Here is a 71579-nt window from a genome sequence, read left to right as displayed (position 1 = left end):
TCCATCGTCTCCGCCACCGCTGACCTTAAGCTTGTGAAAGGGATGTAAAAGTCTCTTATACACATACTGACAGGCAGCTACTGCAGGGACATGCAGGCACACACAGGCAAACATCTCCACACATGGAGACAAACTGCATGACAACATGCAAGTAGGCATATAATGCACACACACACACACACACACACATACACACACAGTACGTAGAAGGCCACAGTGTGAGTCATGGAGGATCCGCTCACTTTATTTATTGCTTATAGTTTGATGAGAAATCAAATTTCTCACAGATTTCTCGTAGAAGTTCCCCTCCCAGAATCCTCCCCACTCTTACGCAGTGCAATCGTCTGTGCTACTAAATGGGTCGCTGATAAAAATATGAAAGAGCTGATAAAATGCCAATTGTTTTTCATTTATTACAGTGTTCTTAATCAACACCGATATTGTGTAATATTGACATATTAGATGAAGAAACATGGACACAAGTGGCTCTTGGCTGCAGAAAACGCTGTTAATTCCTGACATGTGACACACATAAGGCTGTTGGTGACAGTATAGTATTATATGGGATTAAGCGTTTTCTCAACAGAATGTGGAAAGTTGTGTGTGAAGTGTGTTTTGGGAGTGACGCTTGTATTCAGAATATAGTTGATGGGCCTCAAATGCATAACCTCACAATACATATATTCTAATTAATCAGTTTCATTACAACATGTGTCTGCCTGACCGAGTGTCTGGTTTGCATGCATGACTGATCTGTACCTGTGCATTGTTTGTGCATGCAGCTGTTGATACCTAACAGTGCGGGCTTCATCCTCCAACCCCACCCCCACCCCCACCCCCCCTCCCCTCTGGGTCCCTGTACCCTTTAGCAGACGTGGAGGAGCTGCGTGCGTTTATATCGCTGGTGCGCTGCTCTGCTCTCGGGCCGTGAGAGGAAACGACATCTCACCTCAGCCGCAGCAGCCAACGCAGGCTTTTAAAACCCTCCCCAGCCCTCCGCCCCGTCGTGTCCTCTCTAACATTACACCGCCAGCCTAAGAGCCGCGATCCCTACTCTGCTCTGACCTAATGGGCTGTTTGTTTTAAGGCAGGCGAGGGAGGGTGTGGGGTGTGGGGTGTGGGTGGGGGCTATCGCTGCCTCTATCTGTCTATTTCCTCCTCACTATACCTCTCAGTCTTTGTCTTTCTCTCTCTTGTTGGCTCTATTTCTATTTCATTCTGCAGTTTTCCCTCTAAAAACAGCTACATTTGTACTCCTAGTGCTGGATTTGGGTTTTAGCACTCTGCTTGCTGTGGCTTCTTTCACTGAATTTTTTAACTACATTCAGAACTTGGCTAGTCTAGTTTGCATATAACCTTAAGCTTTTAAAACAAAATCATATCAACAATTTGCATGGCTGCCAAATTTGCCTATTAAGACTTGCAGTAGGGGAAAGGATTTCAAAATCGCTGGCTTTTGCCTCTAAGATACTGTGATACTGCGGCCTGTGAGAATGATTCAGTGACAGAGACTGTATTCAAAAACCACACATGTACACACACACACACACGCACACACACACACACACACACGCACACTGGAGCAGAGGTAAATGTTTGCAGCTCAGCTATCCAGCTGTTTGCACACTTTAGGTGTTTAAAACCAGGTTGCGGTCAGCCTCGGGGTGAAGGAGGGAGAGAGCTGAGGAGAGCAGAGAGAGAGAGAGAGAGAGAGAGAGAGAGAGAGAGAGAGAAGGAGGGAGGGACAGAGAGAGAGAGAGAGAGCAAGCAATGAGGACAACAGAGAAGGATGAAGAGCGCAGATAGAAACAGAGGAAGAAAGAGACATGAGAGCAAAGAGAGAGAGGGAATCAACCACTGTTTTTCATCTCAAATACAGTTTCATTCATCCAATCGGTGCTGTTTTGTAGCTGCTCTGTTCTGCATCACAATGACGAAACATTGGGTTAATAAACTGATGTCATACATGACAAGTGTCGAATGACAATTATATAAGCGCTTCAAATTAAGGGTACTTTCATCTTATTTTCTACTACAGTGAGTGCAAAAAATAATAGGACCACCTTTCTAGTCAGCTGTACGCCATTTTAAACAATCCACGTCTCAATGGCCTCAACTTTAAAAATCCTTCTGTTAACTGTCTCCTCCTCTTCATCTACATCTCTCTCCCCAGGTCAAGTGGATTTAACAGGTGAAATCAATGAGGGATCATAGCTTGCATGTGGATTCATCTGTTCAGTCTAGAAGATCATGAAGAGAGCACTGAATGTGAAGTGCCTGTATGAAGCTTTATTTCAATGTTAGTAGATAAACTGTAGATCTCTCTCATTGTAATTACATCCGTCTCAAGATCACTTTCCTGACATCTTGGACATCTCGTCTCGGTCTCCTGCCTACTTTGACTCAGACTTGTCTTGGTCTCGGACTCAACTTTTTCCTGCCTTTCTAAAAGTAGAAAAAAATGGGTCATTTTATTGATGTTTGGTTGATTTTCTCCACAGCACCACAAGACAATTTAAGGGATTTCACCTGCAGAAACTTGTGTATGTAAAGAACCTCAAACTTCTATGCATTGATTAGTCAGTTCCTATGCATTGATTAATAGGATGGTGAAGGGTTTAGTACAGAGCTCCTGCAGTAGATCTACAGCTCTCTCCTTACTCATTAATTTTGCATTTGGAAAGAGGTGTACATAGTTTATTGCCTATTTTGGTCTTGAATGGGACTCCATTTGCTCTGGTCTTGACTCAGACTCGACTGGACCAGGTCTTGGAATTGACTTGGACTCGACTAAGATGCCACGTTGATGCTTCAGCTTCCCGACTGTCATCCGACCTGAGCCAGTCCAGTCCAGCACTTGACGCCGGACTGTCAGTCAGTCAGTCAGTCAGTCAGAAAGGAAGCTTCAGAGCGACAGCTGCGTCTCGCTGACATGGGTTTGAGGAGTCTGACCTTGTACGATCAGACTCCATAAAGCTGGTGTGCTGCGGCAGGTACGCAGGGAGAAGTGGCCTAAAAAAAGAACGTTTCACAGTGAGAAAAAAAAAAAACACACACACACACAACCGAATTCATAGAAGGCAGTTTTTCTCCGTTCTGCGTTTTAGGCAGAGGGGCAAAGGCGGCATTATTAGGCGACTCAATCCAGTCGAAGACATCATGCAAGAGATATCATGACGGATGATAGTGGGACTGAAATTTTTAACCGAGGGACGTTCGCCCGCGGGACACAACACAGCAGCACCTCAGGAGCCGGTCCGGCTCGGCGGTCAGGGTTCGAGGACGAAGCCCGGCCGCGGGAACCCCTGACATCTGACTGTTTGTTATGCATCTGCGGGTTAAGATGACCTGACAGCGCTTGATGCATTTGCTGCCTGGCACATAAGCGATCTGAAAACGCAGAGCTATTTTCGCTGATGTTAATTTGCTCTGTGTTAGAGCTCCGGTTCACAGCTCGGTCAGCCTTCCCTGATACTATATTCCCGTTTGTTTCAGTAAAGGTTCTCCCGTCACATCGCATTTAGGTCGAGATGCCCGTGAACTGTGAATGCACCGCGCGCAGGGACCCGGGCCGCGCCGAGGCTTCTGGGTCCTGCAGTCCGTCGGTTTCAGTGAAGATCTCCTCGTGGTGAAGGCTTAATATTTCCTAAGTTTTTCCCTATGTAAAGAGAGTGCTGTGTAAAGAGTAGCATTAACGCAAAATCAAGAGCAATTTCAATAATATCTACTTTAATTGTCTGTTCCTTTCTTGCATGCATAGGAAATGAATGGGAATTTAAAAAGAATAATTTAGAAATGCCACTTGAGAAAATAGCCTCTAAAATGGTTTATAATTATTAGCTATCTCTAAAATATCAACAAACTAGCATGGAATGAAACATGAATTTGACTAATTTGATCATAGATAGATAGATAGATAGATAGATAGATAGATATTATTTTTGAATCCTAAATCCTGGAAAAAAAAAGCTCTTTTTTTTTTTAGAAATTAAGAAATGCATTATATTTTAACTACTATATATTATTATATTTGTAAAAGTAAATACCTGATCTGTGTAGATGTGTCCATCAAGCAGCAGCAGCAGCAGAACTGACTGTCAGTCTTCCAGGAAAGGCAGGAGTGTCCCCCCTGTCTTTATACCAATCCCTCCTCAGCAGTGGGCAAGCTGATCCTTTCATTCTCCTTCTATTTCCCATGATTTCATGAATAATTTATCACACAGTCAGATCCACAAATGAGCACGCTAATTGGTGACTTTTTTATTGGCGTCTCGGGTGCATGCGATTAAACATTAAATTAAATTAATCTGATGGTGAGAAAAATATTTTTCAAATGGCCCTGCATTAACCCACTTGTTAATTTGAAAATAGATTTAGGGAAATTAATTTGAAATTTGAAATCGTTTTTTTTTAATTGGCTATTCAATTGTTTTTCATTAACATTTTCTGCCAGCTAATTAAACTGTTAATTTGTCTAGTAACCCAATTAATGTTTAAATTTAGATATGTTGATATTTATTTTCAATGTGATAATTAGTGATCTAGTTAATCTATCAACTATTGATTCAACAGAGGTTAGAATATAACATTAATGGAACTAAATAATGTTGATTAAAATCCATATTATGACCAAAATTATAATGTTTGTTGCCCTGTTTTTAGAAATAAGCCAGAAGTGATTTTCCTACAGCCTACCTCTTATTACAATGTTGTGTTTTAATCAGCTCTATGTTTTTTTTATTTCATGTCCATAGGTTATTTTAAATTGAATTGGCGTGCTGGCATGGCGCGCGCACAGCCGCAACCCTCGCGGCAGCATCGTCCCCGGTTCAAACACACAACTCAAAGTCTGCGTGTCTTTGCTCCTTTAAAACCGCCGGGAGCTGAGTGTGTGCCCTACAGTGAAACGGTTAAACGGAGGTTAACACGTGTTGAGGCAGAATACAAACATAATTAGGTCACATTAAGTTCATGAGTGAGTAAATATTTTCATAAGGGTTTTTTTTTTTTTTTTTCAATTTTGGATTTCTCAAATGTTGTGGGGTCAGAGGGAGGTCAGGTTTGTGGAAATACACTTCAAAAAATACACTTTGAAGTTACTCAGTGCATTTAATATTGATGTAACAAGCACAGTCAGTGTTCCTGCAGCAGAGCGACTAGTACACACGCACACACAGACACGCACACAGACACGCACGCACGCACGCGCGCACACACACACACACACACACACACACACACACACACACGGAGGCATTTGCTGACCCTTGCACCGTTTTGGGGATGTGAATGAACCAGCTGCATGAATCACAAGAGATGTTCAGATTATGTTGTTTCTTGTTTGTTTTTTCATTAATGCCTCTCTTTTTACAAAACAATAAAACAGGTCATGTAACGGGTCTACATTACGGCATCACGTTGCTACAGGCCAGCAGGACAGTAATCCACTGGTTTTGAAGTTGCCTACTGCTCTATAACATTAACAAAAATCACTATAATATTCCTTTAGAGGCTTAAAATGTGTCTGACTTAATAGTGGGTTTTATAAAGACCATATCGTAGTTCATGGTAGTTTTAATCACCAATGGTATAAGGGAATATAGCTTACAGTAAGCCCGGTCATTATCGCAAAACACGACTACTTACCAACGACTTTGTTCAGTTGACACTTAATGTTGATGTTAAATGATGTTAAAATCATTTAAAAACTTTCGTTAAAAAGTTCAGCAGGACTGCAAAACAAGAAACATCTCTTTGCTAGCAGCCATATGAGCTAAACTGTCTATAGCAGAACTGTAACCATAGCAACGTAAACACATCCGGTCAGACTGCCGTTCCGCCTCTAACCAGCAATGAAAAGTTTCGTGTTCTCCGAAAATTTTTAAACTAATATTGGAAAAATGTTCCATGTTTCTGGTTAGCTGGATGTTTGTCTGCAGTAAACAACGAGTAACGTGTTTTGGCGCAAGGTGTCGCTCGTTAATTCGATTAGAAATCAACTAAATTGGTCCGGACTTCTTGACTGCGGAGTGATATGATTAGATGTGAAAAGACCTCAGAATGCCTTTATTGGTCAATCAGGACTGAGCATTCACCAAAGCCATGTAATAAATGCAGTTTTGTTGTGATATACACTACTTTCTTCTAAATGTAGGATACTATAGGATTACTGTGGTTCTGGGTTTTTTTTTTGGTAAAAGAAAAGCCTTTGAACTCTGGGGCTGCGCAGGCCAACAGAAGCCACCTCTTTCCCTCCCAGGTGAATAAGATGTGTTCCGATGTGTTGGAAAAACACTTGTAATAGTCCAGGTGTGTGAGAGGATTGAGGACTGAGACCTGCAGTGCTCCTGCAAAGCATCCCTGCTTTCAAAACGCATCAAAATGCACCTGGAGCAAAAAAAAAGTCTCCCACTCTCTCTCCCTCTCTCTCCCTCTCTCTCTCCGTCTGTCAGGCAGCAGCGGCAGCAGCAGCCAGTTGCCATGGCAACAGAAGCAGATGTTGAGGGGTTTCTCGTGTGTGATGGGATGTGAACTATTGACCTCTGCCTTTGAAAAAAAAAAATGGCAGTAATGGATCTGGATTTATGAGTGTATGGGCTGAAGCTATATTGCTTCTAACGCAGCTTGGCACACCATATGCCTCTGTGTGCATTTTTTATGATGTAGGCCCACTTCCTTGCGGGGGTTGGATGATACTTCATTCATGGGCTCTGGGCTTTGTAACGGTGCACACATCATGGCGTACATTTCCCTCCTCTGTATGTATTGTAAATGTGATGATATAGAGGCTGCAGTGCATCTTTTGGGGGTGTTGTAGCTATTTAAATCACTTTTCTCCAGCAATCAATACAAGAAACTTCATACTCCAAGAATACAATGCAGTCCCGGCTCACATATGAACAGTATGCCAAACGCAGCACAGCCATATGACAAATTCAGACACACATGACTCATGCGCACAGCCGTACCAACCGTAACCTTTTTTGACAGAATACAATGCATATATGCATTAATGTCTGCAGGCAGGCGCTGTTGATGCACAACATGAGTCACAGCGCTGCTGCAGTAACCACAAGGCCTACTTCCTCATGCTTTCCACAGGCTGACTGCTGTACGACATGCAGGCTGCAGGCTTCCACGCTTTAAATAGTCAAACGTGCTGCATTTCCGACATGGCTGCCTCTTTTATTTATTTATTTTTTCATTACTTTTTTACAGCAGGCTAACATTGTATTCTGTAATGTATTCAATAGCCCGCCATTCTTGGCACCGAGAGTCATTGATAAGGTGCAAATATATTTGAAACCAGGGTGCCAGGGAGGAGGAATGTCTTTGAAGCTGTGAGGGGATACTGCACTAGTGGCGAGACCCACACACACACACACACACACACACACACAGTATAAAGCTAATTGGTAAAGGGCAAGTTAGCGAGTTAAAGCTGGTATTGGCAAGATTTTTGTGTAAAAATATACAAAATCACAAAGTGGGGGGTTGCAATAGAGAAGAACGTCCCATGCCCACTAATTGAGACTAATTGAGTAATGTTAATAAATTACTTTTGATTGGTGGAGCTCACTACAGGCTTTTGACTCGCATACCACAGTAGAACAGCTACCAAAAAATGAAAGTAGCCTAGTGATGAAAACTGGCTTCAGGCAGCACTGTGGGAATGAACAACAGAGGCTGCATCTATTTCTTATGTATATCAGAGCTTAATGAGGTGTTTAATGAAATCCTGTTGCTTAGTGCCTCTCTTCACTGTCAGTGGGTTTTCCACTATCACTGCATGCAAGAAACTAGTGGAAGCTTCTGTCTCTCCATATTGTGCAGATTTAATTGACCAGTACGGAATGAATAAAGTTGAAATGTATTGAGATTAATTGAACTGAACTGAACTGAACTGAACTACTAAAATGCTTATGTGTGTGTGTGTGTGTGTGTGTGTTATGAAGAATCAACACTACAGTAGCGAGTCCTATACTGTAGCCGGCCTGTTAGCTGGCCCACTCATGCAGTCAGTACATGAGTCAGGTCTTCTACACGAGAGCGGGCTGAATAGGAGGAGACAAGCACCCATCAGCTCTGTCATGGGCCCGGCCACCGAGCCAATGACGTCCCTCCATCCCCCCCCCCTCCCTCGGTGGAACCGCAGACCACCGAAGCGTCACGTCAATTTTCTGCCGAAATAAGGGTTTCCGGTTCCATCGCCTTGTCAGACTACTGGGAAAATGAACAGGGGTGTAAGATCATGTGAATGCCTCTAACTACGTCCGACAACAACACTGACTCTATTTTGCTTAATATCTTTGGATTTAATATCAATTTATTTATTTGTTAAGGCGGGAGTGGACCAGTTTTGAAGCTGCAATGAAAAACTGTAAAAAAAAAAAAAACTCTAGCATTACCTAGCTTAGTAATTCAGCATTTGACGAACTAGACTTTACCTGAATTAAGTCGCATCTTTTTAAAAGTCTGTTCATAGTTCTTGGTAAAACCCAGCAGGAAGGTAATATGAAGAGGGAGACACCTGCTATACATTGTACAATGCATTTACATACAGGTGGGGGACACAATAATAGAAACACCCTAATAATATATGAATAACAAGCAGCTAATAAAGAGTAGAGTCACGCTTTTGCCTTTGGAATAGCTTCAATCCTCCTTGGAATGCCGTAATACAAGTCATGAACTGTGGGATGTTCTTTCTTGAAGAAGGAAAGCCTCCTGTTCTTTGAGGAATGAAGGAGGTGGAAATCTACTGCACTCTCTGCAGTCCAGAACTTTCCATAAAGGTTTAGATCTGGTGATTGGAGGCTGTTCATGAAACCGCTGCTGAATTTGTTTGGCTGTGTGTTTGGAGGCATTATCATCTTGGAATATGGGAACATCATGCGTCTGCAAAATGTAAAATGGCCTCATATTCCTTGGCCTTTATATGAAAGGGAAACCATCAGACCTAATGACTCCCACAAGGTGGCTGCCAACACCATAGACAGATCCACCACCTTGTTGAACAGTTGGCAACAGACACTGTGGGTTGCAGAAATCCTTTGGCTCTCTGCTAATGTAACCCTGTCCAGATGTGGGAAAAAGGATGAAAGACGACTCATCAGATCATATTGCTTTACTTCCATTGCTCAGGGGTCGAGGTTTTCCCTCCTTTCACCGGGTTATGCATCTTTGTGCGTTGGCCTTGGATACAAGCTGTTTCCAAATGGCTTCAGTTTTGATTGATACTGTGCCACAGAGGTGTTGATGCGATTCTGTGGACATTTTTGTGGCCGTAGTTTTGTGTTGTTTAGCAACTACACTGATAAGAGTCCATCTAACCCCGTCTGTGAGCTTCGACTTGTAACTCTTTGCCAATGTTTGGCATTGGTCATGATTTTTGAGACTGTTCCCCATGCCACATCTGAATGGAAAGGGTCAACAGTCTTGATCATGGTTTTTTTTTTTGCAGTTTTTGTGACTGATGCACCTGCAATTCCATGGCCTCTTTGTCTGTTATTTTTTTTACTTGTCTGTTGTTAGTTGCCTCATGTTGCTTTGAAAACTCACATATAAAAGTGAGAATTGTCAGCCCTCTTTTAAAGGTGTAAACATACTGCTGTTTGGCATTCAATTTAGTACGACCTGCCTGTGGAGCTGCCTTTGTAAATGTGATTTCATCATGTCAAATTTAAAGCCCTTTTTGCATATGGTGTTTCTGTTATTTTGGCTGCCCCTTGTATAAATGCAGGAAAACAAACGAGAGTGCATGCTGATGGGCACAAACTCACATTCTCTGAGTGAGTGTCTTTCTTCATAACACACTCAAACACGTGCGTACACATACTCGAGCATGCTCACAAACATTTACATATACACAAATACATGCATGCAAGCGCACACACACACACACTCACACACACACAAGTGCACACAGAAATAGACACATACTAGGGCTCACACGCATACACAAACATGCAAATACAGTATGTAGCAGCATTTTCTCTCTTTTGTTCTCTCTCTCTCTCTCCCTCTCACACTCACACTCACACACACACACACACCCACACTCCCTGGTTCTAAGTAGTTCCAGGATAGACTTCATTATACATACACAATTAATGTTTAATCTGTTCCTCACCTCCAACCAGCGCCGTAACTCCCACTCTCTACAGGCCCATCAAACTTTTATAAGGGTAATCGAGATAAAACCGAAATGGAATAACTTCTCCTTCCACAATCCCAGAGGAAAGGTGACGGGAAACGTTTCCAAGGTGTTACAAGGTGCCAGACGGCTCTCAGAATTAGCTTTCCTGCCCACCCATTGCATTGGCATTGAGTGTGAGTGTTTTCCAATAGAATATTCTAAGGATTCGTGTGTGTGTGTGTGGGGGGGGGGGGGGGTTTGTGTGTGTGTCCTGAGGGTTTGAGTTAGGGCTATCCCGCATTGACAACATTAAAATGCCTTCAAACCCGGGCATTGCTGTGAAATACTAAAAAACTTCCCTTGTTCTTTTTTTATTGAGGGATTAAGAAAGCAAGGAGTTCAGCCAAGGTAGGCAATCTCTCTCTTTCTCTCTCTCTCTCTCTTGCAGCAGTTCACAGAGAGTGCGTGTGGGTGTGTGTGTAGACCAAGTGTGTGTGTCCATGTAATTCCCTGCCAGTCTGTCATCTGAATTTTTTTTGTGTGTGTGCAGAGCCTCGTAAGTCTTATATAAGGTAGATCAGATAGGGTGAAGCGGTCATCCAAGGATCTCCTGGATTAGGCTGTGTGTGTGTGTGTGTGTGTGTGCGTGTGTGTGTGTGTGTGCGTCAGAGAGGCAGAGGGAGAGATAGCGGAGAGAGGAGAGAGAGCAACAGACAAAAAAAATTATGATGCAAATGAAAATAAACTTTCCCCAAGGCTGCCATATGTTAACGCATGTGTGCGTTTGTACAGTGTATACGTCCAGATGCATTACAGTAAATAATGAGCAATACAGTATAGTATATACACACACACACACACACACACACACACATGGGGCGCTGTGCTGTGAGTTCACCACTAGAGAGCGCTCACCCTCACTGAACTTTTGACCCTGGCTGCTGGGCATTCAGATGATGCCACATCCCTATTACATGATCTAATTAGGCGAATGTGATGGCGCACACTGACATCACATGGGGACAGAGTCTGCAGTGAATGATTAAAGGGGCATGTGAACATAAAAAGGGGAAGTGATGCAAATTGAAAAAAATGTAAAAAATGAGAGAAAGAGGGAGAAAAGAGAGAGAGAGAGAGAGGAAAAAGAAAAGAGGGAGGGAGGACGCATGTGTGCGAAAGCAGACACGGGCTGACAGGAGCGGTCATAGACGGCAGAGTGTTTGCTCATGCAACTCGCCGTTCAAGGATATCTCTTAGTCGGAATTAAAACACACCATCCATCTATCTCTCAACCCCCCCCCCCCTTCCCCCGTCGTTCTCGCTCTCTTTCATCCATCCATCCCTCTCTCATGGCTTCTCTTCGGGTGTGAGTTCTGCTGATTTCCCTCCCTCCATCTTCTTCATCCCTCACCCGCTGCCGTTCCTCCGCCCCACAGCGCTCGGCCGCCATGAGCTCATCAGAGGACGCTCACCTAAGGACCAGAGATGTTCACTCTTGTCAAGTTGTGTAATCCCCCCCCCTCCCTCCCTCCCTCTCTCTCTCTCTCTCCCTCTCCCTCTCCCCCTCCCTCCCTCTCTCTCTCTCCCAATCCCCTCTTCTTACACCCTGAACTCCCGCTGAACTTGCCATGCAGGGCGAGGGAAGCGATTGAGGCTTCAGTAGAGACCGAGGCAGACAAGCAGAGCGTTGCACCTGATCTTCGGCACAAACGTTCTTCACTGAAACACTGAGAATATGTTAAAGACGGGGTGAAAACCTTAGCAGATCTTAGCAGCGTTGTAATACTCATGCTCGTACTTTTTGTTCCTATTTTGACTCTTTTTGCCTATCTAAGAATTTTAAATTTTAGTCTTGGTCACCGTTTATTTTCTCCTCAGCACTACAAACAATTGAAATGATTACACCTTTGCAGAGTATGTAATAATCCTCAAACTCCTATGCATTGATTAGTCAAACTCCTATTGATTAGTTGGATATTCAAGGGCATATTACTGAGCTCCTGCAGATAGATCTACATCTCTTTTGATTCTTAGGAAACTCCTTAAGCATTACCTGTACATTTGGAAAGACCTGCACACTGTTTATTGCCTATTTTGGTCTTGGTCTTGAATAGCAGTAAGTTTTCTCTCGCTCTCTCTCAACAGCAGCCAAAGCGTCCTTGAGCAAGACGCTGAAACTCTGAATAAGCGTGTCAGACATGTTCCCTAAAATGTGTAAAAAAAATAAAAATGTTTTAACATCAGTCAAGGCTCATGGCGTTGTTCCTCTCCTCTTTGCGGCAGGAAAAGATGTCATGTTTCCCTGTGTCCAGATAATGCTGGGGGCAGTTTATCTGCTGGTCATGATATTTGTAGGACATTCCTGATAAAAGGTTCTACCCTTGCTCTTAGTAAAAAAACGATATTTTATTCATGCAGCAAGATATAAAGCATGTCACTTTGACCGTCAAAGGCCTTCCTCACAAGTCTTACTGAATAAATAAAATCTATATGCATATATTTTTTACTGTGAGCAGGAGGAGCTTGTCTTATCTGGATTATATATCTTCCAGTGTCTCAATGTATTTTCAAATTCAATGGAGCCTTTTAAAAGAGACTGAATTACGGCCCCCCCCCCCCAAAAAAAAAATGCTTCATGTTCTCTGTGGAAGCATCATAACTCATTCAGCCAGAGGGGAAGCTAAAAACATAAAAAGATCAGATATGCTTAGATAACAGAGTTAAATGTGGTGTGTGAAATTACTTTAGATTTGCAGGCTGACAAAAAATCTTGCCACTGTAAATTTTTTAAAAGTCTTGCATCATTATTACATCATCATTTGGGCAATTATGGTCCCTGCATTTGGAAATAAGTCGTATTCCTTAAGATGTATCAGCAAAATATTTTAAAGTATCCTTCATCATCTGGATGGAGACAAAGCCAATCAAATGGAATCATAAAATCCTGTTAAACAGATTAAAGTCAGCAGATAGTTTAAATTAAACCTGTATTATTTTTCATTTTATTTTACATTGCCTTTCAAATGGCTCATCTGTACAGCAAGAACAGTGCGTTTGAGCCGGAGTATACATTTCACTCCCCTCATTTAGATTCTTTACTGTGTGCCGTACTGGATATGAATACTGTGAGTTTGATTTGCAACGCGCTCTGACAGCTGCTTGCACAGGACTTGATCAGCCAATCCTCTCGGCCTCTGCCAGCCTTTCGGCCAATAGGATGACAGAGAGCCCTCGGGGGGTGTGTCTCATTAGCTAGATTCCAGGACCTGGCTCTGGCCCACTGCATGCACTCAGCCGGAAAGGATGCAGTCCAGAGGGGGATGCATCATCTGCATCATCATCTCCCCTCTCTCTCTCTCTCTCTCTCTCTCTCTCTCTCTCTCTCTCTCTCTCTTTCTCCCACTCTCTCTCTCCCTCTCTCCCACTCTCTTTCTCTTCAGGAAAGCAGAGAGCAGGGGATGTGAGGAGAGGGAGGGTAGCTGAGGCGAGGAGAGGACAGACGAGGTGAGATGGCTCGCTGTAGAAATATCAGAAAAGTGCCTGGATATTGTTTCTCTTGCAAATCTTTATGTTAAAATTATGATTTCTTCCATTGACATCAATAGTCAACACTAGTTTCACGTAGGGCAGGGCGATGTGGTTGAAATCAATATTGCAATAATCATAAGGATTTTCTTCGATATTGATATACAGTATATCACGATAAATGTTAGGTGTGATGTCAAACAAAAGTGAAATTTCCAAATAATATTCCTTAAAATGTTTCATACCTCATTTTATCAGTTTTATATAAAATAAAAATAAATTTAGCTTGTTATCATCAGTTCAGACAGCAGAATTGTGTGTCACGATATCCAAAAATCACCAATTCATCAAAATACGATTCTACTGGAAGACGATAATATTGAAATATCGCCCAGCCCTAGTTTCAAGATCAGTTGAAATTTCAACTTCTGCACTGGGGGACATCTGGCCCCCTCCTACCCCAGCAGGGACATTATGTCCAGTGTTTTTGTGCCCCGCCCTTTTGCTATAACTATTTTGGGTCCAGGCTCCAGATCCAAGGGCTTGGGACCATGGGTTTTTTATATAGCCGTGCAGACAAGCCATCTAATTCTGAAAGCTAACTCTATCTAAATGCCGAGGTAGAGGAGGAGGCGGAGGGGGGAGCAGGGAGAGGTGCGGGGCAGATATGGCCCTCCTCATGGTCCATCAGGTTCAATATAAATCCTCACCCTTGAGAGACCGGCGCTGACCTTTGCAGCCACGCTCCGTATCATGGAAATACCGACCCGTCCGGCGCCGGTGCCTCCCCGAGCCGTAACGTCTCCACAGAGAGAGAGAAACTTTCTGCTCTGAAATGTTTTTGGAGGTCAATGTAATACGCCAAGAGAGCACAAAGCAATTTACAAAACGGGCAAAATACCCAGACAAAATCAACACAAGAGGCTGCCTATTGTCAACAGCCACAAAAGAAGAAGAAGAAGGAGAAGAAGAAGAAAAGAAGGCATTAAATCAAACCATCACTGTGACACAAATGAAGAGTTTCATTCAAAATGAGATATTCACCATTTGCAACAAAATTGACACATACTCTTATGAAACGATGACTCACATGCGAGAAAAGAAAGCAGATTCTGGGTTTCAATTAAAGTTGTGAGTCATCCTAAGACCTCCGCTTACAAAACGGTCATGTTTTTGAAGACAGAATCACCTGTGTTTTTCAAATACCGATTTCCAGGTAGTGGTTTTCCCCAAAAATGGATAGTGTTCTGTAATGAAACCCATCAAATGTATTTCCACCACCATCCAAAAGCACAATCAAAATATGATTTATCACAAACTAACACCAGACTGCTGTAATAATTATGGTGAGTCAGAAATATACCAAGAGTATTAAAACCACTTGAATATTAATGCTAGTGTTAAAGCGGAATCACATTTATTTCCTTCCTGGGTCAAGTACAGGAAAGAAAAACATTGTTGGAAAGACCATTATTCAAATGAGAGTGCAGGGGCCTTAATAGAAATCAGCCGAACCATTAACTTCTGTTTTAACATAGCCTAGTAATTTTGTTTCCAACATTTGTAGACATGATTGACTGCGTTGTTCCCGTCTATTGTAGTTCATGTAAATGTGGCCCCATCCATATTCTCCAAAAAGCCTCATTCAGGACTTAAAAAGGCCCCAAATGAAGCTAAATTAGGGTTACCGCGGTGGCTTAATCTGAACTAATGCCAGCTAAAACCAAACTGAGTGCCCAAGAGTGGTTTCATCACTCCCTGTTTGCACCATTCAGTGGGACAATGCTGATGTGGAGCAAGGATTCACCTTTGACCCAGCAGATATGGTGGTGATCTGTGTTACCTGAAGAGAGGGATTATGATCTTGAATGGAAAGAAGAAAGTGTGTGAGAGCTGCATGTGACTCTTTTCTGGTACCTTTATATACCTTAAATAACATTTTACACACTCATTCTTTTTCAAGTCCTAATGTCTGACCCCTTCTGCCTTTGTGCATGCATGATTTCAGCCTATTTAGCCGTTAGATAATCAGGTATTGACATATATGATGTACAAAAGCAAAAATAGCATCAAAACTACATACTAGGTAAGTACAAATTCACCATATAAGCACTCAAGACAGCGTGAATCATTTTAAACCAACTCCAGGTCTTTGAAGTTTAAATCATTTTGCAAAGAATCATGCACTATACAATCAATCAATGTGTGTAATCAATAAATTGTGTGTTGTAAGATAAATCTACGGATCTAAAAATATAAATTATGGACAAATTATGTCTGGGATTGTGTTGGATACCTGATAGCTTTAAAACATTACTAAAACAAAATTATGTCTGCATCGACTGCAATTTGACAACTGCTTTCATCTCTCCCAAACGCTTTGAAAATCGTCCCACACCCTGCAGAGATGATCGAAGAAGCGGGGATCCATCTTGACACAACACCCTCTCATCTTGCCTCTAAAGGCAGCTCATATCGAATGGATAGATTAACAAAACATTGCTGCTACGTTAGATATGGGCCAGCACTCACACTCCATAATTATTAGCCTGCTGATTGCACATGAGTGTTTTTGGATGTTGTATCTGGCTCTGCAGATGATAGAAGTTGTTGTATTTCCCCCCACATTTTCCTCCTGGCTGTCAAAAATTGCATTCTGAGAAAGCCATACTCCTCTCATCAAGAGTCATAATTTACTTGTCAAAGCAGGAGTCCTCTCAGCGGGCGGGAGACTCCCCGGGGTTATAATTGCGAGACGGTTTGGTTCTCCTGAAACGTCTCCAGTCAAGATGGAGCACAGGCCTGCTAGTCAAGCTTTGTGTAGTCTTCCCTTTGAAAAAAAAAGTAGCCATTTACACAGAAAATTGTAAAACATGGTCAAATTTGACTAGCTTCACTACACTTTCACCATCAACTCCTTGTCATCAATTACTTTCAACACTTATTACTTGGGTGTTCAGAGAATCATCTATAGAGTGACACAAGGTCCCCATCTTGTGGAGAAAGTATGAAAGTCATGGCAGTGACTGGCAATCAGCCGTGGTTCATCCAAAAAATCCACATCCATCTTAGAAATACCCATCTTTTGCAGATCATTCAAACCTTAAATGACATAATTTTATCATTTTACACTGTTATCCATGTATATATTTTTTTTGGAAAGAACAGATGAATAAATGAGTGATGAATATATGAATGAATCATTCAGCAAGCAGGATGGAAGAAATTACTAATTTATTCAATTTATCCAGTTACTTCATGTTGTTTATAGTCTGAACAGCAATTTACTTTACGTTGAATGTTAAATTCATTCAGGTTATTTGCATTTTTACAAAGCTTTCATCCATTCTGTCTCTACTTCTCACACACATTTTTATAACCAAACACTTCTATCTACTGTTTAAAGCCACTATATCCTCTATTTTCTCAAATAACCCTTCAATCAGAGAGTTGCTTGTTCTGCTGGTCAGAACATGATACCGGCCCCCACATTTCTCCACGAGCCCCGTTAGGGTCCCGTTCCTCAGGATATGCTGCTCTGCGCTCTCCCCTAAAGTCTCCCCCCACGTGAACAGCACCAGGGTGCGCTGCCAAATCTCTTCCCCGATCAGACTCACATGTCCCTCCACCGCTCTCCTGTACTTCTCTGTGCAGGTCAGGAAGGCCGGGATGACCAGCAGGAGAACGTGGGGTGCTGGGTGACACCGGGAAATGCCGTCCAGGATCCCCGTCCTCTGCGCCGCGTCGTTTGGATCAGGACCGTCCCGCCACCTGAGACCCGGCGGTTCCACGACAGCGACGAGCCGTCCGGCTATCTGACCTCTCCAAGTCCCGGGAGGGGTCGATCCATCCTGTCCTGATCCACCCAGGAGGGTGACTCCTGCTGGGTAGCGGGGCGACCAGGCCTCCCCCATCACCACCACCCTCAACTCTGACTCATGCCAGTCTTTGTTGTTTGCGACTCGGCGGCCCTGACTTGGAGATAACAACTTGAAATCTCTGGTGACCTTTGCATCTACAGGTTCCTCCCCCGCTTCTTTCTTCTCCTTCCCCTTCCTCTCCGCTAAAGCTCTCTCTTTCATCCCCTCCTTTTCCCCTGTCAGCTCTATTTTTTTTAGTGTTTCAAGCTGACAGTTATTGCTCTCCGCAGCTGACAACGCTGTTTCCATCCTCTGATCCTCCCAGTCTTTTGAGCTTCCGCCTCGCTCCGATTCCTTCCCCCGCACCTCTTCCCTCCTCTCCTGCTCGTCCGCCACGCTGACCTCTTGGTACATGACATGGGCATCGTCCGCTGGGATCTCAAACACGTCCGTCAGACTGAACGAATTCCTCCGTCGGACTCCCGCGTTTGACTCCTGTCCGCTAAATTCCCCGCCGTCAACCTCATGTTGCCCGTTCCACAGATCTCCATCCGAACGCTCGAGCTCTGCCTCTGCTTTGCCGTGATCCCGCTCTCTTTTGTGCAACTCCGTCTCTCTTTTTTCAAGACCCCGCTCCCATTTGCTCAGCTTCTCAAGCGTGACCTTTAAGTCCTTCTCTCTGTTGCGAAGTTCTTCCTGCAGTTTGGCCAAGTCTCTCCCCATTTCATCCAGTTGCTGCGTTTTAGAGCTCATCTGCTCATTTCGCGTCTCTAACTCGGCCGTCCAGCTGAGCAACTCCCGTTCTTCACTCCTTAAGCGATGCTCCTTATCTTCCAGCTCTCTCCCCCAGTCTTTGAGCTCTTTCACCTTCTTCCGGAGGTCTTGCCCATGAGAGTTCAGCTCTTCTTGTTTATCCTCCAGCGCCCCGAGCCAGCTTTCCAGCTTCTTCTCTTTACTGCCAATATTTTGAGCTCTGAGGCTCATATCTTGCTCGAATTCTTCTTTTTCCTCTTGCTCCTTTTGTTTCATCTCTAGATTCGCTTCCCATTTCGTGAGTTCTCGTTCCTTACTTTCCAGCTTTCTCTCTTTTTCAACCACCTCTTCCTCTTTTGCGTCAAGTTCGTGTCCTCTTTTGCTCAACTCTTCCTCGTTTCTGTTCATGTCCCGTTCCCTTGCTCCAATTTGTGTCTCCCTTTTCAGGAATTCCTCTTCGATCCCCTCGTCCCTCACGCTTTGTTTCTCCACCAGCTGTCTCTGATAACGCTCTCTCACCTCGTTCAGCTGCTTCTCACCCTCACCTTCTCTCTCTCTCATCCTCTCCACCTCTCTCTGCAGTTTGTCATTTGTCTGTTTCAACGCGGCGACCTCTCGATCTCTTTCATTACGAACGCTCTGGATTTCAGATTCCTTGCTCTTCATCTGCTCTTCGTACCTACTCAGATGCTTTCTAATCTCTTCCTCTCTACTCTCAACAGCTTCTCTACGCGCTTCACACTCCTCCTCATGCTCCTCGCACTTTGTTTTGAGATTGTCCGTCTCCTTTATCATCTCTTCATTTTGCTCAAGTAGATCCTCAACTCTCCTCTGGCTTTCCTCGTATTTCTCGGTGACGTCAAGAACGCGTTGCAGTCTTTCTTCCTCCATATGCTGCAACTGGCTTATGGCTCCATCTTTCTCCTTTATGACGGATTCCATCTTCTCATTTCTTCTCACAATCTCCTTCTCATATTCCTGTATCATGTTGGTCATCTCCGTTTCCATCTTGCCGGTCAAGTTCTTCAGCTCTGACTTTGTTTGCTCGATTGTTTGCCGTAGTTGGATAATCTCTTTCTCGTTCTCCCTGTCTCTCTCCTTCAAGCTGCTGAGCTCTGCTTCTTTCTCCTGTAGTTTTTCCATCATTTCAGCATCTCTTTTCCTCTCTTGCTCTGTGTGACTTTGCTGCATTTCCATAATACTGGAAGCTCTGTTTTTATTGTTTTCTTTCAGTTCTTCTATTTCTTTCAAGTGGTTTGCATGTGTCTTCTCTGCTTGTTCGATCTCTGTTTCTTTCTGCACGATAAAACACTGCGCCTGTGTTACTTCTTGTGTTTTCTTTTCAATGATTTCTAGCAGTCTGTTGATCTCGTTTTCTCCCTTCTCATCCCTCTTTCTCTGTTCCTCCTTCCATCTCGTCTCCCTGGAGCCGGCTTGCTGTTTTACGCTTTCTATCTCAGTTTCCCTCTCTTTCAGTTTTTTCTCCATATCGTTTAAAAGCTGTAGTTTCATCTCTTCCATCTCGCTTTCTCTTTCTTGCAGTCTTTGCTCTGCTTCTTTCTTGTGATTTAAAATATCCCTTTCTTTCTCTTCTTTTTGTTGTAGTTTTTCCTTCATTTCTTGTACATGCAGTTTCATCTCCTCAATCTCTCTTTCTCTTTCTTGCAGTCTTTGCTCTGCTTCTTTCTTGTGATTTAGAATAACTTTTCCCCTCTCTTCTTCTTTTCTTTGCAGGTTTTCCTCCATTTCTGTTATATGCTGTTTCATCTCTTCTATTTCTCTTTCTTTCTCTTTCAGTCTTTGCTCCATGGTTTTCTTGTAATTTAAATGATCCGTTTCTCTTTGTTCTTCTTTCTGTTGCACGTTTTCCTCCAGTTCTTGTACATGCAGTTTCATCTCCTCAATTTCTCTTTGTTTTTCTTGCAGTCTTTGCTCCATCTCTTTCTTGTGATTTAGAATAACCTCCTCCTTCTTTTCTTTACTTTGCAGGTTTTCCTCCATTTCTGTTATATGCTGTTTTGTCTCTTCTACTTCTCTTTCTTTTTCTTCCAGTATTTGCTCCATCTCTTTCTTGTGATTTAGAATAAGGTTTTCCTTCTCTGCTTCTTTTCTTTGCATGTTTTCCTCCATTTCCGTTATATGCTGTTTCGCCTCTTCTCTTTCTCTTTCTTTCTCTTCTAGTTTTTGTTCCATCCTTTTCTTGTAATTTAAATTATCCATTTCTTTCTCCTCTTCTTTTTGTTGCACATGTTCCTCCAGTTCTTTTACGTGCAGTTTAATCGCCTCAATCTCTCTTTCTTTCTCTTCCAGTCTTTGCTTCATCTCTTTCTTGTGATTTAGAATAACGTTTTCCTTTTCTTCTTCTTTATTTTCCAGGTTTTCCTCCATTTCTGTTATATGCTGTTTTGTCTCTTCTACTTCTCTTTCTTTTTCTTCCAATCTTTGCTCCATCTCTTTCTTGTGATTTAGAATAAGGTTTTCCTTCTCTGCTTCTTTCCTTTGCAGGTTTTCCTTAATTTCCTGTATATGCTGTTTTGTCTCTTCTACTTCTCTTTCTTTCTCTTCCAGTCTTTGCTCCATCTCTTTCTTGTAATTTAAATGATCCCTTTCTTTCTCTTCTTCTCTTTGTTGTAGTTTTTCCCTCATTTCTTTTACATGCGCTTTCATCACCCCAGTCTCTCTTTCTTTTTCTCCCAGTCTTTGCTCCATCTCTCTCTTGTGATTTTGAATGATCTTTTCCTTGTCCTTTTCATTCTCTTGCAGTTTTTCCTCCATTTCGTTAATGTACTGATGTTTTAACTCTACCATTTGTCTATCGTTCTCTTGCATTTTTTGTGCCATCTCTTTTTCGTGACTTATATGAATCATTTCCTTCTCTTTTTCATTTTCTCGCATCTTCTCCTCTATTTGGACTGCATACTTCTGTTCTAACTCTGCTATTTCTAACTCTTTTTCTTGCAGTTGTTTCTCCATTTCTTTTGCAGTCTGTTGTTTCAGCTCTTTAATCTCTCTCTGTTTTTCTTGCTGTATAGCCCTTATTTCACCATCATGTTGCTGTTTGACCCTTTCTATATCTTCCTCCTTTTCTTTCTGTTTTCTATCAATTTCTTCCTGGTGTTGAACTCTCCTCGCTCCCATCAGTTTTTCTATTTCATTCAATTTTCTGGCCATCTTTTCCTCATGCTGCAGTTTTATGCCTTCTGCCTCTTTCTCTTTCTCTTGTATTTTTCTCTCCATCACTTTCTGATGTTGTGATTTCATCTCCTCTACTGTCTCATTCAGTTTCATCTCCATTTCTCGTTCACGTTGCTTTATGCCCTCGAGAGCTGCCTGCTTTTCCTGAAGCGCTTTCTTCACATCACGTTTCATTTCTTCCAACTCTTTCTCCTTTTCATGTACTTTTCTTTCCTTCTCTCTTTTTAGCTGTTGTTCCATCTCTGCCATGTCTCTGTTTTTTTCCTGTGCTTTTCTCTCATCTTCTCTCTCATGCCATAAAATAGCATCATCATATCGTCTTCTACACTCATTCATTTCTGCTTGTAAAGACTCAACTTTTTCCATGCACTCGGCTTTCTCTTTCTTGTACAGCTCTATCTTTTCTGTCAAATTCTCTGCTTCCCTCATCCACTCTTGTTGCCTTCCTCTGATTTCGTCCTCCCTCTGTTTTCTCTCACGGTCGTTGTCCACACTGGCACGCTCAAGGTCGAGCAGCTTCAGTTGCTGCTCGTCAATTCTCTCTTTCAGCTCGTCAGTCTCTCTCTCTTTCATCTCCAGTTTGAGCAACACCTCTTCCCTCTCTTGGCTGCTCTGGTGCAGCGCCGCGAGGATTCTGTCGTGCTCTCCGCTGAGATCCTGAATCTCTCTCTCCTTATCCTCCGTCAGCCATTTCATCCTCTCCTCCAGCTCACCGATTTCGTTCTTCCTCTCGCCGCCCCTCCTGTCCTCATCTTCCTCCGTCTCTTCCCTTTCGGCGTCTGCCTTCCCGGGTGATTTCACCTTCTTCTTCCTGTCAAAGAACCACCTGATGCTCTTCACCTCCCTTTCCCTCATCTTCTTCAGCTCCGTCTCCTGGCGAAGCATCTTGTCGCCGATCTCCTTCAGGCGCTGGTTGAACTTCTCGTTCCTTTGCCGGCTGAGATCCCTGACCTCCTGAACCAGGCCTGAGAAAGCCTCGCACCTATTCCCCACTGCCATCTTTTCCACCTTTTCCAGGAGCTCCATCACTTGCGCAGAGGCTCCGCTTCCTCTTTTTCCTCCACTAACCCCTCCTCCGTCTCCGTTGCTAATAACATGGCACCTGCCTCTGCACTTGTCCAGCAGCCACTGCAGATCCCTGCCCCCGCTCTGGATGTGCTGCTCGATATCCACCCCCTCTCGAAGCTGATCCCCGTGGGTGAACAGCAGGACGGTGTGCCTCCACACGCCCTCACCCAGAAGCTCCAAATGCTCCCTCACAGGTCCCACCCTCACCAGCGTATCCACCCTCAGCGTCAGCAGGAGCGCGTGGGGCCCCGGGGGACACAGCGTCATGCCGCCCACCACCTCCCTCTTCACCCTCTCTGGTGTGGCGCCCGCTACGCCGCCCTCCCAGCCCGGCATGTCCACCACCGTCACCAGCCTCATGGCCACCTCCGCTTGCTGCCGGACGCACTCCTCCGTCACCGTCCCTGTCCGGAAGAAGCCCGCTCCACCCAGGATGGTGTTCCCGGCAGAACTCTTCCCCGTCTCGCGCTCCCCCAGCAGCACCAGCCGGACCTCGGGAAGACGGCGGGCGGCCTTGGAGAACGACTGGCGGGCGTCTAGCTCTGAGGCCTGGAGGCCATCGCCTGGCAGGGAGAGAGGGTGAAATAATTCTGTTTTAGTCTCACTGCATGCTAACAATCTGTCTCTTTATGTACCAAAGCGCAGCCTTAGATCAGCAGACAAGAGGCTTTTGACTGTGAAAAAACCTGGATTGTGATAAGAGGTGTTTGGAACCAATTGCATGAGGAAATATGCTCTGTATCTTCTAAAACCAAATTTATTTATTTATTCTTTTTTTTTCTTTTAACTTGTGAAGCACTTTGTACTTGTGTAAGAAAGGTGCTATATAAATAAAGTTTATTATTATTATTAGCAATATTATTGTTGTTGTTGTTGTTGTTGTTGTTGTTGTTGTTGTTGTTGTTGTTATTGTACAATGTCTAACTGATAAAATAGAGATATATATTAGGCATTTATTCATATTTTCCAGTAAGAATGCATTCAACAAGTTTTGGAAAATACTGATTGAAATGTGTTGGATTAAACAGTTTCTGTGTCTGGTTGTATGTGGAGATTTGCATGATATGAGGTGAAGCACTTGAGAAACAGGTGACTTAAAGTTGAACAGGCTGAAGAACTCACTCATGAGAGCAGCTCTGATCGTCCCTCTCTGCACCTGCGCCTCCATCTGCCTCTGCTTCTTCCTCCTCTCCCTCGCTCTCCTCTTCCCGTCTGCCTCCAGACCCAGCAGAACCGCACTGTCCATCCCCAAATGCCTGCTTCCCTCCTTCCCCTCCACCATCTCCTCCAGTTTCCTTATCAGCTCTTTCACTTGCGTCCCGTCTCCTTTGCTCCTGTTGTCCAGGACGTGGTATCTGTTCCCACACTTCTGGAGGAGTTTCTGGAGCGCCGGTCCGCTGGTCAGGATCCGCTGCTCCATAGACACCAGGCCCAGCTCGTCCCCCCTGGTGAACAGCACCATGGTGTGCTCCCAAACCCCTTTCCCCAGCGGCTCCAGGTGTTCCTCTATCTGACCGCTGAAGGCCTCTGTCATCGAAGCGCAGGACCGCACCACTAGGAGCACAGCGTGGGGTCCGGGAGGGCAGAGCGACACACTCCGCAAAGTCTCTCGCCTCACCCAGTTGGGCGTGCTGTTGAGCGGGTAGTACCACTCCCACCCGGGGGTGTCCACCGCGGTGACCCGTCTCCCCGCCACGTCCGCTCGCCTCTTCACGCACTCCTCCGTGGGCTTTCCGCTCTCGAACCCCGCCGCTCCTCCCAGAATGGTGTTGCCCGCTGAGCTCTTCCCTGCTCCTTTCCTGCCCAGGAGGACCAGTCTGAGTTCTGGGAGTAGAGGGGCGACGCTGTGTGAAGCGGGGGTGCGTTGTGTCTCCATGGCGGCCGGCCGACTCTCATCTGTGAAGAAAGGGAGCAGTACTTCCTCAGTGCACCACACCGAATAAGCTGAATGACACAGAGCAGAAGTGTGGCAGTAATCATTCATCTAGTTGGTACTTCATACTTAAAACCTTCATTTTCATTGTTTTACATTGTTTTTTTAATTGGACTGATCTGAGTTATACTTTCCTTGCAAGTTAAACTATTTATTTATCATGGAATAGCTGAATACATACTATTTGCTGTCAGAAAGAACATGCTTCACTATCTACCTCACTTTACCCTCAGATTGAATGTTAACATACTGTACATGATGCCTAGATATATAAGCTTTTCAAATTCATAGTAATATGGTATGTAAGCAAAGTATGGAAGAGTTCTACATGTACAATGAACTCACCACCATTTGCGACGGTGACTGGCTCGCAGTTTTCACCCTTTGTCTCCATCGCCTCTACACGTCAAACCCTCTTCCTCTTGTCCTTCCTCTTCCTCTTTTTAGTTCCAGTACGTCTATTTCAGGAAGGCTTTCTTCATCGCCGTTGCACAAGAGGAGAAGAAGAAACACGCTGTCATGAATTGATCCAAAGTGAGGATTTTGGGTCTCAAAATCAGACGTAACTGAACGCGGAATGTGGAAGACCGGCTGTGTCATGTGATCACACTGTGGTTTACAGAACTGCACTCATTCAAGGTGGCAGGAAGTTAAGAGCTGGCTTTATTACACACGTGAACATGCACATGCTTGCAAAACACACAGACTCCCACATGGATGCATGCACATGCATCAGTACTCTTCAAGATTTATCCACACACACACACACACACACACGTTGCACATACATGTACATGCATGCTGAGACACACATGCACGCTAACAAGCTTCTTTACGGTGAAAGCTGCACAGTTCCTCACATACTGTCCTGTGGTAAAGTGGGTGGCACCTCTGCTTCCTTTGTCTCAAACAGCTGAAAGATACAGGGCAGATATGGCCTTGAGGTAATGAGTTCCTGCCTCAGATGATGTATTGTCTATGTACTTAAAAGAGGATGTGACAGTGAGCAAACAGCAGTAAAAGATCCCAATACTAAACTAAATACTTATGAATATCCCCCAGGGGATCAATAAAGTGCAATCTTATCTTATCTTATCTTATCTTATCCTACTTTCACCACTGACTGTAATACAAAGCAGATAGTCTAATACAGTGGTTCTCAACATGGGGTCCGGGGACCAGCAGGGGTCCTTGAGGGCGTCCAAGGGGGTCCCGAGCAAATTGATGAATTATTAAACTTCAGCGTGTTACAAGAAGTTAACACAATTTGATTTGACTATTTTGATACCTACAAATCATATCTGACAATGAAGATATTCTCAGATTTGGGTCCGAGAGACAAAATCCCATAAGTCGTAAAATGATTTATGGGATAGGAAAAAATGGGATTGGGGAAAGAAACGTCTACTATTAAATTTATTATCATGTCTATTTTTTTCAGATTTTTTTGCCAATTTTTGCTTTTTTCTTGTGAGATTCTTAATAGTTTTCAGCCTCTCGGTCTCTGATAATTAATCAAGTAAAACGACCTGAAAAGCACGCTTCCCAGGTTGCCAATAACAACAGAACCTTTAATGATTGATGAATTAGTTGCTTGTTATCCATCACCATCTAAACTGGAGCAACAGTGTGTTTCATAACAGTCTCTGTATTGTATGTGCAGCCAATGTCCTCGCAACATGCCAGTGGTCAGAACTACCCAAGAGTCCCTGGCTGCATACATGGTACAACATGTACTGACGCACAGTCCAGTCAGTACCATGACGAAAACACACACACACACACACACACACACACACACACACACACATATACACACACACCCCCATTAGATCACGTCCTTTATGATTCACCCTTTCCTCAGCAGCAGTCAGGGTTAATAAAAACAAACCAATGTTTATGGAAAGGACTGGATCAGCCGTATTGATTTAATGCCATTCACCTTGTTTTGGATTCTGTTCAGTGTTCAGTGAATATTACCATGATGGGTGCCATTTACATGTGTGCTGTTCTTTGTAAATGTCAGATGAATTACTGTTTGCTGGACTCCCTAACTACTATTCTAACTACGAGTCAGCCCAGCATCTAGTCCAGTGACATGTAAAAGACATCGTATCATCAACAAACCCATTTTCCAGCCCTCAAAACTTCCAACATCCACACTGAAACTCGCAATTATTCTTTTTAATGTAATATATAAAATTTGCTTTGGCATTTGCTGATTGGTTTGGCCCTGAAATTAGCTGGTACATCAAGACGATAAGTGCTGGTGTTGGATATGAGAGGCAGTGATACACACAGTGCTCCCTTTGTAATTTTATTTAGCAGTGGTGTTTGGGGGGTATTTTTAGTTTTGGTCCCACATCCGTCCCTGTTTTGGGTCCCAGTTTTGGTTCTAGGGATGGTCGCAGTGCCAGGAATGGTTCCCTTTATATACATTATGAAAAAATCGCTAATTCTAAACATTGGGAGCACATGACGTTTTTGTTTTGGAGGGAAATTGGGCTTAATTAAACTCTTATTTGACTTTCATGTTTTCTCTAGCAGTGCTGGAAGTTATTCTGCTGTGGTGGCAGACAGCTGAATGAAGGAATGAATGAATGAATGAATGAACGCAAAAGAAACATAATGCACATGCTGGCTTGCACTATTGGTTGAGGTAGAGGGAGATACAGACTGAGGTGTCAGTGGCTCCAATCAGGAATTTGATAACTTCTTGTGCTCTTTTATTGGGTTTGGACGCATTTCCCATCATGTTTTTATCACTGTTACACACGACAAATTATGTTAATATGGTATGTTGAAAATGAAATAAATTAATTGTAATAAGGTAATGGAAATTTGTCAAACTGGAGTGAACAGAAGCATCATAACTGGTAAAAAATAAATGCAGAAAGCAAGACTCATTACTCAGTAGTAGGAGTAGTAGTAGTGGTAGTAGTAGTAGTAGTAGTAGGAGTAGTAGGAGTAGTAGGAGTAGTAGTAGTGGTAGTAGTAGTAGTAGTAGGAGTAGTAGGAGTAGTAGTAGTGGTAGTAGTTAGGAGGAGGAGGAGGAGGAGGAGTAGTAGTATTTCATTTGACCCTACTTGAGGAAATTCCCTCATTGCTGAAACACCAAAAAGAAATGCAATATGTAAAAAAACTATGAGAACAGATTTCTTCAGACTCTCTCCCCCTTTTCTGCAGAAATAGGACAAAGATAATTCCCTTCAAGGCATCAAGCCTGCCTGTCAAACTCTGTCCCGTGTGACAGCTGCACATTGGAGTGAGAATCACAGTCGACCATGAGTGACTTTGTCTGGTTGGCCCCGTTCAGCTGCTGGTTATACAGAGACGACAGATTCCACATCCTGTTCCCAAGTTGGCTTGACCAGTTACACCCAGGAGACCACTATTCCCTGCTAAGGTCTTACTCTTTCACACACACACACACACACACACACACACACACAGATACCTCCTCCTTACCCCCATATATAAGCAGAAGCAGAAGACTGTTTAGCGGGGCAGCAGCAGACTGTGTGAGACTCAGACTGAGGACCGACTCCAACCAACAGCAGCTTCTCCCTTCTACCTAAACTGAGGTGTGTCCACTCTGCATTTACAGGTAGTCTAATGTCTTTAAGTGTCTCATAGATATGACAACTGCATTTGTAAATTAAACCTCTGTTTAAAAATCCCTTTAGGAATTTAGTAACTGTCATTTTTTATTTTTGTACTTGCATGCATTTGTTGATACTTCTAAGAGTTTGAAAAGTTTTGTTGTGCAACCTTTTGAACAGTTTTGTTGAAATTAAAACTCTTCAGGGACTTAGTAACTGTAACTTATGTGAAAAGTATTGTGAATGACTGAGAACATGCCATATGACAAGCATGCACATTTTAGGACTAGACTATTCTCTTTGCACATTTCTGCAAGCAGAATATTGTGGCAAAAGCTAATATGAGCAATTTGAGAACTATTTTGGATAGATGAATGGTTTGGTTGAATGGCTGCCTGCACCACACTTTCAATCATCCCACTCACTTTGATAGAAAATGCCTTCATTTTGAAAGATGACTCAAATTAAGCGTTATTAGATTTAGAAACATAAAAACTCCCATTCAGTCTTCAAATGAAAGAGATGTTTGGTCCTGGTAGATGCTGTTTGCATGAAAGTTTTCCAAAATGTAGAAATGCATGTTTTTCTGTATCTACATAATGTCCATGCCCGACTCACTCTGTTGAACCACGCCTTATTTACTGAGTGTTTGTGCCGGGAAAAGTAAAGTCTTTGCAGAGGTTTTGCATGTGTTGAAACCAAAACCTGCTCCAGCACAAAAAGGCTCCTGGAGAAGAGCTATTAAAGCTGTGTGGAGGTTTCTCCCGTGTCAGCATTTGCCAAACTTGTGTGTGTGTGTCAGTGAGTCTCCCATATGGAAAAGATTTACAAGAGTCTAACAACAAGATTTGTGTACAGAGTGTTCTGCCTTCCATATGTCAAACTGTTCCTTATTATATGCACGGGTCCATTTTCATAGCAAATAACTTATAAACCATGCACATAGGTGAGACTTTACAAATATCTAGTATGAATCTTGTAAGTTATATGTAAAGCTTATAAGTTTCATACTATGAAAGTGAATACTTTCATACATTTAAACTTATAGGTATCATAAAACATTATGCAAAACAAAAAAGGCAGACCATACATCATTTTTATAAAGCCTTTCTGTATAGGCTGTCTGTCTGTCTGCCTGCCTATCAATCTGTCTGTCTATCTGGCAGCCTATCTATCTGCCAGCCTGTCTATCTGCCAGCCTGTATAACCATGTCTATCTGTGCCATGGGCGGTTAAGGTGAAAACAGAGCTTTCACTGTGCTAAATGATGACTCATCCAGCCAAACAGCATCTCAAACCTGTCTCCTTGACCAGCACACACACCCGCATTACGCAACAGTGAGCCGTATATTCTCAGGCAGGTGTTTGTGCCACAAAGCTGACGCATTAAGTACCATGCTGACATTTCATGAAAACAGCTGTTGTGTATTTAACGGTTAAAACACCCTTACCGCATGCTTACATAATCGGCATGGCAATCATTTGTCTCCCTGACCCGCAACCGCGCCCCCCTCCCCCCCTCCCTCCCCCCCAACCTGTAAGAGGCAGGCTGCAGGTCGACCCCTGGGGTTTGAACGGTTGATGTAATTTTAGTTTTATGTTTTATGGATTTACTGAGTCACACTGAATACAGTCAGGGACTTTGTTTATGTTTGATGTGATGAGTCCACGCCCAACGCTAAGACTGAACCCATCAATTTGTTTAAGTGGTCAGTTATGTTTTGATTTATTGTTGCCACTTTTATAGACTCTTTAAGAGTATTTTTTCATGACTTTGCTTATGTTTTGCCAAAAGTGAAGTTTTCCTATTGGGATACAGACCTTTCTACCACTACTACTACTACTATTACTTCTGCTACAACTACTACTACTATTACTACTACTACTACTACTACTATTACTGCTACTACTACAACTATTTCTACTACTGTGTGTATTAATATATCTACCACTAATGCTTCTTCTACTGTACAATATTAGTTAATTAGTCCTACATCAATTTGTCTGCATACAATATTAGGTAATAGATGTTGTATCTCTTTATTTTTCTCAATGGGTATTTATATTTCAAAAAAGTAAATTTAGGCCGACTGTTCTTTTCTCCATAACACCCATAATAATTTGATTTCACACAAAACACAGTAAAACCACTGTGGTTTCCCTCCATTACCAGCGACGATTGAATTATTTGCCTGTCGCACATAACTTTGTCTTTTATTAGACGTGATTAATGCTCCGTGTGAAAACTAATATTCTTCATTCGGTGACCACAAAAACACTGGTACTGTCACAATATTTACAAAGTGAGGGTGAAAATAAATCACCAAACACAAAGTGTCTATCTTTACCAGCTTCTTACTGGAACTGTACAGTGTAAACATTCCCCCCTTTCCTCTCCAAGCCACAAACACACATGAAAACCACTTGTGATGTGAAAGTATTTGAAACTGCTGCCTTGTTCATTAAAACATGTAACAAGTTTCATCATTCATAAGCTTGAGTATTTTCATGTGCTTTGTTTTTAACAGCTATTCCCTTCTGAATAGCCGTCCTTGTTAAATAAAAGGGAGCAACAAGGACGCTCTCACACACACACACACATACACACAAATTTCCACTTTGTCTATAAATGTAAAGCAGATGATAGATACACAAAGACAACAAAGACAGCCTCGTTATTATTCCACGAGGAAGACAGTGGACAGTTATTAGCAGTGGACATGTATGTTTTAGACGTGAATCCAGATGTGGAGTTTCATGGGTTTGTGAGCAGCTAGACAGATTGTACACACACACACACACACACACACACACATTAGTCAACCCTGTGCTTCAGCTAGAACCATCAACTCAAGATGCACTGTTATCCTTTTTTCCTGTATTATGCACATAAATATGGTTGAATACAAATTATGCACACACACATTGCGGTCCTCTGTATCTCAATGGGTAGAGCATGGCGCTAACACTGCTATGGTTAGGGGTTCGATTCCCACTGGAGCCACCCATGCTAAAAATTCTTAGACACTTTGGACTAAAGCGTCCAACAAAAGGCATGTTATGTTAAATATGTTGAAAATAACACACACTTAAGGTATTCTGTGTGCCCCAAATACTGACTGTCAATGTAAAACTTGAAAATGTAAGGAAAATGTGTTTAAACTTTCTCTTCTCTCTCTCTATCATATCAATAATTAGCATGTAGCCTTTTGTGTCGGGTTTCATTCAACAATCTCCATCTCCTCTTCTCCCCCAGTCCTGTGAGGGAACATCCAGCCCTGAACGATCGCCACCATGTCTGACCAAGCTGGCACCCCTACTCCCAGTCTGCCCCCTCCTGTTCCCGCTGGCCCCCGTCCCAAGTTGACGAACCGTGGCCGCTCCGCAGATCCCATCGCCAGCTCCAACACCGACATAGCGGACGTAGAAGAATATGAGTACTTTGTTGCACCAGGTCCCCGAGGATATCCACCTCTGACAGGTGAGGGAGAGGCATTGTGTGTCTGTGTGTGTGTGTGTGTGTGTGTGGTGCACGATTCCATTTCTATTTGTGAGAGTTGCTGGAATTGGCTCAACCCTTGCTGCTTAAACAATAGGAAGCTTCATTTGAGACCTTTTCTTTCTAAGCTTTCTTGAAGGAATAACCTAAAGATAATTCATGCAAACTAAGAAAACTTAATACTGTTGCAAGAGCAATAATAACTTTGCACCAATCTATCTTATCTATCTAAGGTATAGTATGCATGTGTAGTTTCTCCAAGTGAGCAGTAGTCTACGCACGCAATGCCTGCTCACTTTTGAAGTAAACTTAGAACTCCAACTCTCGAGCTTGTTGGAGTAGAAAAATCGAGTCTATTGGGGTTGACCCTCCACCACTAGTGTGTGTGTGTGTGTGTTTGCATGCACACAAGAGTCAAAAAGAACGGCAGAAACAAAGTCATTGACGTGGAGAAAAAGAAGACAAAAAAAGAGAGGAAAGAGAGGGAGCACAAGACAGATGTCACTGCGTGTCTTGGTTTTGAGAAGATAAAGCTCTTTTCCCCACAGTGACACAGTTTCCAGTAGACTTTGCACATGACTGACACATGAATGACGTCCAAACAGGATAGCTTCTGCAGCAGACACTCGACTTCCTCGAGCTTGTCGCTACACTCCACTCTGCATTATCGTCAAAGAGCAGCACACAGGGATTTACCCAGATGTGACAGGAATTTATGAATGCAATGACTGGAATTTTTGCGGTAGATTGGGCAAGAATATCCCCCTGCCAGCAATGACAACGGATGTCAACGGCGCTGGAGTGATGGTGGTGGTGATGGTGGTGGTGGTGGGGGGAGGAGGGGTGGGGTGGGGGGGGGGTCCTACACTTTCACTGAAGCTTTTGGTGGGTTAAGCAGGCTACAACTGTTCAGTTTTTACTTGTGGTGATCTATGGTGGCTCTAACCTCTAGGCAACAGGAGCCACTTGGAGAGCGCGAACCTCAAAACACCCAAAACAACAAACACCCAAAGACATAATTCCTATCACTTAAATTTTAAGTTCAATAGATTTCTTGACCCTGCAAACAAACCCTTAGGATTTGGAATCAAGTGTCTATCTCTGTTAGTTATGCCAGAAATCCCAAATCCGAATCACCACCATAATCAATTGTTCTGTCCACCACATTTCATTGAAATCCATTCAAAAGTTTTTGAGATATTCTGCTGACAGAAAGACAAACTAATTAACAGGGGCGAAAACATGGTGGAGGTAACTAGTCAACATTCATCAAGTCTCCTACTCAAAATCATCCTTCATATCACTTGAGCTACATTTGCATTTAGGCTACTGTTGCAAGTGCAAATCTTTCAATTTAACATTATCCTTTAAAATGTGGGCTAGGCCTACAAAGAGTGTGTGTGTGCTGTGTGTGTGTGTGTGTGTGTGTGTGTGCTGGGGTGGTCCTGTGGCCACAATCCTTTATTGGTGAAACAGTGACCCATCTTGAGAGCTTCTGTAATATATTTTTCTATCTCTTTCTACTTGTGAATCTCTCTCTCTATCTCTATCTCTATCTCTGTCTCTGTCTCTGATTCTTTTTCTCTCTCTCTCTCACTCTCTGCCCACCCAGAGTTCCTGGACATCTGGGATGTGAACACACTGAAGAGAGGACATGAGCTCAACAAGCTGCAGCACCACACTGAGCTGTACAACACCAACTTCCTCGTCGTGCGCAGAGGACAGGAGTTCCAGGTCAAGATCACCTTCAACCGTCCCTACAAGCCCAATGAGGACAAGTTCGCTGTGGAGTTTGTCATCGGTGAGCCAAGCATACTGTAGTATAGGGGGGAATTCTCGATCCTGCAGAACAAAAAGTTGTGATTAACCCCTTTATCTCTGGATAAATGTGGTCATGGTAAAATATGGCATTAAAGTAGTAGTAGCACTTGGCAACTTTGCACTTTGGCGGCCCCAAGTGGCAGCAAAAGATAATTGAATTTTTGAAGGTTTGAAGGACTTCATTACCCAGAAATCATGTAACGTGACGTCAGTAAAATGCGCACTTCTCTGACCTAAATTTCTTCTTCTTTCTGGGGGTGGGGATGGTTAAAAAAACATGAGTCGGTGAGTCCAGCTTTCTCTCAATGGACTGTTAGCTCGCTTCCGTTTAAGAGATGGTTTTGTATTTAGTTCTTATAGGATACGGCTGGTGTTTTTAAATACATTTCTTATTGTCAACAAATCCTATGAAAATAACAAAACCAACAATGCGTTTGCTCTACTCCCATTACTTTCTGACTTCCCACATTCCCTTTTTAGCCTTCAAATCAGAACCCATTGGCTCCAGTTGTAAGCTAAAAACCACAGCTCACAAAGACATAGTTTCAATTTTTAAAATCGCTAACTGTTACCATGAAAAGTCAGGCTATTGTAGTTATTACCAAATCAATCAAATTCAAATGGGAACAAATTCTTCATTACAACGGGGACTATTTACGGTTCTATGAAACTACTTTCCTGAGATGGAAAACGTGTTTACGGTCGGCTTATTAAGTTGTTTGAGGAAAAAGTCGGCTGGCCCGGTGCATCGCAATGATGAAATATGTTGCCCAGAGCAATGGCATGGCTCTTTGACGTGTTTTTAATCATTTTTTAATACAATGGAGTTCTATGGCTACGGAGACATGGCTTTATTGGGCATCGGCCACATGGACGAGACTTGCTAGCAAAACAAATTCATTGCTGATTTTGTTATTTTCATAGGATTTGTTGACGGTAAGAAATGCATTAAAAAAACACCAGCCTTATCCTTTAAGTTTCGATTCGTCACTTCCTGTGCGTGGAGAAGATTTCCTGCCAGCAGACATGCACAACACCAGAATTTTATTTAGGCAAATAGGTCGACTCTACAGTATCTCAATTCAATGGGAAGGGATGCTCTTCTCTATTGCAGTCCCCATTTGTGATTGATGAGACAAGTGAGTTAGTACAAAGAAATCCTGTCTGGAGCCACTTTAAGGATGCAAGGGTTCAGAGTTCAATTTCTATCACAAATACCTGTAATAAAGCTGTTTGTAAGGCAAGGCAAGGCAAGGCAAACTTTATTTATATAGCACATTTCATACACAAGGCAAATACAATGTGCTTCACATAAAACAGAAAAAATACATAAAATGACATTAAAAACAAAAGAAAGAAAGATATTGAGCAGTCACTCTCACACTGGTGACACCTCTGGTCAGCCAGTAGAACTTCTCTGAGTGACTCCCTCAATTTTTCCTCTCAAAATGGAAATCAATTTAGATGAGATCTTGAAGGATTCTTCGAAGGAGCCTAGACTCTTTCCAGTGGTCTTACCCCCCCTATAGGCAGGCCCACAGCCCCTATAGGACTTGTAAATGTTCCTGTAGAACAATACACAGATAATCTAAACAATTACAATTATAAACTTCAAGAAATCCTTCAATTCTCAATACAGGTTTGAGGATCCCATCAGAGCGGATAAACTACTCACCAGAGTTCCTCTAGACTCCTGTTGGGATCCTGTTTGTGACGCCAATTTATGAATAATTTTGCATAAAATAGGTAAAACATAAATAAAATAAATAAAATAAATAAAATAAATAAATAAAGATAACACCTGTTACATCTACATACAGATGATTTAGCAGAAGGCCACAGAGAAAAGGAATGTTTTGAGCCGACTTTTAAAAGAGCTGACAGTGGGAGCACATCTCAGTGCTTCTGGAAGTTTATTCTAGTAATTGGGAGCATAATTACTAAAAGCAGCTTCACCTGATTTAGTTTTCACCCTGGGAACAACTAACAGACCAGTCCCAGATGACCTCAGAGGTCTGGGTGGCTCATATCCTACGAGCAGGTCAGAAATGTATTTTGGAGCTAAGCCATTTAGCGCTTTGTACTCATGGTGCTGTAACATGCTTTGGATTAAAACATCTACCAATTGGGATATTTTCATGCTGCCCATGCTGATCAAGGATCAAACTTCCTAAGGACTCCATCCTGTCTCCCCATCAATGTTATCATTTAAAATTTCCTCCTGTCTCAGTGAAGGAAACTGGATTGTCCTTTAAGAAGTCTCCTTTAAGAAAATTAATGATTTCATTGATTCTGAAATGACGGTTACAGTGCTGTAGTACAACCGCAATACATATCCAAGTGTTCTCTTTAAATTACTATGGAGCCAAGGTGGCTTCATTTTCTAATATAACTGACAAAGATCTCTCTCTTTTTAACCTCAACACCCCTTTCGCTTCTCAATATAATGCTATTCATCTCACTTTCTCGAACCTAGGGAAAACCCCTCATTACAGCAAGGGCACCTACATGCCTGTCTTTCCCACCAAGGAGCGTCAGAGCCCCTGGGCCGGCCGCATCGTGGACAGCTCCGACAACGTGGTCACCATGGGCATCACCCCCGCGGCGAACTGCATTGTGGGGAAGTACCACCTGTACGTCGCTGTGGTGACGCCCTACGGCGTCCGCAGGACCAGGCGGGAGGAGGCCCAAGACGTCTATGTCCTCTTCAATCCCTGGGTGGCAGGTTGGGTTTAGCCTCACACCCACAACTTTGAACATTTTTCCATTTTTCTTTTATTTAACCACTGAGCTTTAACTGGAGGATTATAACACAAATTCATTCTAATTCTATGAGTTGAGCTGGGTGTCAGTCTCACATGGAAGGCATCTTTACTTCCTTCATTTGATGTTTACCAGTTGAAACAGGATGTTGGGGCGGGACATAACACAGTGAGGGATCATTTAAAAGTCTAAACCATGAGATATCAGGTAGGGGAGAGAAAGGAAGTTTTATTTGATGGGAGGGGCAGAGGGGTGGGACTGTTCAAAAATCTCTGATGTTTTATTGGTTGGAGTTTTTATTTATGCCTCCTGGTGCAGCATGAGTACACCATTAAAGATATGTGATGTTTTCCGGGAAGTAAAGGTAGTAGGAGTTCATTTTATGGGGACTTTAAGGGCATCTATGTCTATGAATGCTTTTATTCACATGATAGGTTTTGAATTAAGTACTTTATTGGTATCCGTCAGCTGATGCAGTGTTTCTGGATGATGAGGAGGAGAGGAATGAGTGTGTGTTGAATGAGATGGGGATCATCTACCACGGAGCCTTCGATGACGTGTCCGAGAGAGCCTGGAACTATGGACAGGTATAGAAAACTTAAAACTCACTGGTAAAAAAAATCAATGAAAGCACATAGTTATTATGGGTCACTGGTTGAGTACAATACATGTGAATTTCAGTCCAAAACAAGGACGTGTGGTGCCCGACTCCCAAATTTCTAGCGTTGATTTGGTTTCTAATTGTGGGAGTCGCTGGAATCAACTCAACTCCTATTGATTACACCACAGGAATAAAGTGATCGAACTGATCATTAGTTGAGTCCAATACATTACACTGTCTGAAGTCCAAAACAAGAAGGTAGTGCCACTGAAATATTATCTTTTTACTTAAAATGGCATTACTACAATTCATACACTCACTATGATGCAAAAGATGTGTTTTTGTTTATAAATGCCAACTGAGGACTTTTTTTTTTTTTAAATATTTGATTTGTTTCTAGTTTGACTATGGAGTCCTGGATGCCTGTCTGTACATCATGGACAGAGCTGACATGCCCATCACCAACAGAGGAGACCCCATCAAGGTGGCCAGGAAGGCTTCTGCCATGGTGAGAAAACACAGTTGATGTACTGTACCTCCTCTAAAACACACATATACAGTAAAATGGTTTACAGATGTGCAGAATATACAGATAAACAGGGTTTACAGTGAGATGTTACAGTTACAATTTACAATTTCCCATTTGGCAGACGCTTTTATCCAAACGTACACATGAGATTTTAAGGGTTAGGTTAGGGTTAGGTCTAGGTCTAGGTCTAGGTTTAGGGTTAGGGTTAGGGTTAGGTTTAGGTTTGTAAAAAGATATCCCATGAACGACTGGACAGTTGTGTAGGGAGCCACCGGCAAGGCACAGGCCGACGCATGTTTAAGGCTAAACCTCAGATTACACACACACATTACCCAACTTTTTATTTACTACATAAATATATCCCACTAATTTACACTACATTATCCATATGCTACATTTCATCAGAACTACAGTGTACTGAATTGCTCTCTGTCCTTTCCAGCTGAACGCCCGTGATGATGAAGGTGTGTTGGCGGGGAACTGGAGCGGTGACTACACCTACGGAGTGGCTCCCACCTCCTGGACCGGCAGCACAGAGATCCTCCTCAACTACGCCAGCAGCAAGATGCCCGTCTGCTACGCCCAGTGCTGGGTCTACGCCGCCGTCTTCAACACCTGTGAGATCTGGTTTCTTCTATAGAGGGCTTTCTGGTGGCGTAACGCACCGCTTGGCGGCCATATTGGAGGTCCTCAGCTCTTGGGCAACAGTGGCTCAGAGCAGCTGATTGCGTTTCTAAACGTAGAACTCAGCCACCTCAAAATAACTGAATAGACATGTTTACTTTCTGTGCTGTTTTTGACTGGTAACTGATAATTTCCCTACTGATTGGCTGATCAACTTTGTGTTTAAATAATGTGAGCTTGTTAGCTAGCTAGCAGCTAACACTATCTTCTTGTTAACACATTAGCTAACTAATAACTAACTAGATTAACATATCTAGTAGGCTAGAAGCAAATGTTAAGGCTGGTAGTGGCTTGTAGTTGCATTTGTTAACATTAGCATTGCTTTGCTATATTAGCCTGCTGGCTAGTTAGCTAGCTAACAATGACAAAAACATACTTGTTTAGGTTAACTGAGCTACAAGTGAGCTCAAGCTACAACTTTTGGAGTTTTGGAGAAGAGACTAACGTTAAAGACAAGACAGTAAAAAAAAAAAAACAGTACATTTTCTATTCTATTCTATTCGATTCTATTATGTGGTAGTTTAGTCAAAATCACTCCCTGCACTTACCTATTCAAACTTTTTCCTTTCTTCAGTTTCAACTTCTGTGGTTGATATCATCAGTTCTTCCTCTCTCTGTTTACGCTTCACGTCTCCGTTGGTCTACACAGAAATATTTTTTCTATTCTATTCTTAATCCCTCTCTTCACCAGTCATTAAATTGTGGCTCTGTTTTGGCTCTTTGTCCCAGTCCTGCGCTGTCTGGGCATCCCGTCCAGGGTCGTCACCAATTTCTATTCCGCCCATGACAACGACGGCAACCTGAGGACTGACATCATCCTGGATGAGAACGGCAGGATCGACCGCAACCGCACCAGAGACTCTATCTGGTACCACGGCAATCTTCAGTTTAGCTCTCCATCACTATAGTAATTTCCATATATCGGAGACAGACGTCCTACATTACTATTATTCAATTTGAAGACTAACACACAATTTTAAGAAGAAATAAAGAAACAGGTTTTTGTTATACTGATTTCAATATTGATATTTAACATGATTTTGTCAGGAACTACCACTGCTGGAACGAGTGCTTCATGTCCAGACCAGACCTGCCTGCAGGGCTCGGCGGCTGGCAGGCTGTGGACGCCACACCGCAGGAGACCAGCGATGGTAATGAGGATGAATGAAGAGTTTGCTTCCAAAATGAAATAAAATATCCACTATTTGAAAAAAAATTCCGCCTACTCTGACAAAATAATTGCTGGCTTTAAAGTAAAGCACATTATTGGGCACTATTAACTTTAGTGAACCTTTGCTCACACATTTTTTTAAGGTAGAATCATCTGTGTTTTGGAAATATTAACAGAGGAATTGCAGGCTGTAAAATCGAAAATTGATATCGTTTTGCAAAGGAACATGAATAAACAATTTTCCAACTTGGTTGTACAGTTAAGCTCTACTATATAAACAAATGCAGTGCTTTAAATGGACCATTGTTGTCTATGTTTTGAGTCTGGTTAAAAGTGAATATACTGTATTGATGGCACATCAATATTTAATCTACTCCTCCTATCCACCAAGGGATGTACAGGTGTGGCCCTGCATCAGTCCAGGCCATCAAACACGGTCAGATATGCTTCCCATTCGATGCTGCCTTTGTGTTTGCTGAGGTGAGTGCCTTTAAAGTACAACTTTTCAAGATCAATTTCTATATATCTGTCTATTATGGCTGGGAAAGTGGAAATCACTTGTTGCCAGCTAGTTTCACCAGCTGTATTTCAGGGATATTCTGGGCCTCAACATCAGTAGGTTAATTTTGGGGACTCTCTCCGTCCTTCTCCCCACAGGTGAACAGTGATGTGGTGTTTTATTCCCGGAGTAGAGATGGCACCCTGGAGCCGGTCAGAGTGAACCGGGCCCACGTCGGCCGCATGATTCTGACCAAAGCTCCGGGACTGGAGACCCGCCGCGACATCACCGAGCTGTACAAGTTTCCCGAAGGTCAGAGAGGAGGGAGAAGTCCTGCAGAGAGGAAGAGAGAAGCAGCGTAGACCACATGCCAGAAAAGCAAAAACTAAACTAGATTCCTAAATGAGGATGATGGCAGTTATGACAACAAAGCAGCAGCTAGTTTTGAACCAGAAAGTGAAACAAAATCCTCTTTTATGGTTTTCACTGTCCATGAACGAACTTTGCTGTCAGCAATGCAATCAATACCTGTGATTTAAATCCACTTTCTGCTTTTTCTTCTTACAATGAAGGCAGACAAGAAGGGAAAAAACATTTCAGACTCTTAAACCTTGAGAAAAATGACAATCAATTTTAGTACTGCACAGTACAAAAAACAGAAAGTTGTTTTTAAAAGAAATCTATCCCTGAAATGTCATCAAAAAAGGTACTGAGCTGAGTTATAGCCCATTTTCTACGTCTAGTTTACATTTCCCCCAATCATTTTGCAATGCATGCTATATGGAATTAGATTTTGTAACATTTACTCGTTTTTTGTCATTTTAAAAATACAAACTTTATGGTGTCAAATCTATCTTAAAATAAACCACTGTCATCCTAAATAAAAAGACATGGATGTGACAATGAAGTTTGTAAGGTGAGGGATTATTTCCTGGCAGAGACATTTCTTCTTGTGGGTGTCAGTTGATTGACACTCAATTTGGGCACGATAAAATTATGATAAAACAGAAACTTTGACAAAACCAAATGAAGGCTTCATGTTTACTGTGATGGATTATCTCGCTCTGTGGAAGTTGTTTTTCATACTGTACCAGAATGAATGGCAGCAAATGGCTTTTTGTGAAGGAAGGCAAACGAGTCCTGATATCTCCAACTATGCTGACTGTGTGCAGACACCAGCAGGAGTAATTTAAAGAAGAGAGGCAACCTAGACGTTTTGCACAAACTTAGAAAAATACCGGTATGGTCCTCTAAGAAAGGTACTATTATTTTCATCTTTTCCTGCCCCGACCCAGGCAGCGATGAGGAGCGCACAGTGCTGGAGAAGGCGGAGGAGTACGGCTGCCACCGAGACAAGTCCGACCTGCCTGCGGCCGACGTGGAGCTGGTCCTGCCCTCGCTGGAGATCAGCGTGGGAGACGACTTCGAGTTCAGCCTGGAGTTCGTAAACAGCAGCGACGAGCGCCGCACCGTGGACGCCTACATCAGCGGGAGCGTGGTGTATTACACCGGAGTCACCAGCTCCGAGTTCCTGTTCAAAACCCCCAGAGTCAGTATCGAGGCCAACAAAAGTGAGTAAGGGGCGAGGTGTGTGTGTGTGTGTGTGTGTGTGTGTGTGTGCTGTGTATTATTCAAACATCGCTTTTATAATCCAATCCTTTCCTTTCTCTTCTGTCACAACAGAACAAAACCCTACTATTGTCAAAATAAATACCAAAAATACACCAAAACTCAGAAATAATCTTTTCATTGTGTTTCCATCCATGGTATTCATTCACCAGCAGTGGGCCACAACAGAAAACATTATCAACTACAGCATCAAGAATACTATCAACACTGCTAGAAAACCATTTAAAAATAATAAAACCATCACAGTTTAACACAATTTCCCTGAAAAAGCATAAACAAATATTGGCCCAGTGCTTAGAAGTGGTATTTTCATCATAATGTATCCAAATAAGACAAATTTTATCACTGCACTAGAGCCAAAACTAGGACTGAGAGTGGAACCAACACCAAAAATGTGTGTTTGGGTTTGTGTGTTGCAGGTGTGAAGGAGGTGGTGCAGGTCCAATCGAAGAGCTACATGAGGCAGCTGGTGGAACAGGCCAACCTCCACTTCATCGCCACGGGGAAAATCAAGGAGACCGGCCAGATCGTCTCTGCCATGAAAGTCGTCACTCTGCACAATCCCAAACTCTCTGTCAAGGTCAGACGGTTTTAAATTACGCTTCACACAGAGTCTGGTTAGACCCGGTTAGACCCATCACACCTCATTTAGCTAGTTGGCCGTGTGCAAAAAGATGGCAGCCTCCTGGTTCGATGGGATTGGCTTTTTTCCATACACATCCCACACAGCAAAGTGTCCAAATGTCAACATGCATTCTTCTCACTCCACTCAGAGAGGGGGAGGGCAAAAATAACCTGTTGTGCATTGCATTGTGGGATATGCTGGAGGCCCAAATGATTTAAACTGAGGGTGTCGGCCATATTTATGCATGTTGTCTACTCAGCACTGGATACTGTATATTTTAGTCATTCCACTATTTTCTTCTGAGGGCATCTGCAAGAGTTATCAATCAAACTCAATCAAACTTTATTCATATAGCACCTTTTAAAAATAAAATAAGAACATAAATAGATACAACACAAAGTCAGAATTCTGAGAAAAAAGTCAGAATTCTGACTTTAAACTCAGAACTCAAATACATTTTTCACATGTGGCCCTAATCCTCTTCCGTAAACACAATAATGAAAATCAGAATAATGCAACCATTTTTTTTTTACTTTTGGTCAACAAAGGTATGTGTTCACTTCATTTTAAGTGGTTTAATGGCTTACTGAACACTATTTTGTTGATTAAAATAACTTTTTTAAGTTGATTTGAACTGTATAACTGTATATCCTGCTTGCATGTGCTCTGTGTGTATTGTAGGTGTCCGGCGTGGCCAGAGTGAGCGAAGAGATGATGGCGACTGTGGAATTTACCAACCCCTTCAGCTTCAACCTGGAGGGCGTTTATATTCGCATGGAAGGACCTGGGGTCATGTCACCCAAATTCAAATATTACAGGTGAGCAGAGCACACAAAAAATATCAATACCTCTGAGTATCTTTTAATGCCTTAAAATTGGTAGAGATACTAAAAATGGTTTCCTCCTCAGTCTGATCACAGCAGGCTCTTCCCTGATCTGGACGGAGATGTTCACCCCCCGGAGGGCGGGTCCCAGCAGGCTGATCGTCAGTCTGGACTGTGCCGCTCTCAGGCAGGTGTACGGCCAGGCGTCCCTCACCATCGCGCCCTGAGGAGGCACGACCTCATTCAGCTCAGACATATTCCAGCCCGACTGTAGTTCTTTAGGTTTACAGCTTCCATTTTTATAAACAGGCACAGCTTCAGCATTTATGACCATGATGATGGAGAGTAACTGATTAAAACTCTAGTTACTGAGCTTGAGTGGATTTTTTGAGAAACAGCCTACTGCTTTTTTGAGGAATAACATGCAAATCTACGCTTTCACTTCGGCTTGAATGCTGGAATGTTTCAATTAGTTTATCACAGCTTTTACTTGAGGAACATTTATTTTTAGTCATATAAATAGTGAGTACAATAAGATCTGTTATTTACATTAAAACCTGATCATTTTGAACATTTTTCTTGATGATACAAGCTTAGAAAAAGAGATTGATCATTGATTTTGCAAGAACCATGTGAAAACCGCCTCCCACTTCATTTTTGGGGAATTATTTGGAACATGCAAAAATCTTTATGATTTACATTCAAAAGTAAATAAGTACTTGAATACTTTTACTTATACTTGATTAATTTCCTAAATTTACTCCTATTATGTAGCCAACAATTTAAATGAAGTATCAGTGTTTCTACTGAAGTAAAAGTATCTAGTTCTCTATCCACCTCTTCATATTATCTGTAAAACTTGTTTCTTCCCATTATCCTTTTTCTCTGTAGAAGACAGAACACAAATATCAACCAAATAAAGGAGTGACAAATGCATAATTTTATGACAGTATTTGTTTTTGTATAGAAGTGTGTGTGTTTATTGTGTGTGTGTCAGTGGTGGTAGTGGGTTGTGTAAATGCCTTTTAGTTAGAGCAGATGATGAAGAGACACAATTTAAGGCTTAGCCATGTTTTTATTGTTTTTATACCATGAAGGGATCTAATTTCAGAGCCTGTTTACATCATGAAAAATGTCTCTGACTTTATAGAGGCACTATCAATTAATGCTTAAACTGATTGTAAAGTCATGACAACAAAGAACAAATCAAAATAATCTTAAAAGGACATAATTCATTGCTGAGGAAAATGTATTTGACACAAAAACCACATGTATCAATCAACAATTGTATAACGATCCCACTTGTTGGGGGATTACACCTTTACCAAAGCAGATTAAGTTTCTGCAGAGAACCTTTTGTTCCCAATTTTGTCTTTTACTAGGGAAGGATTTTGAGACCTTACACTTGCCCAGTATAAAATATTTATTTGTCGATGGTGTAATTGGGTTTTTTCATTTTTCCTTTATAAACATTCTCCTTTCTGTGGCAGGTCATTTGTTGTTCAGTGCAGTTAAAGCTACACTAAGTGATTTTCTGACCACTAGAGGGTGACAGAAACAGCAACACTGTAAATAAAGCCCAGCAAAACTACTGGACCACAGAGGCCTGTAAGGACAAACCGTGCATAAAGGCTAATAGCTAAGCTAAAACATACCTACGGAGAAGTGTCGCCGGTTACCAGTCTCGCTTTGCCCAATCTTTCTCCCGCTGAAGGTTACATGTCCCACAATGACAAGTGAAGAGGTAGGTAGCAATATTACTAGTTTAACTCTACTCACTCGCTTCATCAATTCCGCCATTACGAAAAAAAAAACATTCAGGAATGGGAGGGGTTGAGGGAGGGAGGAACAGCGAGGGAGGAGACAAGCTAGTTTAAAAAAATGAAAAGCTACTGAATGTGCCTGGAGGAGCTTCGAGTCGGTCCGGGTTTGACAACAACACTTTACAAAATACAAAAGAGGTGACAACACCAACACAGCTGGCTGCTGTGTGGATATTGCTTCATATCATTATGTCTCAATGAAATCTCCACATAGCACACGTTAGTTTCAGGAACTCTGGTCTGAAATCTGAAATTTGATTACTTTTTTCTCGTGTCACGGAAAGAATAAGAGTGAAAACATTATCCTATGAAAATCTGAACAACATAAATCTCAAATGCTTAGCCGTTTTCTTTTTGTCGGACTGTAGTTTTAGTCAGACATTTTTCTCAAGACTTACAGTATTGTCTGCACATGAGGAAATACATAAGTTTCCCCAGGAGTAAGAAGGACAGCATCACAGTCACTTGAATGTGATCAGGTAGTCTGGGTAAGCCTGGTTATCGTGGAACACAACAAACATGCTGGGGCTCTGCAGGTTATTCACCACGCTGTCGAAGAGGTCGTGGGGCTGCTGGAGGTCCCGAGGCGGGGGGACCTTCATGTTGCTCTGACCCAGGGCGTAGACCCCAGTCACGACTCGGGCCACAAACATCAACTGAGAGCCGTCCTGAGCCGGCCTGGAGTAGGTGGGGTTGGCCGAGTAGCTAGCGTCTACGGCGAAGTACGTCCCGAGACCGTATGCAGTGGCTAGGAGTGGGAGAAAAAATAGGGGATTAAAGGGAAAGAGACAGGTCAAGTTTAGGAAAGACAGAAAGATAAATAGAAGGAAAGGAGAGAGATTTCAACATTTTGGCCTGTTTAAAGTAATAATATGCATCTTTTTCATATAAATAAATGTCCGTTTTACTTACTGTTTTACTAGCGATTTAACCTAAACCCGGTCCATGAAAGCTTTTACATTTGCTATGAGGTGGTCCCTCTTTCCAAGGATATTCCATTTTGGAATAAATATAAGAAGGTAGAAGAAATATAAGAAACTGCAGTCTACACTTACTGGCTTTATTATTAGCCTCCAATATTTTGGGCCAGCACCTACTTTGAGTGCAAAACCATTTATCACCAAAGTGCTTTTGGTGTCACCAAAATCAGGAAAAACAAGAATCTTGCAGATTATCGCTTCAAACATCATATACATTCCTCATCGATAACACCAGGAAAATTCTGTTCAGTAGTATTGGATTGGTCCAAATGTTCTTTACCATTTTGCCCTGCAAAGCTCCTGTTGAACCCGGTTTTCATGATGGACTGGCAGTTGTCCTGGGTCGTCCCGTGGTAGAGCAGTTTCTCGCCTGCCCCCCCCTGCGTGTTCTTATCAGAAATGTTTTTTTTCTGCACTTCGTAGCCCCGTCGGAGATGTATGTTCTGCAAGCGCTCAATCTACCAAGAAAGACAGAAAAGTACAACTGACAAATTTGCATAGAAGCGTTTAGGTATCTCGCATTTCCCCTAACCCCTAGTCTTTTGAAAGGCATTGATCTTGTGTATTTACTCACAAAATATAAGGAACGCCTGCTATCATAAAAAAAAGTCTGTTAATCTAAGTGAAAGCTACGATCCCTTATCGATTTCACCTATTAAATCCATTTCATTCATGAAGCGGAAATGTAGGTGAAGACAGGTTAATAGAGAATTTTTAAATGTGAGACTGAGATGGTGCAAAAGTGATGCAACTTATTATGAAGAAGTTTTAGTCTACAGATACTGTATACACCACAGTGCTTATATAAAGCACCATAAAACTATAAACCTAATAAACTCAAATGTTTACTCTCTGCTGATTTCATATTATCACCATCACCAGCTTTTCCTGAAAAAGCTGCCCACCTTTAGAACAGTCTTGGTGGCAGTTCGTTTGAAGCTCTCCTTCACCCTCTGGTACTCCACAGAGGAAGACGGCAGCTTAACCATCTTCAGCCTTTCACCAGGAGCCATGCTGTCCCAGTACAGGGGAAAAGAGAAGTCTGAAAGAAGTTAGAGTTAGAGTTAGCTGATGGGAAAATGTTAGATGTTCAGAGGAAATGTGTTTAGCGTCAGTGGTGCTGCCTAAAAAAAAATGCATGACAAAAGACAGCCGGTAATGATTTGAAGAGATACTTTACAAAATGCTATACATACATTTTTTTGGGGGGGGAAGTACCTTAAAGCTGCACTAGGCAACTTTGCACATTGAGAGGAAACTGTTGGAAATATTTGAACTTCAATACCCAGATGTTAACGTAATGCAACGTCAGTAAACTGCACACAGCAAGCTCATGTTCACCAACCCGGCCAGTCTGTGATTCGTTGTAGGACATCACATTAACATTGGCAATGTTGTATGGAGCGCTCGCTTCAGTGTCAGTTTGTATTTTGCTCTCAAATCAAGTTGTGATTTGTCACTTCTTGTGGTGGGACAAGTGTCCACACCCAACATCAGAATTTTATTCAAATGGGGCGACTCTACGCCGTCTCATAGGGAGGATGGGACGCTTTTCTCTATTGCAGTCCCACTTTGTCATTGCAGATAAGATAGATAAGATATTTTTAAATTCAAATATTGCCTAGTGCAGCTTTAAATTCATTCTACTGAAGAGGATTAGGACTAGGATTAGGATCAGGACCACGTGTGAAAAATTCACATTCAGGATTCTGACTTTAAACTCAGAATTCTGAGATTAATCTCACAACTCAACTAAATTTTTCACATGTGGCTCCAATCCTCTTCTGTATCATTCAATGGGATCCAGTCTGTAAAAAGTGTTACCACTTTGTCAACAAAACAAAACTCCTTATATGCAACAACACTTCCAGTAAAGAACCGGCACCCCACCTGGTAGATTCTCGAGTCGTTTCAGTTGCGCCGTCCGTCTGGTGCCCTGGTCTGTGGCCTCCATCCTCCTCAGGTCCACGCTCCACTGCACCCCCTGTGCATCCACCACCCCTCCCCTTACATCGCCTTTCTCCAGGTCGTGATGGGCTGTTCTGGGGAGCCTTTCCCAGTCACCTCTAGATCCCACGATGCACCAAGCCACGCGGCCGTACACCTCCTCCTCCTCCTTGTCTCTCACCTCTTTCCTGAGGGAGCCGCGGAGAGAGGCGTGAATTATCTGCATCGCCTGGTTGACCCCATCTTTTAACCCGCTCACGCTCCACCCGGGCTGGATGCCCCGGCTGGCCTGGTTCTCCTCCACGCACAGGCCCAGCGTCTCCACCAGCTGCCTCAGATCGTCCACGTCATTCTGGGTGAGGCATTCCAGCTCCTCTCTGCTGAAGCTTTGCTGGGAGCATTGAGCCTGGTAAAGCCTCTTCAGCTCTGCGATGGCATTGGCAACTTCCTTTGAGGAAAGACCCAGGATCAGGAAGACGGACTGCTGGAGTGTGGAGCCAGCTGTGCAGAGGATGCTTAGATCAGGGCTTGAAGACAGTGGAGGCTGGTGTTGTTGCAGTGCTTGAGGTAACTGACGCACTGACACTGCAAGATGGATGAAAAGATAATAATAAGTAGGGGTGGGACGATATATCGAAATTCACTATATCGCAAAGCAAAAAAGTGACAATACATTACATGGGGCAGAAAAATAAATATATATATAATAAATGCAATATTAGCTACATTTTATTCTGCTGTAGTAATCACAAATTTCATAAGCTCTCCATCAAAATTATATTTTTTGCACTTTCACTTTTCACAGTCTAGCAAGCCAATGCTATTGCTAGAAAGATTTGTGGCTCAGAAATAAACATATGTCATGAACAGTCAGACTTTCTTGTCATTGAACTTTTATTCATTACATCGCATTGTGGTTCTATTGAATGGTGAACCCCATATCACGTATCGAATCGTATCGTGGGGTAAGTATATTGTTCCATCCCTAATAATCAGTGAAATTTTCTCCTAAAAAGAGAGGATTCTGATGGATTGAAACTGATGGATTTTTTTAAACGACTAAAAAAGAAGCCTTTGGGGTTGGCTTTCAGCAATGGTTGAATTCCCCTCACCTGTGCTGGTTACAACAGAGGGAAACGTCTGCCTTGCTGCCTCTTTAAATGCCAGGAAGACATTGATCTTAATCATGACAATGCGGATGTGAGTGAGGCAGCGAAGGGGAACGGATGACACTGTAACTTTGACAGCTCTGAGGATGGCAGCCGCCACCACGTCGGGGTCCAGACCACCGATTCCTGGACAAACAGATAAAATATGGTAGAATATCATTGCGAGGATCATTTCCAGTTTTTGACAGTTTTGAAGACTTTGGAAGACTGAGAAGCTTTGGATTCATGTCATTAAGTATGACTGAGAATGCAGCTGATATTGAAACTAAACTGAACAGCACAGTCACATACCACTACTTGATATGGCCACTGATACCGAATTTAGATTTTCCAAAGGGCTAATTCATCAGTACTGGGGTCAATAATGTAGTGCTGATTATTCGATTAGTCGATCGACAGAAAATTTGTCATTACAATTTTGATAACAGGTCCTTTTCACGTTCTGTTTCTCAATGCTTCCGCATTGAGAAACCGGTGCATTACAATTTCCTGTTGCCAGCTATGGCCTTCAGTAAATCGCTCCACAACTTGCCACAGGAAGTTGTAATGCACCAGTTTAGCTGTTACCATGATGATGTGAAAAGGGCCTGTAGACTAATCGTTTTAGTCATTTATCAAGTAAAAATACCAAACATTTGGGAGTTACAGCTTCACAAATGCTAAGATTTGCTGCTTTTCTCTGTTTCATATCATTATAAAATTAATACTTTGGCTGCTGGTCAGACTAAGTAAGCAATTTTAAGAACTCATTCACTAACTCACAATAATGAAAATGAACATTAGTTGCAGCCCTAATTCAATCAATTCACAAAAAAGATTTTCTCATCTAAAGTAATGCATTTTGCAAAACAGATTATATAACCTATCATGAATAAAATTAGTAATGAATGCTTTATTGTTAACCAATGAATAGCTACTTCAGTTTAAATTTGTATTGACTGAATTGAAAATGACACAGACACCAAGCATGAAATTTACATTTATATATACTGTATATGTTTTTACATTTGAGCATCTACAGTGTCTTATTTAATATTTACCAGCACAGATGGCAGGAATGGCCACAGACTTGTAACCTTTGCTTTCACAAGACGCAATGATGTCACACACCAGTCCTTGAATTATGGCTGCATCCTTTTCTCCACACACGTGGAAAATGGCCTTACAAGGGAACTGTCCAGGCTGTGAGACAAAAATCTCACCTTTGTTCGCACGCACTGCTGAGATAGAAACACAAGCAACACAAATAAGAAGCTATAAGTGTCTACTGATAGTATTGATTGAACATTTCTTGTTGGTCCTCTATGCTCACCTGATTTCAGTTCAGCCTCCACCTGCGGTCCAGCCAGAGTTAAGATGTCTTTGCAGACGCTGTCTATAGAATAAAGACCATATTTATCATATCTGAATACTTTATGTCAACATTTTGAGAGCAAATCATCAAATTAATCAGGTGATCTCCTTATTTGACATACCAAATCCTTTACATTACATTTTAGGCATTTAGCTGACACTTATCCATAGTCGCCCTCACCCACCTCTCTCGAAATCGATGAAGTCAGTCGTGTTCACCACGGCGTCTGTGGTCTCGTCTGTGATGTCACCGAACACCAGCTGTAGTTTGACCCCGCCTCCCACTGCCAGTGTGATGTCATCAAGGTTACTGGTCAGGGACTGGAAGATTGCTAAGAGGGAAGAAACCGTTGTATGTTTAACAGTATATGATATTTAATCGGGTATTTGAAGATACTAATGAATATTTTCTGACATATTAAATTGTTAAATCAATTCCGTGAATGTTTAAATACATGTTTAAATGGCAAATTGCAACAGCAAATGGTAAATGTATATAATCTACAATCATGGAAAAGTCATTCCAACAAAAAAGATAAACTAGTACGTCTTTATCGTTAAAACAGTTAAACAAAATAATCCCAACAGTTTACCTTGACCTCCCTGGTTCATGTTTAAACTGAGTTCTCTATAGACATCATGGTAGCACTGTAAACAGAAAAGTGTCTCCAATCACACGGCCGCTCACTTGATTATCAAACATCTTCTTATCACAGACCCTAGCATCTACATCTTATAAATCACTAAACAGTTACAACAGTGTCCAAGTGTTGACAGTAGACCATAAGGGGAGGATAAATGTGTCTCACCTCTTCAGAGTCTGGGTAACCAGGCTTTATGACGATGTGGATGCTTGTGAGAGAACCAGTGGATCCAGACGGTCCAAACTGGCCAATCTCCTCAGTCAGAACCTGAACAGCTTCTCTCACAGGGTATTTTAGAGCCAGTCCAGGTCCAATGACGGGCAAGGCCACTGAACCCCAGCCCTGCTGTCCACAGACGTCCAGGCACCTCCTCAGCCCAGTGCTGAGGGCCTACAAAGGTGACAAACACATTAGTTCAGACAAGGGTCAGTAAATGTTAATAGCTTGTGTAATGTTTCTTACTCTGCCCATTGCGTTTTAATTCAACCAATGAGATGATTTTTGCCTCCAGAACAGCTATTCCTCTGAGACATGTGTATAAAACAACAAAACAACAATCTACTATCATATAGAGACGATTGTTTTTTTCTGATTTTGCACCTTTCATTGTCTGTATTCATGTTCACTATTGCACTGAGCATTTTTCATCTGTACTGCAATGAATTCATCAGCCTGGCTGTGTATCAGTAAAAGGAACTTGAATTTCAGCACAGCTGTTTCCCTTTCCCTTCCTCTCTCTCCACTACTCCTATGAATCCACCGGGTATTTTACTTTACCTTAACGCTCTGTCCTCTAACTCCATCCCATGGCAGACACTCAATGAAGAAGATCTTGGAGCAGCCCAGAGACGGGGACCCGTCAACCTGCAGCACTTCACCAGGGGCGAAGTTACGCCCCCTTGCCATGAGGTCAAAGTTTGCCTTCATTGTGTTCCCTGCTTTACTCAGTAGATCTTTACCAATATTAGTAGAAGTCAGATGTCTTTTGAGCATGGGGGCCACTAAGACATTCACCTGAGGGAATGACATTGAAGAATATTAAGATGCGGTGCTTGTAATTCAAAGTTGAATAGAATAGAATAGATTAGAATAGGTCTGTCTATACCTGCTCATCTACCAAACTGCCAAGCTTGATCACCAGGCTTGGTTTGTTGACAGACACGTTCATCACATTTGTCACAGTGCTGCCGAAGGTGTGGCTGCGCCATCTGGTGGTGGGAGTGCTGGATGTGTTGCTGCTGCTGCTTCGCAGTCTAGTGCTCAAATTTGGGACTGCTGCCATACTTTGAGAGTGCATGGTGCTACCTATTTGTTCCCTGATCAGGACTTGACAGGAGCTCTCTACCAGCTCCATGCTCCTCTTCCCTTCTGCCTGGAAGTACCGCTGAGCCCCTGGCCCATCCAGAATCAGCTTGTCCCAGGTCATACAGGCCACAGCCGAGGTCAGCGCTTCCTGAGCCTCCTGGACCAGGCGGCGGGGACCAGACAAGAGCACACATGGATTTGGGGAGTGGGAGGCTGTTAGCTTCACCCTGGGTTGCTTCATGCCAGTCAATCCCAAGATTTTATCAAAACTGTCCACCATTTCAGGAAGCGGTAGGATCAGCTGCTGTTGTGTCTCAACGTGGTTGACCTGGTAGTCAACCAGAACTGCTTTCAGCTTGTCTACATCTGGTCTGTAGCCCACCAGTTGTACTTTGGTCTTTGAGGTTCCACTGGGTCCTGGGTGGTAGCTGACCTCCACTCTGAGGTCTCTACAGTTGGCCTCATGCTTGGCTTTGGTCAGGGCTTCCTTCATCCTGTCTAGATCTGGAGCTACAGCCACAGCGCCCTCTAGCTGTGCAGAGTCCATACACAGGTCTCTCTGCACTGTTGTTGCAGCCTCTTCCAGAGCGTCAGAGGACAAACTGGACAGAACCAGATCTGAACCCGTCTCTAAGGAAACTGGGCTGCGAAGGCTCTGCTGGAAGCGGGCTTGGTACTTTGAGATGGCACCGCTGGATGTAATGAAGTTCAGCAGAACTGACGGGAGCTGAACTCTCTTTTCCTTTACCCTTTTGATCAGTTCATCAAGTTTTGTAGATCCTGACTGTACCTCTTTGTCAGGGCCCTCCAAGATGATCGTATTCAGCTTACCTCTGAGCATTTTAACCCTTGGGCAAAGTACATTCATTTCTCGACTAAACTCTTCTTCTACCAGTTTGAATTGCTTCTCCGGAGCTGGGCACTCCTTCCTGGCCGGCACACTCTTCTCCAGAATCGCTATCCTCTCCTTCACTGCCCCATCCTCTCCCACAATCACTGGGTAACCTGCATTTTTGTATACTTTTATATCATCAGTTACAAAGGAGAGATCCTGCAGTAGGATTTTCACTTTTTCTGGGTCAAGCACATGATAGCACTGGTAGCCCTCAACGAGACTGATGAAGACCCGATCTACCTGTAGCTCCCACCTCTCTGCAGCGCCGTCTGAAGCTCCTCCAGGCCCCTCAATATCCCCCCTAACCACTGCCTCCTCTTCCTCTAGATCGAGCTCGACTGTGCAGCTAATAGAAGAGAGTTGCTTCTGTAAGACTCTGGAAGCCTTAGGGCTGTCTTTCAGATAATGTAGGAGGTAAAGGTCCAGGCGGAAGATCTTCTCAAGGCCTTTTGTGTTTGCTTTTTTAAATGTCTAAAGGAGGAAAGCAATCTCAATCAAATTACTGAATTTATAGCAATGTGAAACTAACACAAGGTTACGTTAGATTTTACATAAATTGAAACAAAAATGAAGTAAAAAAAATGCTATGAAAAGCAACTTTAAACTTAATTTTGTATCATCACAAAAGAGCAGCATGATATAGGCTACACAACATTTCAAAGAATCTACCTGGAAACATTTCCAAACCGGTTTGGCCGCATAGTTGCAGCGATCATTGGGAAGGCCCTGAATTTATTTACCTCTACTCATGCAAATGACAGCAATAGTCTGACGTTTTCCTTTTAGTCTTCATATCAAAGGCTGAAAGGTTTCAAATGCTCACTGATTTACACACGCCTTATTTCTGCTTTGTTAGCCCCACCTGTTGGTGACTGGTGGATTGTTGAGGCTGGTTGGTGCGGCTCACTGTCAGACTCAGCTCTCCTCGAGGCAGGAAGACGGTGTGGTGCTTTCTGTACAAAACCCTTTCCTGGTCTATAAATGCATAGAAAATAAACAGAGTACTGATCAGTCAAACTAACACAGTGACATAGTAGTAGGCCTGTATTAAAGACATGGGTAAACTGAAACTGCTAAAGGCAAACAACCACAAATACATTAATACATTCCAGATATATATTTGATATATATCCCAATGTGATTCCTTACCTTCTTTCACCATAAAGCAGATTTTATAGGTGTTGTCTCCAATCTTTTCTATCATCCCACATTCACCTCCCCCAGAATCTCTTCTTTTCTGAAAGTGTCTCCTTATCTTTTCCTTCTCTTTGTCTGTGAGGTCCTTTGCCTCAAAGAACAATGGATACTGGTATTCATCCATTTTACTTCCAATGTTGAAGTTGGAGTAAAACTTTTAAATCCCAGTGTGGCACCGTTTGAAGCTGTACTTGCATTTCCTCATCAGAGATAAGTGAGCTCTGAAGTGCTCAGGTTTAGTTTCACTTTCACTTGCAGCGTCAAATGTTTTCCATTCCTTCCTGTCCATTTATATAATTGCACATGCACACACCCAAAGACACACACTCCGAGGTGACTCATGAGAGATTTTACAGGAGTCTTTTACGGGAAATCTCCAGGTACAAGGAACCTTGGTGCAGATTAGATTACATACAGTTTTGTTGCACTGCTAGCAGATTGTACTTTAACACTAACAATGCACTGTTAATCCATGATGGTGGTGATGATGATGATGATGATGATGATGATGATGTTGATGATGTCAGTATTTATGATGATGATGATGATGATGATATAATCCGAATAATTAACCCTTCATCACAAGCATGTCTCAAAGAACTTCACAGAGAACGAGCCTACCTAGATCAAAAGTATGCAACAAAATAAAACAGAAAGAAACAAAAATAATTACCTTCACACCATTAAAGGATAAACAATAACAAAAAACCTGGTCACATAGGCAGTTTTATTTTTCCAGTGCAAGACACCCTGCAGCTACTACTTCGACCCTCTAGATGTCCTACCAACACTGAAAACACTACAGACGTTCCTGTGATGATAAAGCAGCTGCCAATCATGTTGCCAATCTCATGTCTGTCTGTCTGTCTCTCATGTCTGTCTGTCTGTCTGTCTGTCTGTCTGCCTGTCTGTCTGTCAATAATCTATTTGTCAGATCCATGATTCTGTATGTCTTCCCCTATGTTATAACTCTCTGGATCCCAACTTTACTTGACATTAGACTTTGTATATCACTACCTAACTTACAAAATAGTTTCTCTTGTCTTGGAAAATCAGAACTCAAGATGGATCATCGCTGGGAATATTGAACTCAATATTGTAATATTTGTACAGGCCTGGAAGAAAACCAGGGCCCACACATCCCAAAAGCTGCTCTAGGCTCACTGCTCTGTTCAACAGTAATCTTATGACCTAGGTGGCCTAATTCTTTCTGGGCTAATGAACTCTGTATGCTGCTACAAGGCTCCATTTAGCTCACAAAAAAATGTGGCAGGGAAAATGACTGCTTGACGGCATAAAACAGGAGTAACAGCTGATTAACCTCACTTGAACCTCATTTTGCCTGGGATTGTGACTAGTGGAGATAATCAGAGATTTTCAGAGAAACATGGACATTTTAATGGGATGATGATGCCACTGTATGAGGCTGTAGATGTTTTTTTTTGTTTTATTTGATTGGCATCTGCTTTACCATCACAGGAGCGTCTGTAGTGTTTTCAGTGTTGGTAGGACATCTAGAGGGTCGAAGTGGTAGCTGCAGGGTGTCTTGCACTGGAAAAATAAAACTGCCTCTGTGACCAGGTTTTTTGTTATTGTTTATCCTTTAATGGTGTGAAGGTAAACATTTTTGTTTCTTTCTGTTTTATTTTGTTGCATACTTTTGATCTAGGTAGGCTCGTTCTCTGTGAAGTTCTTTGAGACATGCTTGTGATGAAGGGTTAATTATTCGGATTATATCATCATCATCATCATCATCATAAATGCTGACAACTGAAACTGAAATTCTGAAATTGAAATTCTGTAGTTATCTAGAACAGCGATGACTCCATACACCTCTTGTTCCCACAGTTCAGAGACTTCACTGTTGCTTTCCTTGAGGTTGTTTTTCAAGAAGCGCAGAAGGTAAAGGTCCAAGCTTCAGGCTGGGAAAAAAGAAACCTTAATCTCCAGTGTCAGAAACTGACTGATGTACTGTATGAACCAAACCAGTGTATTCAGTGGAGTATTCCTTCAGCTACAAATCACTGGTGTTGCAAAACCTGCATGCCAAATTTCATAACTAGATACATTTGATTGATTGTGGTGAATATGTACTTCACATCTGTATAAATACACCAAACTGAAGAAGTCTGCTCATAATAAATGAATGATTGTATTTTTATTAAAACATGTGGTCTGCTTGTTTGATAGCATCATGATGAAATGTGCACCTCACCTCATGGTCAGGGAGTTTCTATAATACAGGATTAAAAAAAAAAAAAGACAGTATATAACAGTATATAGTAAAGCTAAATGAAGGAATGGCCATACAGTATACTGCAAATAGTGTATTTCAGTAGTAGTTGAAGTAACGTAATGTTTTGAATGAATCTCATTCAGCTTTCTGCTTTAGTGATGGCAGTCTACTTTTGTGGAATATATCAACTTGAAATTACACTTTGTTCCCTTAACCTGCTATTCTTATTTCAGTGAAAGCGCCTCAATTAGGTTTCTCTTAGTATCGTGCGTCTGACGTTATGATGTCCATATCTTTTCCAGATTTTTCCACCTGCAGTTGAGCCGCCATTTTCTCTTGTTACGGTGACTTGGAAAGAACGGTAAGGCTAATGCAAGACAAAATTATAATTTTTATATAAAATGTATATAATGTAATATGTTAGACATAAAATGGTCCAACTGAATTGGTTAAATTTGTTTAAGTATTTAGTAAACTGACTGAACTAAACCAGCTATCGCTAAGTCATGCTAACCTTAGCAAGTTTTAAATTAGCGTAACATTTTCGATTTTGCTGGTTTTGTGAAAAATGTGTTGTTATAGCTTTATGTTCAAGCCACTGAAATGTAACACTTCTAGTAACATTAATAGCCCAGTGATACTTTAGCTGGTCAGCAGCTACAACTTAGTGCCCTGCTGCTGTGCCAGTTAGCATTTTGCTAGCAAGATTGGCTCATGAGGTTATCATCACTTGGTAACTTAGTTCGCTAGTGGACAGGTAGGTTAGTAATTTGCGGGCGGGACTTGTGGGAGATTTTGACTCACCAGAAGGCCTGTGTAGGCCTGCATGAAGGTTTAATTAGTATGATATCCAGTATACAGGGATGTTGATGATTATAGCGAACAAGCATATGATGTCAGTGTTTTGGTATATTGACACCATTTTTTGATTGTGTACATATTTCTAGATTAGTGCTTTTTTATTGAATGTTTGAGGTCAAGAGAACACCATTATTTTATCAGAATTTGAGGTCACGTTAACACCATTATTTGATTATGTACGTATTTCTAGATTAGAGATTTTTTATTGAATGTTTGAAATCATGAGAACACCAAGCAGAAGTAGCAATTAAAAATAATGATGTATTATGATGAAGGAAAGATAGGGGAGATATTGAAGGAGGTATCTGTTATTAAGCTCCACAAAAGGTGGGGTATTAAAGAATATAAAAGGATGAACAAACAGAAATCAAGTTAGTTGACCCATGGTCCAGCTCAGGTTTACGTGTATTCGTTTTTATTTTTCAGTAAACCTTTATCATATTGAACTCTACTGCACTTGTTTGAATTATTGGATAACAGTATTTGAGAATTGTGGCAGAGGAGGTTTTCCTCCCACAGACTCTCATGGTTTAATACCCTAACTGAAAGTTGTGTATTCATGTTATGTACTGGTGTAGCTGCTTATTAGCACATTAGCGCAGCAATACTGAGCTGGGTAAGGCTTAGCTTGCCACCAATGGCGCAGTTACAGGGTCCGCGCCTGCGGTTTTGTTCAGACCACGTGTGTACGTGAGTTCACACGTTTGTCAGCGTGCACTTTTCTTCTCATGATTTTTTCCCTGACTGGTGGTGGTTACTTCAGGCCTGGACACAACTCATTGGACTACCTAAGGTAAGTTATACTCCTAAAATAGAGTGCTACAGTACTGTAATAAACCAGCCCAGAAAGGGCTCTGTCGGAGACCAAGCAAACACAGGACAACTCAGGAGTATGGAAAAATAGATACGTCTTTATTTTATTTAGAAGGTCTAAAATTCATAGGAGGGAATAACAGGTGAGGCACAAAGGTCCCCAACTACACCTAACATGGGTGTTTCTATATACTGCCTTCAGGTAAACCACTACAAACTGAATCAACACAGCACTCAGGATTCCACACGTGAAAGACCGCACTCAATGCATGCGAATACACCGCAACCCTGAACTCCCCACTAAATAAAAAAAAGGGCTACCCACAGCGCCCCGGTTACGCACTCCAAATAAGGGCAGTAAAAATGAATCCCCAGTCCCAGGGTAGTTTGGCAACCCACAATAACCCTCCCAGTTTTCCTCTCCGATTGTTGCAACCTAACAACAGACAAACACGGGTAGGGAAGGGATACACAAATTACACACAGACTAAACACAAATGAAATAAGGGTTAAAACTTAACTCGCCCGGTTGGCGAGACCCTCCCCCGGGGTCTAAGCTTGTAGCACCGTCCGACTCCCCGGGGAAACAGTGGCTTTGGTCGGCCAGTGCTGGCAGCGCACGGCCGCAGGCCGAATGCCGGAACACAGAGCTGGAGAACGGAGGCGAGCGCACACCCTCCTAAAGTCCCCGGCCCTCTCTAACTAAAGGAGGCAACCAGCCTCCCCTCCTGACTCTGGAACAGCTCCCCTACCTGACTGTCTTCGCCGCCGGCAGCACTACCAGCTGCGAACGGCACCCTCCCCTCCAGGATGTGCGAGCTCGCAGGATCAAACACGGCCCTCCAGCAACAACGAAAACTCCTGGCTCTGTCTTTTTAACCCCAGAGTCTCATGCAGAGCTTGCCAGCCAAGCGGCTGTAGACAATCAGTCCATGATTGCGCAACACCCCCCCCTCCACGAACGTTTCCTCCCACAACAGGTTTACCACAGTACTATGGACAGTGCTATTGACAAGGGTGTAATGTGGCTGTATGTAGAGGATGGTGTGTTCTGAAGTGAACAAAATATTTGGACTTACAAACTGAACTGAAAGTAATTTCAACAGTTACAGTAAAGGTGAAGTGCAGGTGATCGTTAACGTGACTGTTTTAACTTGAGCTTCAACAACAGCTTTTGTTAATGTACTAATAGTTTTGCAGAAATTGTATAGTAAAACGCACAAATTAGTAACCCATGCTGGCTTGAACTGCCTTTAAATTGGACAAATTTATTTTAAAAAGCCCATCAAGGCCCTGAAATGTTAACTGGCCTGAAAACTGAGCCTCCGACAGAGAGCATGTAAAAACAAGGCTTTGACCATTCTTTTGGAAGTTATTTTTTGCTAATTTCCTGGCGCCCCTCAGTTTTTGTTGCATCCTTCCTATATTTAAAGGATAGGTTCCCATTTTTTCAGATGTACTTTGAAAGCACTGTTCACTACAATTATTTCTCCTGTTCATACTGGCCACAAACAGATCACCTTCTAAAGTAATTTCAATGTAAATGATGGGGGACAAAATCCACAGTCCTTTTTCTGTGCAAAAATTAATTCCAGAGTTCAGCCAAAGCTAATATTTTTCAGTCTGAGTCTGACAAATCAAGTGGATATCTTCCAAATTTAGTCTTTTTAGTACTAAATTCCCTCTATTTGTTGTGTATCATCAGCATAGCTATGGAAATTGACATTATGTTCTCTGATAATATCACCTAATGGAAGCATGTATAGTGAGAAAAGCAGGGGACCAAGACAGCTTCCTTGTGCAACACCAGAAGTTAGATCATGACATATGAAAAATTGCCTCCCTGTAATGAAAGTTCTGAACCAGTTTAGGACACATTCAGAAAGACCAACCCAGTTCTCGAGACAATCTATGAGAATATTGTGGTCGATGGTGTCAAATGCTGCACTCAAGTCCAAAAGAACCAGAACTGAGACCCTGTTGGCATTAGTGCTAACGCCGTGTTCACACAGGATGCGTAGCGGCCAAGTACCGCGATTTCACGCGCGAGTCGCAGTTGGGTTGTTCACACAGGACGCCCGTTTCTCCGCGCCGGCCAGCAGCTCTCCTGGTCTACAGGAGAAGAAAACCCAGTGGAAACAGGCTGTAGGCTGCTTACATTGTGCTCCAATAGCCACCAAAGCTTCATCTGTTCACTGCTGTCCTTGTAGAAACAATGCTGACAGCTCACTGTACTTTTCCACATCAGGGATGAACTTTATATTTTCCATCTTCTTAATTCCCCTCTTTCTTCACAAACTCCCTCATATCAAAGCGGTCATGTGTATTTGTTTGTTTTCTCAGCAAGAGTCGTGACTTGTGATCAGGCAATAATTAGGAAAGCCTAGGGTACCTAGCTAGCTCTCTCTCCCCCCCCTCTCTCTCTCAATCTCTCTCTCTCTGTCTCTTTAAATAATGACATATAGGCCTAAATAAATTAAGTAGCCTGTAAATAAACAAACCTAAACATGTATCCTTGTTTACTTTTGTGGTAATTCATTAACAGACGCAATTTTCAAAAGGCAAGTGATAATTCAAAACCAGATAGATCATCATCCTACAATGTATTGCATTTAAAACTTGCATCAGTGCAGATGGATTCGTCAACAACAACAGTGTAGACCCTGGTAAATTGATCATTTAATATATTTGTGCTTCTGTGGTGATATAATGGAGATATGAGCATCTATAGTGTTTTCTATGGTGTTTTCCTGTGAAATGCGCGCTGCGGCTCGCGGAAAAAATAGACCAGACGCCGAAACTGGCGTGGCCGGTCTGAATGGTCAAATCGGTTAATATGGGCGCTGAAAGGAAACTGGCTGCGCTTCCCGGCGCTTACGCATGCGGTCTGAACCCGGCGTAAGTCTCAAATCATTGACTATTTTGGTGAGAGCAGTTTCTGTGCTGTGGTTGGCTCTGAAACCTGACTGAAACTTCTCCAGAATGTTGTTTTCATTTAAAAAGATGTTAATTTGGTTAGAAACCACTTTTTCAAGTACCTTGCTTAAAAAGGAAGGTTTGATATGGGCCTGTAGTTACTTAGGACCCCACAGTCCAAATGTGATTTCTTCAACAGTGGTTTCACAACAGCGGTTTTAAAGGCATCAGGAAAAACCCTCTCAAGTGATGTATTAATGATTTTCAGAGCAGAGTTTGAAACATTATTGAAAACCCTCTTAAAAAATGTAGTGAACAGGTGGAAGATTTACTCTTTATTACAGTCTTATTAAGTTCTGCAACAGAAATACTAGAAAATGCCTTCATGGATGTTTGACTTTTACAAGGTTGGTTATTGAAATTACCAGCACCTGAAGCAATACTAGCCCTGATAGTTGTGATTTTAAAAAAGTCTGCAAATTCCTCATATTTTGCATCAGAGGCTTGGCTTAAAATGTCAGAGACAGGGGCAGGATTCAGCAGTTGGTCAGTGGTGGAAAACAGTATTCTAGGATCACTCCCGATTAAGTATAACACTGTGCTTACTGACAGAATTTACATTTTCAGTTTCCATATTTGTTATACTTTTGGTGTATTGACATTTTGGCCATTGTACAGGTATGCTTCAGTGGTTACTTTGTTAAAACTGAGATTGTATACAGGCAGAGGCCACTTGCATTCCCTTTCATTCAGGATACCATATCCACTGTCATTTGTGTTTTTGTTTTAGATCAATGCAGAGTTCCAGAGGCTCATGGCTGTTCCTCTTGAGGAGAAGTTCATGGTCCAGTTAGACATGTACTCGAGTCAGCTGATCAGGGTCATCGGTGCCAAAGGAGGAGCAACACGCCAAAAGACTGCTGACCTCATGGACACCTTGGACCAGGTAAATCTGTATCATCAAAGGAGACCCTGAGTTTCCTTGGTAGCTAAGAGGGATGTCACAGTTTATCTATATCCTTTATAGATACATTAACATGGGCAGACCAATACTGACCGCGTCTTTCATATGCAGGGCACGTTTTCAGCTACTCAAAAGCTACACCATTGAGCTCACATCCCTTTTTCTTAATTTATGAAACTCTGGCATCATAAATGTCTGTCTGTTTTTAAATAAAGCAAGTGCAGGAGCTTAGCTGTAAGAGTAAGGACGTCTGTCTTCAGAGATTTGGAAAGATAAAATTAATCAAGATTATGTTGTCCTAGACTGAGGACATTCCTCTTCGGAGGGAGTGTGTCCTGAAAGCATGTGTCATCTTCCTGGGAGAAGATGCAGATGACCTGATCAAGGAATATCTTGTAAGTTTCACCAGTAATTTGCATGTCAGCACATCTTGTCAAAAGAGCGCGCACAAAAAATATTCTAGATTTATAGTAATGCTGTAAAAGGCAGATTTTCTCAACTGTAATAACAACCATAACACCTGAAGCCTAGTTGGATTGATTACATGTTGTATTTGCAATCTTGGCCATATTGGACATAATGTAATGCCTAGCAACAATACACAACATATTGGATCAAAAAAAATGTGTAAAGTAATAAGGATTTGCCTGGCTTGGTTGATTGTACAAGTTTAAAGGAATAGTTTGACATTTTGGGAAATCTTCTTCTCTTGCTTACAGTTAGATGGTTGGATTGATACACCTCTCTCTGCTGGTTGTGGTGTGTGGTGACACCCAGCCAAGAAATAGTCCAGCACATAACACACATTGGCACATCAACCAAAAACTAGCACACTGTGGCTAAATTACCAAAACAGCAAACAGGAAATCAAGACACAAAGTATCCTTAAATTACTTTTCAACTTCACCATGACCCGTCTTAATACCAGACTTGGCCAATCATGAGATGTGTGGCTGAACCTGTACCAAATCCATATAGTGTGATCCCTTTTGGCATTATTCAGTGAAATATAGTCATTATGATTATGTAGCCATTGTCTTCAATAATTGTGCAGCCCTAGCAAAACCCTTTCATAAACTGTGGTGGTAGATATTTTTGTGTTCTGATCAAGATGAGGCATCGGAATAATCAGTGAGTTATCACGGAGTAGGACTCAGGCCAGTGATATTTTTGTCCCATACCTAGTGCATAGTTACTGCATAACAGTGCAAAGTGATGCCAGTGATGTTTTGTGTTTATGTGTCATGTACCCTTCTGTAGGACTCTAGAGCAGATGATGCTCAGAGGGACCTGGAGCAGCTCACCATGGCAGTGTTTGTCATTCGGAAGGAGGGGGAATGACTGCAGGAGCCACCTGAAGACATTGGCATTGTCATTGAGGGCATGGAGGTGTTGCATGAACTGACTTCAGTCGCCTCAGCTTGTGCCCTGCTTCTAGGTTTGATATATGCACTCAACCTAGCTTATCCAAAACCTCTTCATTTCACTTTTGAGGTGCTCCAGAAAATCATCATGCAACTTGAGCAGCACAAGATGTCCCCCAAAGTTCAAAATCTGTATGTCTTCAAAGCTCACAGTAACAACACACTAGGATGTATTCCTCCTCTGGGCCAAAAAATGGCCTAGTGCCATATTATGGAAGCACAATGGTGTTTAGACATGTAAAAACATCTTTTGGATGTTGGGACCTTTGTATGCTCCAAGAGATATAATCAATATAAACACAACAAATATTCCTCAAACCACAATGTGAAATGCTTTTATACTGATTTTGTAAGGTTTTTTTTAGGAGCAGGAGTTTATTATTGTTTTCTCCAAACATGTTTCCTTCTATTTCCCTCTAACTTGCCGATGCCTAGATGGAGAGGACGCTGGCGTTGTTTGTTCGCCGCTTCTCCCTTTTACTGCCTTGTTTTTATTGTATGTCTCTTCATGTTTGTTTTTGTATGTTGCAACACTGTATCGCTGCTGTCTTGGCCAGGGCTCCATCGAAAAAGAGATCTTGTAATCTCAATGAAACTCACCTGGTTAAATAAAGGTTAAATAAAATAAATAAATAAAAACCTTAACTACAACCTCAAACCAGATTTTTTCCGTTTACCCCTTTAACCCATTTGTAGAACAGACTGTCCTTTCCACTTAGAATACATTATACAGATCTAACCAGATCTAACACAGCAAGAACCCAATCAAGCATATTAATGAGCATTTGCTCATAAATATGGTTGTTTGGGTCCAGGGGTGTTGGAGGGTGAACACCTGACTGACTGCTGTTTGAAATTTTATCTCACTGTAGCATACAGCACATCCTCAGTAACAATACACTGCATTGGGTCGGCCTATTTGAAATGGCCTATAACTTTTTGAGTTACCACAATGATCATGACAAACTTGTCTTCGATGTATTGCATGTGAGAGGCATGGAGAGAAAATGCAACAGGAAAAGGTGATTAAAATCAACTATTTTTACCCTCAACAGTAACATGCAATCATTTCAAAGATTTTACTGAGTTAGTTCATATAATATCAAATCACTTTATCTAGCACTAACCTGTGGATGGCATGTCTGGGGATACAGATATGCAGAACAGAGAAATAACATTTTTCCATAGTTGATATGGTAGGCTGATAGTATACCAACAAGCAATACATGTGTTTTGCCTGAAAATAGCATTTCAACATCTGTACTAATGTCTAAAACCTTTAGCTTGGTGCCTGTTTGGTTTCAGACTGCCTTGTGACTTGCTTTGAACACAGAAGAGGTACGAAAACAAGAAGCAAGCTTAGCCTGCGTGCATATCAAAATGAAGCTGAGAAGAAATAGCATTTAACTAGTTTATTTAAAAATTGTACTTGACAAAAAAAATCGACAAAACTATTTTGACTGTACAAGTAGCCCAATATTTTATATTATTATTATTTTATTTTATATTTTAAGTAGGCCTTATGTTCGCCTGGCTCTGGGTAAAGAACGGTTAGCAGTCAAATATTCCAAGGCCTTAGTAAATTAATACAAGCTTAAATAAATTATTGTGAACAACACAACATATGAATCTCCAGTTAATTCAAAGTATTAGGCCTACATTTACAAGATACACCTTTGTTTGCTCGTCGTACCAAGCTGTCTCCCCCCGCAGCAGACCAGTGCAGACACTACTGAGCAGACTCAAGTTTACCTCAGGAGAGTAAGACAGGCACAGATTCAATTGTGGAGTACATGCGCCGTCTAGTGGAGAACTGCTGTATTACACGGGAGGCAGCGCTGTACGGGAGGCAGGACTGTACAACGCGTGTGTTTACATTGGGGAGGCACGCATGTACGGGGGGGCAGTCCTGCTCGGAACACCGGCAAACAACTCCGGGCTTACATCCTCCCCGGCTGGCATGACGCTGAAATAATCCATCTCGCAACTACTCAAACTCAACAGCTACACCACTCCACCATGCATCTCAGCCATCAAAAAACATGGCCTGCTACATCGATCCAGTTACATTCACAGAGGCTCCCGACGAAACTTTGTTTACTCGCGGTCTGATCGCTCTGTCGCAAATCCACCACGTCATCATCACAACAACCAACACGTGCGCTCTGCCTGCCTACGACCCTTGGCTAAAGCACTCCAGCCCGTTCAAATTCCACTTCTCAAATTTGCTCTGTTGAACACCCGATCCCTAAATAGCAAGGGCCTCATACTCAGTGAATTCATAACGGACAATAATCTTGACTTTCTCTGCCTCACCGAAACATGGCAAAAACCCCAGGAATATTTTTCACTCAACCAGACTACACCTCCCGGATACACATACATGGAAAAACCACGCCACCATGGGCGTGGTGGTGGAATAGCCACATTTCATCAACAACACATCAAAACAAGTGCAATAACCATTCCGCCCCCCTCCTCATTTGAGCACCTTGCTTTTAAACGGTCTGGTCCTAAACCCCTGGTTATTACAGTCATTTACTGCCCTCCCAAACCAAACCCTGCATTCCCCTCCGACCTGTCTGAATTCCTCACACAACTCTGCGCTATCTCACCATCTGTTCTGCTACTTGGTGACTTCAACATACACGTCGACTCAACTGATTCCAAAACCACTACAGAACTCCTGGACATTCCAAACTTTTTCAACATCACCCAACATGTTGATTTTCCCACCCATAAAAAAGGACACATACTGAACCTGGTCTGCACCTCCGGCATCACCATCAGCAACCTGACCAGCTCCGACCTCACCATCTCCGACCTTTTGGCCATCACCATGGACATTCTCATCCCCACCCCCCTCGTCAAGCAGAAGCGCTCCATAACTTTCCGGAATCTCAAGTCCATCCACCCCTCCTCTCTCTCCTCCCTATTGGCTGACACCATCACTGACTCCGCCCTCATCCAGAATCTTTCCCCCACTGACCTGGTCAACACCCACAACAACGCTCTCTCCTCCTGTCTCAATCAGCTCGCTCCCATAAAAACCAAGTCTGTCTCTTTCACTCACTCCGCCCCCTGGTACACTGACCATCTCCATCACCTCAAATCAAAGGGCCGCCAGCTTGAATGGCTCGCCAATAGAACCGGTCTCACTGTCCACTCAGATGCCTACAAACTGCACCAACAGCAATACAAAGATGCCCTCAACAGCGCACGCTCTTCTCACTACTCCTCCGTCATACAATCTGGCAGCAATAACCCAAAGACACTTTTTTCTACCATAGGCAAACTCCTTAAACCTATGGACACCATCTCCAACTCCTTCACCGTCAGTAAATGTGATTCATTTCTATCTCTCTTCCAAACCAAAATTGACACAATACACAGCCAACTGGCCACCACCGCCACCTTCACCGTCTTTGATCCGGAACCCGTCTCCCCTCCACTTTCCAATCACCCATTCACATCCTTCACTGAAATCACTGCATCGGACCTATCCTCCATAGTCACTGGCATGAAAACCTCAACCTGCATCCTGGACCCCATCCCCTCCACCCTAGTCAAAGCCTGTCTCCCCTCACTCTCTCCTTTGATCACTAAAGTTATAAACTCCTCTTTGTCCACTGGCCTCGTCCCCCCCGTCCTCAAACTCGCTGCTGTCACCCCCTTACTAAAAAAACCAGGACTCAACCCTGACAGCCTCGACAACTACCGGCCCATCTCCAACCTCCCCTTCCTCTCAAAAATCTTAGAGCGAGCTGTTGCCTCCCAATTAAAATCACACCTGGACTCCAATAACCTCTATGAACCTTTTCAATCCGGTTTCCGCTCCAGACATAGCACTGAAACTGCTCTATTAAAGGTCACCAATGACATTCTCCTCTCTGCCGACTCTGGTTCCCTTTCCATCCTCATCCTCCTTGACCTCAGCGCCGCCTTAGACACCATCAACCACTCCATCCTCATCACTCGCCTCTAGTTCTCCCTTGGCATAACCGGCACTGCCCTCTCCTGGCTTAAATCATATCTCTCCGACAGACATCAATTCATCTCCATCAACAACTGCAAATCCACCACTGCCCCAGTCACTCATGGTGTCCCCCAGGGCTCAGTACTTGGTCCCCTGCTCTTCATCCTCTACATCCTACCACTTGGACAGATCCTCCGCCATCATGGCCTCCGGTTTCATTGCTATGCAGATGACACTCAGCTCTACCTCTCCACCAAGACCATTTCTGTAGCCACCCATTCCACCCTCACCACCTGCCTCACTGACGTCAAAACATGGATGCAAAAGAACTTTCTTAAACTCAACTGCAACAAGTCTGAAGTCCTCATCATTGGCCCAAACTCCCTCACCCACTCCACCCAGGATTTCTCACTCACCATCGATGGCTCCATTGTCACCCCCTCCACTCACGTCCGCAACTTTGGAATCATCCTCGACCCCACCCTCTCATTCCTCCCTCATGTAAACCAGATCGCAAAAACAGCTTTTTTCCACCTAAGGAACATTGCCCGTCTCTGACCCTCCTATCCTTCTCCGCTGCTGAAACACTGATACATGCATTCATAACATCCAGGCTCGATTACTAACAGCATCTTATATGGTTCATCAAACAACGTCCTCAATAAACTCCAATACGACCAAAACTCTGCTGCCTGCTTGCTCACCTCCACCTGCCGCACGGACCACATCACCCCTGTCCTCCATGACCTCCACTGGCTCCCGATCAAATACAGGATACACTTCAAAATATTGTGATTATGACGCTAACCTGCTCCTAACCATCAGGACAAAGCACCGGACCTGGGGCGACAGGGCCTTCGCTGCAGCCGCCCCCTCCCTCTGGAACGCCCTCCCCAGCCACATTCGAAAGGCCAACACTCTGTCATCTTTCAAAAAAGCCCTCAAAACCCACCTATTCACTCTTGCTTTTGACCTCTAATCTTCTACTCCTCCCCTCTCCCCCTTTCCCCCCTCTCATCTCACGACTCACACTTTTTTTAATCTTTTATATATATCTCTATTAAAATTGTTTTGTGCGTCTTTGAGCACCGAGAAAAGCGCTATATAAATGTAATGTATTATTATTATTATTATTATTATTATTATCATTATTTGTGGGGAAATGTTTCATTTCAGTTTTGATGTGTTCCTAAAAACACAGTTACACAACACAGTGTCTGTAGAGCTGACGCCATGTTAATGGTTAGAGCTCACAAGAACTCTTCGTGGTATATGTTGGTTTTATGTGTTATTATGTCTGTTTACTACAAATATGTACAGTTAATATCACTGCTGACAATTTTCAAGAGCATACCATAGCATGTATGTTAGAATGTAACGCATTTTCTTTCCTTCCAGGAAGCCATTGGTTTCAGTGAGTATTAGTAGTAGAGTAGTAGTATGAAACATGAAGAGACTTGAAATTTACTGGAAGTAGGCCTACAACACATTTTTTGATAAATGATTAATCTGCTGATTATTTTCTCAATTAATCATTTAGTCTATGAAATATCAAAATATTGTGAAAACATGTCCATCAGAATTTCCCAGCAGTAATAATCAGCAGATTAATCAGTAATGAAAATAATCTTTAGTTGCAGTACAAACATACAACTAGGGCTGCAACTCCAATCATTTTCATTCACAATTATTCTGCCAATTATTTTCTCAATTAATCATCTGGTATATAAAATGTCAAAAAATATTAAAAAGTCCATCACAGTGCCCAGAGTCCAAGGTGACGTTGTCAAATGTCTTGTTTTGTCCAACCAACAGTCTCTATTATCAAAGAAGACTAATAGAACTAGAAAGTATTCACATTTGAGAAGCTGGAACCAGATAATTTTTGGTAGTTTTGGTTACAAAATAACTTGAACAATTAATCGATTATCAAAATAGGTGGCAATTAATTTTCTGTCAATCGGCTAATTGATTAATTGACTAATCGTTTCTGCTCTACATTCAAGAATGACTCAGTGCCAAATATGAAGCCAACTACATGTTTAGTAAAGTAACTTTCAGTTCAAGTAACTTAATTGTATTGCCATGAACTGAAACCGGTGGCTGCCAGGAAGGTGGGAAAAGGCTAACTTACATTACACACTATGGTTACACGCTGTGGTTGTCTGATTTGTTTTAGCTGATTTAAAACTCTTAAAATAAGTGCCTTTTTATATTTTTTCCTCTCCAATTTTCAGTTACACCGTTCAATCTCATAATATTCACTGGCTATAGCTGGTTAAAGGGGTTTCTGTATAGGAAAGATTTTGCCATCGCCCAACTCTGTTGCGCACTTTTTCATACTGGTGTGATAACACTGTGTGTTGAGACTGTTATGCATATTATGTGTATTTGCATAATACTTTGTTGCACTACTTTGCACTTGTTAAATAATGTTTAAGCGAAATAACATTTGTGGTCCTAATAACTGTTATGCATTTAATGTATAATGTGTTGGTCCAAAAGCTGTGTTGGTGACCATAAAGTTAATAGTATGTTTTTTTACATTTATATAATAAAGTCTAAAAAACATCAGATTTGAGTCTATGATTTTTCTTTCAGCCAACTTAAAATTTTAATTGTTAAGACAGTATTTTAGTTATATTTAACAAACTAAAATGACCTACTAAGGTTACTACAAAAATTACCTTTCCTGAAACCATACTATTAGGTTGTAAATGAGCAGTATTTTACTTTTGGGTAAAGAAAATGATTAAGTTGGAAAAATTGGAAACTTTAAGTTGACTTGCCTTAAATTTAAGTTGGATTAATGCAAACTGTTGATTTGAATGCAATCAAATTATGAAGTACATCTGACTTAAAGCAATTGTGTTAATCTAACTTGTTAACTTGATTTGAAAAAACTTAATTCATTTGTGTGTTACCAATTGAAGTAATTCAATTAAGTTGGACCAACTATAGGTATCCTCGACCATATCTGAAGTTCAGCAGAAGAGCTATTATTTGTGCGTTAACAACCTTTATCATAATTTACTGTGTTTGGTGTTTGTACTCCATTACTTCAAATTTATGAGCATTTATTTAATTTATGAGTGTGGGCCAAGAGTAAAATAAACTTCTTTACCATTTTTCCATTAAATAAATGCTCATAAATTTGAAGTAATGGAGTACAAACACAGTAAATTATGATAAAGGTTGTTAAAGCACAAATAATAGCTCTTCTGCTGAACTTCAGATATGGTCAAGGATACCTACTGTATGGCCATTCCTTCATTTAGCTTTACTATATACTGTTATATACTGTCTTTTTTTTTTTTTTTTTAATCCTGTAGTATAGAAACTCCCTGACCATGAGATGAGGTGCACATTTCATCATGATGCTATCAAACAAGCAGCAAGACCACATGTTTTAATAAAAATACAATCATTCATTTATTATGAGCAGACTTCTTCAGTTTGGTGTATTTATACAGATGTGAAGTACATATTCACCACAATCAATCAAATGTATCTAGTTATGAAATTTGGCATGCAGGTTTTGCAACACCAGTGATTTGTAGCTGAAGGAATACTCCACTGAATACACTGGTTTGGTTCATACAGTACATCAGTCAGTTTCTGACACTGGAGATTAAGGTTTCTTTTTTCACAGCCTGAAGCTTGGACCTTTACCTTCTGCGCTTCTTGAAAAACAACCTCAAGGAAAGCAACAGTGAAGTCTCTGAACTGTGGGAACAAGAGGTGTATGGAGTCATCGCTGTTCTAGATAACTACAGAATTTCAGTTTCAGAATTTCAGTTTCAGTTGTCAGTATTTATGATGATGATGATGATGATATAATCCGAATAATTAACACTTCATCACAAGCATGTCTCAAAGAACTTCACAGAGAACGAGCCTACCTAGATCAAAAGTATGCAACAAAGTAAAACATAAAGAAACAAAAATGTTTACCTTCACACCATTAAAGGATAAACAATAACAAAAAACCTGGTCACAGAGGCAGTTTTATTTTTACAGTGCAAGACACCCTGCAGCTACCACTTCGACCCTCTAGATGTCCTACCAACACTGAAAACATTTGAGTTCAATATTCCCAGCGATGATCCATCTTGAGTTCTGATTTTCCAAGACAAGATAAACTATTTTGTAAGTTAGGTAGTTATATACAAAGTCTTTAATGTCAAGTAAAGTTGGGATCCAGAGAGTTATAACATAGGGGAAGACATACAGAATCATGGATCTGACAAATAGATTATTGACAGACAGACAGACAGACAGACAGGAGTGATAGACAGACAGACCCAGACATGAGAGACAGACAGACATGAGAGACAGACAGACATGAGAAACAGAC

At 42.2% G+C, this 71579-nt stretch overlaps 3 protein-coding genes across 5 annotated transcripts; 1 reads left to right on the top strand and 2 right to left on the bottom strand.

The window, feature by feature from the left end:
* Positions 1-16916: 16916 nt before the first annotated feature.
* On the bottom strand, positions 16917-24916 carry LOC139647581 (trichohyalin). Its single transcript, XM_071523506.1, has 5 exons — positions 24818-24916; positions 23662-24483; positions 19903-23102; positions 19019-19776; positions 16917-18988 (listed from the first exon to the last, which is right to left on the bottom strand). The coding sequence occupies exons 1-5, from the start codon at positions 24864-24866 to the stop codon at positions 17053-17055; spliced, it is 6765 nt and encodes a 2254-aa protein (XP_071379607.1). The 5' UTR covers positions 24867-24916; the 3' UTR covers positions 16917-17052.
* A 3067-nt stretch (positions 24917-27983) lies between these two features.
* On the top strand, positions 27984-43646 carry f13a1b (coagulation factor XIII, A1 polypeptide b). 2 transcript variants are annotated; one of them, XM_071523511.1, is made up of 15 exons: positions 27984-28056; positions 31331-31555; positions 33186-33374; positions 35871-36119; positions 36626-36744; positions 37159-37266; positions 37730-37904; positions 38701-38839; positions 39019-39122; positions 39534-39622; positions 39800-39953; positions 40937-41212; positions 41690-41850; positions 42577-42713; positions 42805-43646. In XM_071523511.1, the coding sequence occupies exons 2-15, from the start codon at positions 31369-31371 to the stop codon at positions 42944-42946; spliced, it is 2229 nt and encodes a 742-aa protein (XP_071379612.1). In that variant the 5' UTR covers positions 27984-28056; positions 31331-31368; the 3' UTR covers positions 42947-43646. The 2 variants fall into 2 exon arrangements, with proteins under 2 accessions (XP_071379612.1, XP_071379611.1); XM_071523510.1 differs by having other exon boundaries at positions 27985-28079.
* A 140-nt stretch (positions 43647-43786) lies between these two features.
* On the bottom strand, positions 43787-54228 carry LOC139647586 (protein mono-ADP-ribosyltransferase PARP14-like). Of its 2 annotated transcripts, none has more exons than XM_071523513.1 (14): positions 53985-54228; positions 53698-53810; positions 51741-53306; positions 51413-51649; positions 50801-51025; positions 50585-50639; positions 50177-50323; positions 49951-50013; positions 49679-49858; positions 48582-48764; positions 47413-48054; positions 46428-46564; positions 45803-45980; positions 43787-45290 (listed from the first exon to the last, which is right to left on the bottom strand). In XM_071523513.1, exons 1-14 carry the CDS (start codon positions 54154-54156, stop codon positions 45004-45006), a joined length of 4185 nt encoding a protein of 1394 aa, XP_071379614.1. In that variant the 5' UTR covers positions 54157-54228; the 3' UTR covers positions 43787-45003. The 2 variants fall into 2 exon arrangements, with proteins under 2 accessions (XP_071379614.1, XP_071379615.1); XM_071523514.1 differs by having other exon boundaries at positions 49679-49855.
* Positions 54229-71579: the final 17351 nt, after the last annotated feature.

Source organism: Centroberyx affinis, unplaced genomic scaffold, assembly GCF_046629955.1.
Source record: "Centroberyx affinis isolate AG114_WGS23_722 - 3 ecotype Tasmania unplaced genomic scaffold, CSIRO-AGI_Caff_v1 ptg001094l_1, whole genome shotgun sequence".
In the NCBI taxonomy this organism is placed as follows: Eukaryota; Metazoa; Chordata; class Actinopteri; order Beryciformes; family Berycidae; genus Centroberyx; species Centroberyx affinis.
This window is presented reverse-complemented; position numbering and strand designations above follow the sequence as displayed.

What these genes read in the sequence shown, in the direction of transcription:
- LOC139647581 (XM_071523506.1), bottom strand. Translation starts at nt 24,866, where the DNA reads ATGGAGACAAAGGGTGAAAACTGCGAGCCAGTCACCGTCGCAAATGGT. An exon ending in TTGAGGAGATGAAACTGCAT is followed by an intron (nt 19,777 to 19,902) that starts GTACAAGAAATG and finishes ATGAAACTACAG; the next exon opens with CTTTTAAACGATATGGAGAA. An exon ending in TGCGAGGAGCATGAGGAGGA is followed by an intron (nt 18,989 to 19,018) that starts GTGTGAAGCGCG and finishes AGCTGTTGAGAG; the next exon opens with TAGAGAGGAAGAGATTAGAA.
- f13a1b (XM_071523511.1), top strand. Translation starts at nt 31,369, where the DNA reads ATGTCTGACCAAGCTGGCACCCCTACTCCCAGTCTGCCCCCTCCTGTT. An exon ending in CGCTGTGGAGTTTGTCATCG is followed by an intron (nt 33,375 to 35,870) that starts GTGAGCCAAGCA and finishes TCTCGAACCTAG; the next exon opens with GGAAAACCCCTCATTACAGC. An exon ending in CTGCCTTTGTGTTTGCTGAG is followed by an intron (nt 39,623 to 39,799) that starts GTGAGTGCCTTT and finishes TTCTCCCCACAG; the next exon opens with GTGAACAGTGATGTGGTGTT.
- LOC139647586 (XM_071523513.1), bottom strand. Translation starts at nt 54,156, where the DNA reads ATGGATGAATACCAGTATCCATTGTTCTTTGAGGCAAAGGACCTCACA. An exon ending in GGAGGCTGAACTGAAATCAG is followed by an intron (nt 49,859 to 49,950) that starts GTGAGCATAGAG and finishes TTTCTATCTCAG; the next exon opens with CAGTGCGTGCGAACAAAGGT. An exon ending in CCACCAAGACTGTTCTAAAG is followed by an intron (nt 45,981 to 46,427) that starts GTGGGCAGCTTT and finishes CTTTCTTGGTAG; the next exon opens with ATTGAGCGCTTGCAGAACAT.